The sequence below is a fragment of the Ostrea edulis genome, chromosome 1 (assembly GCF_947568905.1).
Source record: "Ostrea edulis chromosome 1, xbOstEdul1.1, whole genome shotgun sequence".
Lineage (NCBI taxonomy): Eukaryota > Metazoa > Mollusca > Bivalvia > Ostreida > Ostreidae > Ostrea > Ostrea edulis.
This window is the reverse complement of record NC_079164.1, coordinates 92164824-92236912: the sequence shown is the minus strand read 5'-3', so window position 1 is coordinate 92236912 and position 72089 is coordinate 92164824. Positions and strand designations below refer to the sequence as shown.

The 72089-nt window shown below is 35.8% G+C and overlaps 5 protein-coding genes and 1 pseudogene across 8 annotated transcripts in view; 5 read left to right on the top strand and 1 right to left on the bottom strand.

Moving 5' to 3' along the window:
- LOC125674138 (neutral cholesterol ester hydrolase 1-like) overlaps positions 1-6472 on the top strand; it is a 17008-nt gene extending 10536 nt beyond the window's left edge. Inside the window, exons 3-5 of the mRNA XM_056166066.1 lie at positions 4042-4165; positions 4260-4323; positions 4422-6472. Coding sequence (XP_056022041.1) covers positions 4042-4165; positions 4260-4323; positions 4422-5211 — 978 coding nt within the window. The 3' untranslated portion in view covers positions 5212-6472. The remainder of the gene's footprint in view (positions 1-4041; positions 4166-4259; positions 4324-4421) is intronic.
- Positions 6473-10139: 3667 nt separating this feature from the next.
- LOC130054943 (uncharacterized) lies at positions 10140-16809 on the top strand. The gene is made up of 9 exons (XM_056166061.1): positions 10140-10274; positions 10446-10655; positions 13253-13327; positions 13514-13660; positions 13997-14101; positions 14474-14596; positions 14762-14861; positions 15168-15886; positions 16126-16809. The coding sequence occupies exons 1-9, from the start codon at positions 10232-10234 to the stop codon at positions 16191-16193; spliced, it is 1590 nt and encodes a 529-aa protein (XP_056022036.1). The 5' UTR covers positions 10140-10231; the 3' UTR covers positions 16194-16809.
- A 7588-nt stretch (positions 16810-24397) lies between these two features.
- Positions 24398-25622, top strand: LOC130046586 (neutral cholesterol ester hydrolase 1-like; annotated as a pseudogene).
- A 4214-nt stretch (positions 25623-29836) lies between these two features.
- LOC125674144 (uncharacterized) lies at positions 29837-35702 on the top strand. Its single transcript, XM_048911244.2, has 9 exons — positions 29837-29975; positions 30136-30345; positions 32120-32194; positions 32380-32523; positions 32840-32944; positions 33317-33439; positions 33602-33701; positions 34007-34725; positions 34966-35702. Exons 1-9 carry the CDS (start codon positions 29933-29935, stop codon positions 35031-35033), a joined length of 1587 nt encoding a protein of 528 aa, XP_048767201.2. The 5' UTR covers positions 29837-29932; the 3' UTR covers positions 35034-35702.
- A 3519-nt stretch (positions 35703-39221) lies between these two features.
- Positions 39222-65588, bottom strand: LOC125674178 (forkhead-associated domain-containing protein 1-like). 4 transcript variants are annotated; one of them, XM_048911257.2, is made up of 27 exons: positions 65073-65588; positions 60493-60699; positions 59867-60206; positions 59160-59242; positions 58693-58932; positions 56849-57010; positions 55055-55147; positions 54718-54798; positions 52410-52427; positions 50770-50982; positions 50190-50429; positions 49742-49940; positions 49443-49631; positions 48990-49117; positions 48517-48844; positions 47945-48089; positions 47703-47809; positions 47083-47242; positions 46357-46489; positions 45932-46070; positions 45065-45288; positions 43483-43703; positions 42524-42575; positions 42229-42342; positions 41527-41610; positions 41268-41408; positions 39222-40524 (listed from the first exon to the last, which is right to left on the bottom strand). In XM_048911257.2, exons 1-27 carry the CDS (start codon positions 65223-65225, stop codon positions 40483-40485), a joined length of 4236 nt encoding a protein of 1411 aa, XP_048767214.2. In that variant the 5' UTR covers positions 65226-65588; the 3' UTR covers positions 39222-40482. The 4 variants fall into 4 exon arrangements, with proteins under 4 accessions (XP_048767214.2, XP_048767234.2, XP_048767224.2 ...); XM_048911277.2 differs by lacking the exon at positions 65073-65588 and adding an exon at positions 61526-61778; XM_048911267.2 differs by lacking the exon at positions 52410-52427 and having other exon boundaries at positions 65073-65569.
- Positions 65589-71184: 5596 nt separating this feature from the next.
- Positions 71185-72089, top strand: part of LOC125674240 (uncharacterized) — a 21040-nt gene continuing 20135 nt past the window's right edge. The window contains exon 1 of the mRNA XM_048911357.2: positions 71185-71407. Coding sequence (XP_048767314.2) covers positions 71314-71407 — 94 coding nt within the window. The 5' untranslated portion in view covers positions 71185-71313. The remainder of the gene's footprint in view (positions 71408-72089) is intronic.

The following is a 72089-nucleotide window of genomic DNA, read 5'->3' as shown; positions in this document are numbered from 1 at the left end:
ATTTTTTTTTAACGATCTTCTTCTCCAGAAGCACAGGGTCAGAGAAGTGGAAATATACATCACAACTTCCTAACATAGAATAGATTAAAGTTTTTGAAATCATGGTCCCCGGGGATAGGATGGTGCCACGATAGGGGTCAAAGTTTTATATGCTAATATATATATAGGAAAAATCTTTAAAAATATTTCTTGAAGTATTTAAAACTGTATGACCCGATGTTCATGTATTATTTTTGTACATAATTACTTTAAAGCAGATTAATTATTTTATAAAGTTATTAACTTTCCCTTAATTACATGCTTGAAAACATCTGCATGTAAAAGAAAACAGTGCGAATATTATTTAGAAAGTAAATATAGTGGCTACATATATAAATCATCCCATAATAGACGTCTATAAATAGACCCACGCGCGTCAGGGGAACCCCAACATGATGTATTAACTCATACGCAAATGTCTAGTTTTAAGGCTGAAAGAGCGTAAAACAACGAATTACTAAGAGGCATTTGATATTTTTATTTCTATTAAACTTATGGTACGGTACTGTTATAACAAAATACACAACTTTACACAAATAAGACCACCGATGATCTGAAAGTTTGAACTGGTCACGTGACTGTCACTTGAAATGGCAGAGTGGCGCTGTTATTTGTAAACATCGATTTAAAGTAGGGGTCTAGTAGCGTGACGTCATGTCCGGATCGAACTCCGGTATTGGTTCACGTACTATTATTATCAAACGTATTTTTACATTTACCTGGATGTTTTTTCATTTAGTAAAATGAATACAATAACACTCAATCACTTATATTTGAGTAGACAATGGCTCCAATCTTCTTTCCATTTTTTGTCATCTAATTCACACATAAAACCAGAGGTACATATTTGTTTAATTGATATACAGGGGTATTACATGTTAAAATTATTTGTAAATTAAAAAAAAATCATGATATGCAATAATGCACTTGTGCAAATAAATAAAACAATTCTGCACATGTTATATATTTGTTATCTTCTATTATGTGAAAATCATCTTCAAAATGGCTATTTTGGCCAAAAAATGTAAATATAAATTGAGATGCTGTGAAAATATTATGCTGAGAAAGGGCAGATTTTTAAAATGTATTTTAACAAGCATTCATATATGAACATAATATATGAGTTTGAATGAAAAATCACAAGTAAAATTTTTAAAATATCCATATTAGTGGTGTTGCAGTGCCGTATTTTTGACTGCCGAGGGCCTGTATTGGGTTCAATTTTGTACCACCATTATTTAAAAAAAACATGAAACTGTAAAATTTCACTTTTAATTATTTAGTTAGACATATTTATTTAATATTGGAGGAAAAAAAATTGCAGCATCATACCTCAAACAAAATGTTATGGACATATTCTAGGACTTCTTCAATGAATTCTGATATTGCCGTTTGACAAATGGGGGTACACGTAATAAAAATACCCTAACTTACTCATTATACTGACAACCCCCCATTTTTTTGTTTTTATCATACCCTCAAATGATCAATCTAAGTATTTAAACTCAATTTTTTGAGAAATCACAAGTAGGTCCAGGACTAGGGACCTACCTTAAAATCAAATTATTTGGGTTAAAACAGGTGAAATAATATATGATAGGTCGTACAGTCTCATAACTACATACTTGCGATAATTTAATAGCGTTTTTACGAGATGGAAAAAATATATTGTAATTCGGACCATACAGCTTTAAGCTAGAGCTTTCATATTTTGTTGATACATTCCCTACGGCAAGACCTTTCAAGTGATCCAATGGTGTGTGATCTTGTGACCTTCACCTGGAAGTTTGACCTACTTTTAATATGATTTTAACCTATTCAATATGTTCTGAACTATTTAAGGTAGATCATTCACATCTTTTATTATAAACAGGTTTGTAAGTTGATAATGAACAACTCCTGTATGGGTTCAGGGAATTCAAAGCACAGTGAAGGATATCTCACATTAAATACATATTTACAGCCCTGCAATACATGTAAAATAACATTAATATGAAATCACAGAATGCATTGATTAATAATTGACAATATTACTCATATGGTTTATGAATGTAAATTTACATCAAGATAATGTATTACTTATCTCAAAATCACAATGAAGGGAGACAACTCTTAAAGTTACATATTTAAGAAATCTTTGAGCTGTTCATAGTCAGTATGAACGGATTTAGATTTGAGGCAAATTCTGTGAATCGCGCTAACTTAAAAGTGCTGTTCATTTCTTATATTTATATTCATTTACTAAAACAACTTTTGTTTACATTGCTTCTATTTTGTTGCAAGCATAAAACGAACTCCTAGCCTCTGTCACAATCGCATTGTGACGTACATCAACACGGTGCAATGTATTTTGGAGATCGCAAGATTGGGATGATAATCCACGTAAGTTCGCAATCTTAATCCAAAGGTGTGACTTGCGAGATCTTTGTAACACATGTTGTATTTTTTCAAATCATTATGCCCTCTCAGTTGCGTGCTTTAAACTAGTAGTCCATAATCCGTTTATAGTCAATATGTGTCGTGTGCTGGTTTGTTCATAGAGGAAAATGCGATTTGTAATATGAATATACTGGTATGAACAGATTTTCTCCCATAAATAGTCTTAAAAAATACATTATCATTAAAACTGAAATCATATATTTACCATTCTATGGGAAGAGTCTTCCACATACATGTACATTGTATATCTATGTGGATATGTACATGGACTCTGTAATTTATATACAATAGTCTAAAATACTATTTACTAAAGTTAAACTCAATTGCTCACTCGGAACAAATTAATCAAATATCTTGATTATAAAATAAGTAACTTGATAGATTCACCAGTTTACTCGAAATATATGATATTGATGAGCTTTAAACAAAACTATCTTTCTTTCTATATCTTACCAGATAAGAAGGAAAAGTCTTTGTTGAAAGTCTTAGTCAAAGTGTTCAATATCAAGTCAATATTAAGTTTTTTCTCTCTCCAAACCAGACAAAATGTGCTCAATTTTGGCGGTAAAACCCAATGACCAAAACAATAAAACCCAACCAAAAAGCAACTTCACAAAACACAACCATTGAAGGTCAAGAACACTACAAGACCTTTCACATATGCCTTAAGTTAATGACTATTAAATGTGTTTACCTATATATGTACATGTAAGGGCTAGAGGAATGAAGGAGTGGATATAGGTTTTTATCCCTCCCGAGATCGAAGATCGGGGGGGGGGGTGTATTGTTTTTGTCCTGTCTGTCATTCTGTCTGAAACTTTAATTTTGCTAATAACTTTTGAACAGTAAGTGCTAGAGCTTTGATATTTCACATGAGTATTCCGTGTGACAAGACATTTCCGTGAGTACTAAACCTTTTGACCTTGGCATTTGACCTAATTTTTAAAAAATTGACATTGGTCATAACTTCTAAATGGTAAATATTAGAACTTTCATATTGCATATGAGCATTTCTTGTGACAATATCTTTTTACTGGTACCAAGGTATTTGTCCTTGTGACCTTGGTCATCTTTGGAATTGGCCATTATGAGGGGCATTTGTGTTTCACAAACACGTCTTGTTCTATTTAAGCATATATCTATAACAAAATTCATTCATTAACCTCAAGATCACTCTATTACAATTTTTTAAGGCAAGACCTTCTTTACTGATTTTCATATCATGTCCTTTGGCCTTATGACTTTGGACTTGGAGTCTGGTCTACTTTTAAGTAAAAATTCTATTAGATATCCGAAATTATTTTAGGTAGGGATTTCATATTTTGTATATAAATTCTTTATTTCAATACCTTGTGACACAATGGTTTTTGATCTTTTGACCTACTTTAAAAACCTGACCTTTTTAATATCTTCTGAACTATTTCAGGAAGACTTTCATGGTTTGTAGATAGAATTTTTGTGGCAAGACCTTGTTATACTTTGGTGTTTGACCCAATGTTTTGACTCTGAAATGTCCAATGTACACGTACTCCTATACAGGGCTTTAGTTCCATTTTCTGACAGATAACCAACAGAGTAATGAGTGGAGTGCCTGTACGGATGTACGAACCTTTGTCATCGGTACAGAAATCCAACAGACCAGTACTCATATACATCCATGGCGGAGGCTGGACCTTTCTATCGGTTGGTCAGTAGTTCCTCTCTTGTAATTTACATGTTAGTGATTTTGTTAATTAAATTAACACTTTGATTTACACAATCTTCGTCGTCTTCTGCTTTAGACAACTACGACCTTCTCAGTCAAAAGCTTTCCAAGGACGCTGATGTTGTTGTCATATCTGTTGAGTAAGATTACTGAATACTTGGAGAATATCTAACATGACAATGAACACGTTATCCTCACATTCAGTAAATCCTAGTACACCTGTCTTCTCTTGTTCTAGATACCGACTGAGTCCCCAAAATCCCTATCCCGCTGGTTTGAATGACGTAACCAACGTAATTTCATACGTATTTAACAATGCTGAAGACGTCGGAATCAACCCGGGACGTATCGCTGTAGGTGGAGACAGTTCTGGTGGGAACTTGGCAGCGGCAGCACAACTTCGCAAAGAAATGCGTGGGAAAATAGCAATACTGCTTCTGTTGGTGCCTGTGTTACAGGCGGTGAATCTGAAAACGACAAGTTTTACAGAAAACGTAAATTATCTGCGAAACAGCGTTAACAATCCCTATCAAGCCTTATATTTCTTGCATTACCTTAACTTAGATTTATCACTCTACAGTGCATTCAAAAACAACCAACATACGTCTGTTGACTTTAGGCGAGGAAAGTATCAATTTTTGTTTGATCAAAAGAAGTATCTTCCTAGTGAATACATTCGATCTGAAGAACTTAGAAAAAAGAAAACGGACATTAATGATTCAGACAATAAGACATTATTCAATGAAATAAAAGATAAGCTAACTAATCCAAACATCTTTCCCCTAATGGCCTCAGACGAAGATCTTTCTCATTTCCCGTTTACTTACGTCATGGCAGCAGGATATGACATCATCCGTGATGATGCCATAATGTTTGCGGAGCGTCTGAGACATTTAAAGAAAAAAGTTCAGTTGTCACATTTTCCCGACGGATTTCACAATGATTTAGTAATGTTTAGTGGCCCACTGCAAGTTGATGTTGGAGTGAGAACAGTAAATGACATTTGTCGAATATTAAAGAAACTGTAGAGCAAATATACAAACACACATATGAGATACCAGTATCTTATGGCGTGTAAAACGTTGCTATATTCGATAATCTTATGATGTATGTTCAATATCTTGTGATGTATAGACGATAATCTTGTGATGCATGTTGAATATCTTGTGATGTATGTTCGATAATCTCGTGATGTATGTTCTATATCTTATGATGTATGTTCAATATCTTTTGGTGTATATTCGATAATCTTGTGATGTATATTCTATATCTTGTGATGAATATTCTATGATCTTGTGATGTATGTTCGATAATCATTTGATATATGTGCAATAATTGCATTGTGGGTAATATGACACAACAGCGTTCTGTTATAGTAAGGACAATTTTCATTGGTTGGAAATAGCTAAAGTATCTTGCGATGCAAAAATAACGTCTTCTTTAATGATATGAAATTGAAACTCAATGAGGCAGGAAACCCTTTGATAAAATTGTAAATTTCATGATCCTAGAGTAGGGCTATCAGGGTGGGACCAAAATTGCCATAGTGATTTTAAAAATGTCTTTATCATTTGAAGGATTTCTTTAATACGCCGGTTTCGAGATACGTCCGAGTTATTTCCCTTTGGAGAACTCTCGTACATAGTAAGGCGCGAAAGAATTTGTTTACGCGCGGGAGTGGGACAGATATTCATCTCAATGTAAGTGAGTGTACTCAGTAAGTTTCTCATACGCTGTTTGATAACCCGAATTCGACTAATACACAAACAAGTAAGTGATAAGCATTGAGGGAATAATTAAATACATAGAATTCTTATCCTATCACGTTATCTCGCTGGTCATAAGTACCATATCCAAGATATTTCTTACAAATATGACATTGTTTGTATATTTCCACTTTGGTAAAACATTTCTTTCCATAGTATTTAGTATTTCCCACATTTACATATCTAAAGAGAAGCCGCTTTTAATACATTTCATCGTCTTCCTCGTTGGCTGTATATCCACTCTGTCCCACCTAGGCATTCAAAGTTCCACTAAATGCACCTCCTATACAGAAGAGTTCGTATCTCGAAACTGGCGTATTATCCTGATACGATATAAAATGAGACATGAAACTTTGACAAAAGCTAAAATTATGCATATATAGGGAAACAGAAGGGAATGAACCAAAATTTTGAATCTAACCCCAACCCCCCCCCCCCCCCGACTTGAATAAAGTATATAACCGTTTTAACTCCTGCATGTACTTTATACGTACTTCGAAATAAAATTATATTCTGACACTTTTAACGGTTTGTCGATATGGATTTGAATATCGCAAGTTCTTTCCAGAGACAGAAACTTGATAGCTATGTAAAAAAAAAAAGTGTGTTCATCAGAAGAATACGATAATGTGGGGAGTGGTCGGTTGAGAGAAAGTGTTTAAGAAATTATTTATGCATCAAAATTGGTACCGTATAAGTTTTACATTATGACCCCTGGGTCGAGGCCTCTGCCGGTGGACTGTTAGTCCCCGAGGGTCTCTACAGCCCAGTAGCTAAGTACTTCGTTACTAGCTTGAAAATACGGATGTATATTTAATTGCTGTTATAAAATTTAAAAATTCATTTCAAAATTAAGGATGATCTCCCTCATGCATAGCTCTTATCCTTGGACGAATTTGGCTCCACTTTTTTGGCACGCTGTTTTTGGCTATATTTAGCTCTAAAACTTCATAGTTATTTCGGATTTCAAACATTTCGGTTGAGCATCACTGAAGAGACATTATTTGTCGAAATGCGCATCTGGTGCATCAATATTGGTACCGTATAAGTTTTACATTATAACTTTTTGAAAAAAACGTTTGAATAAGATGAGACAGTTTAAAGACACCTTTGAATGTAGAATATTATCACTGAAAAATAATCATTATATAATTGGTAACAGCTCTTATATTACTTGGTCCATTATGTATACAGCAATGAAGTTTCAGAATGGTTGAACAGAGGCGGATCCAGCGATTTGGAAAAGGGAGGTTCCAGAGAGATGATCTAGAAACTGCACTAGATCATATCCATTGAATCGATGAAAATAAATACGTGTAATTAATAGTTTTAATTAGCAACAAAAACTTTATATAAGTTCTCATTAAATCGTTGTTAAACAAAACAACACACACTAATTACATTTTGTACATTATTTTCTGAAGGAGTTTCAGATGCACGTGATAAAATGCAGGACACCCCAACATTACTAACTTTGTGTTTTATTTTGCCCGATTCTTACCTGGAGTGGTACTTATATTTCCGCACTGTGAAAACATACTAAAAACCTTAATGATATCCCATGTTTGTTATCTGCTGCATATTAAACTTGAATATATAGAACAGAACAATTGAAAGCTCAATAGTAGCTTCATTGAACACTCCGATGGTACATGTAACCTGCTTGGAACAAATGTAGTGCCATCGCCTACCACATATTGTCTTTGCTGTTTGAATAAAGGGCAATAATGAGTTTAAAGGGACATGGACACGATTTGAGTTGAAAATTTTCAGATTTAAATTTTTGATTTTTAATGTCTAGATTGCTTAACTTAGGTATTATTAATGATCAGCAATTTTGAATGTCAGTAGTCAATGTACATGGAAGATACAGAGGTCACAAGTCCTTATTGACTTTATATAGGAAATGAAAAAACAATAAAGTAATAGTATATCTAAACATTTATTGTTTGGCGTTGTTGGTCGTGGCATAATATATAAGCAGCAATGGGTCGCCAAGCAGGGTAGATCCAACAAACAAGCAACAACACAATACAAAGCAAAGCATCATACATTGTTTACTGTCCCGGGTTTACTAAAAACAGTTATTTATTTTTAAGCTCATTAAAGTTTTTCAATACAAAGGTTTTAAACACGTTCAAATATAGCAAAGCAAGCACAAATTCAAGCAGCATTTGTTTGATCCGGGTTGACCGCGAACAATGAAATAAAATGTTATTATTAACATTATAACATATTTTAAGCCAATGTTCAAAGTTCAATGTTTTCAAAATATCATACACAGTCAGAGGCACAAACTTGACACATCAGTTGAATGGATGGGCGTAAATGCCACATGACCTAAAACTTGAAAGTTTAAGGTCAACCCAGCAGCCCCTATTCTAAAGGAGTGGACCTTATAGCTGCAGCTCTGAAACTCAAAAAGACTTGTTGCTTTGTGCAAAACAGCTGTGAACTGGGATCTGGTTCGTGGACAATGGTCAAAATGACAGAACAATGGTCCACTGACTGCAGGTCTTACAGATAGAAACTCTAAAAATGTACCTAATTGGACATTGGGGAGTATCAGATTTTTCTATGTAAATGGTTACCCCTTTCCCATACTGGTCGTTTTTGGAATGCCATATGATCAAATACATTTTAGAATTGTCATCAGAAAATATTATGTCAGACCTATAAATGATGGTATCAAAACTGTTGCCTTTTGACAGTGTAAGTTCCCCAACTCTCAAGAACCTGAAAAATGCTAGCATGTATGCTGCTTGAAAGAGACGAGACTCGTATGAATTTGTACAGACTGATGGCAAGATTTGAATTATTTTGCACAATATAGAAGGGGTAATTGCAAGTCGTGAATCTTTCTTAACTGATAATCTCTTCATGCCACCCAACATCTTACAAATCAAAAAGAACTTATTGTTGATAGATACAATCTACCAATTGATGATGTGAAACTTTGAAGAGGAAAATATGCTATAAACTTCATAACATGTTCTGGGGGTGGAGGCCAAAAATGAAAACCGAAATTCCTCCCTAAATTTTTGAAATGCAGTTATTCCAGTATCATATGCTAGCTTTTTATTCTTTGATAGTGAGGCATCCAATAGTCTTTCTACTTGCAACTGTAAATCATCTGAAGAAAATTTGTTGGAATCAATTCTGGACTTTCCCTTGCCTCTGGAGCCAATTCCCTGAACTGCCACCACTGCATGCGAGATATAGAATATGTAATACTATTAGTGCTACTAATTATGTGTTTAGCTGTAAAAATACGATTACACTCCATAAACAGCAATACCAGTTGCCTAACTATCTTCATTACTCTTTTGGACTTTGAAGTTTGTTTATTGACTATACTAACTAAAGTGAGATTGTGAATATGAAACAAAACTTTTTTTTGCATTTGAGGTCATGGCCCCATAAACTAATGGCTAAAACCAAGGGAACTAACTCTAGAAATGTCATATCTCTAAGGATATCGGTCCTTTGCCAAGCTGATGGCCACTGCAAAAACACCCATTTACCTTGAAAATATGCACCACAACCAAGCTCTGCACTTCCTGCACTATCTGTGAATAATTTTGGAACATCAGAACTTATCCACTCTTTAGCTGAAAAATATGAAATCCCATTGAACTTTTCTAGAAACCTAGACCATATGTATAAATCCTCCTTCAACTTAGTCGACAACCTTTTATGATGGTGGGCTTCTGAAGCACCACTCATAGCATCATAAAATCTGCGATTGAATGCCCTGCTTCACCTTATTGCTTTTCCAAAGAAATCCAACATTCCTACTAATGATTCTAGTTCCTTCAATAAAACTGATTTCCTTGCCAAAAAAAGAGATATCTTATTTTACGAATGAATAGTAAAAGGGCTTGACAAGCTCTATCGTGTGTGTAAGTCCTTCGTTACTCCTTGGTATACTGCAGACAAATTGTGAGTAAATATGTAGTAATGATCATCCTAGTGCAGACTGTCTATGTTCTATATATATATATATATATATTGTAATTGCTAATAGACATGAAGATTATTTAATAAAGTAAGAACTCGATATAATGCGTTGTAATTATAGGTTTCAGTATTGATAGTTGTTTAAATGTACATGTACTACATGTCTATAAATAGAATCCATTCTCGGGGAATGTGATTAATATTGTGCGTACCACACTTTAAAAATATTCATCAACTTCCTAATTAAAGCAATCTATGTTTGCTTCCCCAATTAAGACTTATTTTGTGATTATTTTAACACAAGACAGCAGAACAGATAAACATGAAAGTAATATTTTGGATTGTATATTCATTTTCAGCTGTCGGTAAGTCGAAAAAAATATACAATATGTGAATCTGTGTCAGAGATGATATATTTGATTCGAGAAATAATCCAAATTATCTTCAATACAATTTATTTCAGTAAACAAACAATTTCATTTGTTCATAATTCAGACATTCGTACCGAATAGTGTAATTTATTTTCTCTTTATCAGCGGCCTTTGAAAGTATACAGATGTTGGTAACGGATCATAAGATAACGTGGCATGCAGCAGACGAGATTTGTACTGACGAGTTCAAGGGCACTGGGTACAGACACCTAGCCGCCGACATACCCGCAAGAACTGAGGACTACAACCTGAGGCGAATAGAGGACTTTGAGAGTGTATGGCTAGATGCCCTGATCTACGATCTGGGTTGTAGAGGCAAGAATTTGATCTGATCTGAAAAGGATCGTCCTATTTCAAACATTTTATAACCTTAAGTTTTCATTGATCGACCTTTCCGAAATCTGATGTGAATTTGTAATAAATACATACTTTTTCTGAAAGTCCTACAAATTACTCCTATATCAAAAAGTAACTATACATAGATCTAAACCATGTGAAAGATTTCAGGTAATACTTACTTTTATCTGCATATTTTACTTATCTCCTGTTGACCCACCTTGAACTTTGACCCGGTAATAATCTTTCCGTTGATACTGAGAATCTATATTTTGATCGCATAGATATGAATAAAATCATAGCATTTTGATCATTATATAACGAAACAAATACTTATCTAATTGAGAATCCCCAATTTTTATGTGTATGGCCAAATTTCGTTCATTTTCTCCGAGGGGGGGGGGGTTATAACTAATTTTTGTTGGATCTTCATTTCTGTGGAGTGCCAAATTAACATAAACTGAAATGACTGAAAATATCTGTAATCATTTGTAAAAATCATTTCATTAATCATTATCCGCAAAACTCCAATTGATTCGCGCATGAAATCTAGTATGGCTCTCATCAACTGAATTGATGCGCGCATGCATTGAAATATTGCATGCATTAATTGAATATGATGCGTGTCTCAAATTAATTATTGCTCTCGTCAATTGAATTGATGCGCGCATCAATGTGGTGGAATATTTGCTCGCCAAATTTAATTTGGAACTCAGTATTAATTTTTTTTAGTCTATCAAATATATATTTAACTATTTACAACGATTTTGTATAAGGAGTTAATACCCGTATCAATTCTTTAAAAAAGAGCAATAGTTCAATTAAAGAGATCATCAACTCAATTGTGAATATATGGAATCGCTGATATCTCTAGTTAGATAGTCTCTCTCTCTCTCTCTCTCTCTCTCTCTCTCTCTCTCTCTCTCTCTCTCAATATTAATTATTGCCTGCACCAATAAGATTAATAATACCATTAACTCATTTCAAGAGATCAACAATTCAATTATTGCGCAGATTAATCGAAGCAATGCGCGCATTAATTGAATTATTACTCTCTTCAATTGAATTATACCGCGTGTCAATTCAAATGTTGATATCATCAATTCATTTGAAGAGAGCAACATATTAATTTCAAATGCAATCAACAATTCAATTAATGCGCGCAATAATCTAGATTTTAAGATATCATTAATTATTTGATGAAATCTTTAACTGAATTGTTGCATGGGTCAAATGAATTGATGATATCTTTAAATAATTTAATTCTTATTGTATCCGTGTCTCTGATTGGTCAATTTCCAATTGAGGAACGCAAGTTATTTTTGTATAACCTGGTTTGGTATGGGGACACACCTCCTTGACAACCAGATGTCGGAACTATTTTTTTCTCTCTCTCTAAATTTACATCGCAGCACTGTTTTCAGCGTTCTATGGAATAGAAAGTCAACGTGCACAATAAGATACTTTGGTTTGATACACATACTGTTTTCTCGTTGTCAATATTAGCATCTAGGCCTACTTGTACGGAAATCACTTTTGTAAAACATCTTTCTCTGTATGTATGGTCGAATAATACTATTAATAGATTAAAACAAAGACATTATATTCGAATTAATGATTTGCCAAGTAAGCATTACCCTGTTCATTTTGAAATACATTTCTCACTGGGGGGAAAGGAAGGGGGGGTGCGTTGTTTCATTCCTTGATCCGTCTTTCAACAAAGCAAACAAAAATTCATATGTCACATTTTATCACATGACGTCAGACACATTGACATGTGGATCGCTATTTGTTTCTTGATTACATATTTTTTGTGTCGGATTTACTATTAGCGACAATATTGCATACAAGGGTAAGTTTTCGTTCAGTAGAAGTTTTTACAGAGTTGAAAGCCGTAAGTTATTGCATTTTCTGATATTTGAAGATTCATTTTGGGTAGGCCTAAACAATGCAATTTCCCGTATTTTCTCAATCTGTCGGAGATGAGCGACTTCAAAGTCGATCTCTATCTCTAAAGGGCAGCGAAATACGCATTACATGGATAGTCTACACATATTTTCTATCATGATAAACTTCACTTTCGATACAATATTTTGATAAATGGCTAGGTTCCGTAGAACTAAGATGGCGACCTTTGGCTTCGCAGCTAGGCGCTTCGTGTCGCTATTGCTAAGTAAATCATTGCGCGGCTTGGTTGACTTGTATTTTTCGAGTTTATGTACATTTTGATAAACCAAGGTTAGCATCTTTGTCTCTTGTATTAAATTATAAGGAATTACTTTAATTCTGGGGCAAGTTACACGAGTATAACCTGGTTTGGGTCAGTTTACGCTTTTTTATAATCCGATTCGCGGATTATAAAATGTATAACTTGCCCCAGAATTAAAGTCATTCCTTAAATAATTAAAGATATCCTCTATTATTTGAGTGTAATGAAATTTAAACCAAACACATAATCATGATAATTTCGTGGAATACTAGTTGGCAAGAAATGCGAGTTTTAAATGCCATGTTTGACTCGAACAATGACTATGTGTATGTGCAATGAATCTGGTTATAAATTTCGTCCATTGTAGGCGAGGTATGTTCCCGGGTGATAGAAAGGCACAGACGGTTCCTCACTCACGACTTCCACCATTTCTGTCAGAACGGTGAAAATTTTTATTGTAGTTGTCGGTCGTGATTTAAATTTTGTAATTATCGTAATATAATTGAAGCTTGACATACTGTTTATTCAGTGCAGTCATCTTTATCTTCTCGATATATTTGTTATAGATACATGTAGCTAGACAGCTAGCAATGAGAGTAATATGGTCATTAAATGTATTTCATTTTAGGGACCGATAAAATTTCAATACGAAAACATTGTCAGACGGACCGAATATCCAACATTACTTCACCATATATGATTGGACAATTGAAACGTGACATTTCTAAATTCGCTGAAGGAGAGGAATTTATCGTCAATGAGATTGCATTAAAGAGTAGGTAGTGTAACAACGTTTCAATCGTTTTTAAGCAGTGTAATATATGATAAGTTACTACACAATCTATAACTCAACTGGTGTTTTAATGCAATACTAATAATGGACTCATTTAAAGATGAGTCATGAAAAGGCAGAGAAATATAATGTCAAGCCAAATTCACCGTCTCATATAGCTGTATATTTTATAATGAAACATATACATGTACATATTTCAGTAAGCATGTACATTAATATATTTAAATTTTATAGATCATACTGGTTTTGTGTTTGACAATCTAATTTTTTATTCAAACTCTATAGTTGACTATATTACAAGTGCTTTTTATCCACAAGAATCTAAACATTTCCAATGCGAAATGGCTAGAAAACTTAATGGAGGCAAATTCCAGAGAATGTTCGTAAGATGCAACGAATTCCATAAAGCACTTTGTGAGCATTGTAAGTCTTAATTCGTTCATATTACTTGATGTGATTGGTAATTTCCGTGTCTTTGTTCTTTTTTAAATGAAGAGAGTGTATGATACCGACGATATTTGTTCTACACGATTCCTAAAACATTACATTACTTCCTTTCACACTCTTATGAGAAATACATGTAGCCTATACATAATTGTAACTAGAAAACAAGATGAATCGATTTTTGTTCAAGGAAGTCGACAATTATTTTTTTTTAAAAAAAGGAGAGAGTACATCAAAATGAATTTACAATTAGAATTCGAATCATATAACTTCCTTCAAAGAACTGGCTTTGATAAAAGCATTTTTATAACAGTTGGTCACTAAATAAAATATATATTCTTTGATACGTAGACACAAGAGATTCGAAAATGGTGACCACAATACAGTATAAAGAAGAAAGCAAGGAATTCCGAACCGTTTTTGTTCCAAATTCCAATTACCCTCGGGACATGTATTCCACGGATGAGGAAAACGGTATGACGTCACAACTTACAAATGCAGTTCAATCATTTTCGTTTTTGAAAAATAAAGTTGATGAAACCAATAATTTCCATTAAAGTAGTATCATAGTTCTTCATGGCAGATGTTTGATCATCGTCTTTAGCAAAATTGCTAGAATATGAGTTTTTTGCCTCGCAGATTCGGCTGGATTACAGAAAATCATCTGGACAAGTTTATCTGTCGCTGTGGCTGTGATGTCACTGTTACTCTGTGTCGGATGCTTCGTTTACTGCAAAAGGTAAACTTAATTTTTTTCCTATGAATTTGATAATGAAGCAAACATAACCTGGTCACATCAAACATAACTTTCACATATTCAAAGCGTGAATTGAAACGGACTTGGATAAACAACTGAAAATAACCATCTAGCGAATTAAATGTTGCATTTAGTATCGTTTCCTACATTAACTATATCAAGATATATACATTTTAAAATCATACTTATTTAACAGTATTCTTCACAAAATGGGTCTTGAGAAATAAATGTACGTTCTATCAAAGATAGGTACATTGTAGATTATTCAGAAATCCTCTTTCATTCCAGGAAAAATATTCATATCAACAGTGTTTACGACACCATCTTCATGCGTCCGCGAGGTAGAAATGCTTACACTCTCCGTGTACCAAATGACCCCTCCTCACCATTATCAGAGCAAACCAGTCATCCAATCCCATCAGCTTCACCTATCGTTAGAAATCCTGCAGCCCCTCCTAGAATCGACAGTCTTCAGACATTAGCATCGACTTCTTCAATAGCATCAGGAAGCACTTCTTCATCATATGTACAAGACGTTCGATATTACAGGAACTTCTCATACGAGACGCAACCAAGCGTAGCGCCTTCACAAGCTCCCAGGATTGAAATTCAGCCAAGTACTCCCTCAACATCTGGACGACAGTATTGTTCGTCTTGCAGACGACATAGAAAAAGGCGGGATTTTCATCGAACATCCTCAAACTGTACGAGTTGTTCTTCACAGTATGCCCAACCTTCATCAAGACTGGCTCATAGAAATATTTCACTGGATACAAACGATACCGATTCTCTTAGATCCCAAAGGTCGTCAAAAGACACCATATCTTCGAGATCACATACGTCACACCACTTTCGACGTAACAATAGGAATGGTTTGTCGTCCAAATCTAATAAGAAGTCAGAAGTGGATTACTCAGGTGCTGGCCAGATAGAGTCATTGGCTGTGTCTGCTGAATCTCAACACGAAACCAGAGGGTCTAACCCGGTCCTCAGAAAACACAGATTAGGTAGTTATCTTTCATTTCATTACTTACATGTAAAGAGCTCTATAAGTATATCACTCCATCGGTATTGAATCAGTTCTACATCAAATGTTGCCAAGTCGTTATTTTTTGTTGTATCTACCTCCATCCAATGTAATCATACTGGTAGTTTACAGGTGACAATTTTTAGATTTTCTGCTTGCAGCTAACGAACAGTAATGCATTGAAGCACTGTTGTCTGCTAACATTTTACTCTTTTGCAGTGGATCGCATAGAATCGTCTAGTGGATTCAAGTTGGTGAAAAGGATGTTTTCTATTGATTTAAAATGATGACAATATAAGAAGGACACGCTGATATTTGCTGCATATGATGACAGCATTTTGTGATGGTACCTGTTGTGGACTTTGTTCCGGTAATATTTGATTGACTTGATTAAAATCCCGATGGTCACAATTTGGTATCGACAATTTGTATATAATTAATGGACCTTCAAGGCCTTTTAATCAATATAAGGACAATAATAGTAACAAACTTCTCTTGCGTGTGTCTTTGCTTGTAGTCATTGTTCCTTTTTAAAGCGGTCTGTTCTTAGCTGAAACTAAAACTGAAATTAGAGGACAGTCTCACCATTTAAACAAACACATCACTAAGGGTTAAAAACCTGACTTCACAAGTGAATTTCGTACAGATTCATCCGCATGTCTGCTTGTAGGTATAGTGTAATGAAATGAAAATATCTCAGAAAAGACATCGAATGTGATAAAATCAGCGGGAAGAAGTGCTACCCGTCTCTGACTTATACATTTGTAGTTTTGTAGCGTTTTTGTACATTCGAGATGCACCACCTGAAATTTGTTTTCATTTTGCCTTGGCAATCAATATTTTGTATGACAAGCTATTTTTCACTGTTTATTCCAAAATGAAGATAATAAAATTATCTATAAATCACTTAGTTTTCATTCAGAGATCTCTTTGATTTAAGACGTTTCTTGTTCAAAAGAGATGATTCTGTTAAGGAGATATACAGCATCTTCATAATATCTGTAATATAAACAGCTCTTCGTGGGTCTTTCGGATGACGCCTTGTAAACCAAAGTCTTGTGTCACTGTAACTGGTACCACAATAAACCCTTCAATGCTAAATGACAAAGAGCGTCTGGTATAGGTAAACAAAAATTGACACTTCCTCCAAATGGGAAAAGGGGTGATGTCTCGATATTTGTCAAAGATTCTCGACGGGACGTCAAACTTCATTCACCTACCAAGAGATTTTTCTCTAACTTAAACATACAACTTTGTTATTCAAAAGAGCTTCCTTTATTTGGAAAAAGATACCGTTTTCTGTGAAAGAGATTTCTATAGACGTAAAGACATGCCTCTTTTCCTCAGAGGGATATCTACAACTGTACATGTTCTGCAGTGGAATCATGCCATTGCTTCGAAAGATATATGATTAATGGAAAATAAACAGATTTTTTTCATCACGAAAGACCAAAATATATCTTGGTTCCAAAATATATTAAGTGATGAAGAGATACTATTTTTATGATAAAGATACCTGTAACTGACGACTTGCGTCAGAAAACGTGTTTTAAAGAATTACTCTTTGTCATGACCAAGGAAACCACAGATAGATAGTTCTTTACTAGAAATTAGCAGACTCCTCTTAAAATGAGAGGCATACCCTGCAGATTCCAGACGTGTGAGTAATACACTACTCCAGAGAAGTTCATGTACAAAGTGAGACTTTTTGTGCTGAGTGTTGTCGAATGAGCTCTCCAGTGACGAGTGTTGTTGAATGAGCTCTCCAGTGACGAGTTTTGTCGAAAGAGCTCTCAAGTGACGAGTGTTGTCGAATGAACTCTCCAGTGACGAGTGTTGTCGAAAGAGCTCTCCAGTGACGAGTGTTGTCGAATAAGCTCTCCAGTTCCCTTTTTATTTAATTTTTTTAATTTAACAATCTTCTCAAGAACCACTGGAGCAGAGGAGCTAAAATTTACAAGAAATCTTCTTGACATAATGCAGATTCAAGTTTGTTCAAATCATGGTCCCCGGTGGGTAGGTTGGGGCCACAATAGAGGATCAAAGTTTTACATGGGAATGAATAGGGAACATTTTAAAAAATTTCTCAAGAACCACTGAGCCAGAAAAGCTGAGATTTACATGAAAGCTTCATGACATAGTGCAGATTCAAGTTTGTTCAAATCATTGCACCCGGGGGTAGGATGTGGTCATGAAAAAAAAGGAGACATGCCTGCCGCGACACAGGCCTCCATCTGAAAAACCCGTGATTCTCACTTCAAAGTTTTACATACAAATATATAAGGAAAATCTTCTCTAGAACCACTGGGCCAGAAAAGCTGAAATTTACATGAAAGCTTCCTGGCATAATGCAGATTCAAGTTTGTTCAAATCATGGCCCCCGGGGGTAGGATGTGGCCACAATAGGGGATCACAATTTTACATACTAATATACAGGATACATCTTTAAAAATCTTCTCAAGAACCACTGAGCCAGAAAAGCTGAGATTTACATGAAAGCTTCCTGACATAATGCAGATTCAAGTTTGTTCAAATCATGGCCCCAGGGGGTAGGATGGGGCCACAATAGGGAATCAAAGTTTTACATGCAAATGTATAAGGAAAATCTTTAAAAATCTTGTTCTCAAGAACCACTGAGCCAGAAAAGCTGATATTTACATGAAAGCTTTCTGACATATTTCACATTTCAGTTTGTTAAAACCATGGCCCCCAGGGGTAGGTTGGGGTCACAAGGGGAAAGTTTTGCATACAAATATATAGGGAAAATCTTTAAATATGAGCCAAGGTGACTCAGGTGAGCGATGATGCTAGAGTTCCTCATTGACAATATCTTCGTGGTCTTTGGTGATCAGGTCTTCCAACAGTCTGTTGGAATTCCCATGGGCACGAATTGTGCTCCTTTGTTAGCTGACCTGTTTTTATATTCATATGAAGCAGAATTATTCAAAAACTTCTACGTGAGAAGAAAAAATCTCTCGCTGTGACCTTCAATTCGACTTTTAGATATATCGATGACGTTTTGTCTATTAACAATGATAGCTTTCATTCATATGTCGATTTGATATATCCCTGTGAGCTCGAAATAAAGGACATCACAGAGTCGTCCACTTCTGCTTCATACTTAGATATTTTATTGAATAGTAGACATTAACGGCAAACTGACAACTCAACTGTATGACAAACGGGATGATTTCACTTTCTCCATCGTCAACTTCTCATATTTATGTAGCAATATTCCATTATCACCTGCATATGGTGTTTATATATCTCAATTGATTCGATATGCAAGATCTTGTTCTGGATATAGTCAGTTTTTAAATCGAGGTAAGCTACTGACAAACAAGTTGATGGTACAGGGATTTCAACAGTCTCGATTGAAGTCAGCATTTCGCAAATTCTATGGTCGTTATAACGATCTAGTTCGTCAATACAACCTCGCATTGGGTCAAATGCTGTCTGACGTGTTTCATACCGATTGTTAAGCCGTTCTTGGCACACTGATTTTGACTGCGGATAACTCCGTTTACCTGATCAGGATATAGGGCTCACGGCGGGTGTGACCGGTCAACAAGGGATGCTTACTCCTCCTAGGCACCTGATCCCACCTCTGATGTGTCCAGGGGTCCGTGTTTGCCCAACTATCTATTTTGTATTGCTTGTAGGAGTTATGAGATTGATCACTGTTCGTTATCTTCACCTTGCATAGGATTAATTCTTTATCGTAGATCTAATATGTATTTGAAATATTTACTCAATACTATAAGTAGACACGTGCAAGGTGAAGATAACGAACATATCGACATATGAATGAAAGCTATTATTGTTAATACACAAAACGTCATTAATATAAATTCTGCTTCATATGAATATGAAAACAGGTCAGCTAACAAAGGAGCACAATTCGTACCCATGGGAATTCCAACAGACTGTTGGAAGACCTGATCACCAAAGACCACGAAGATATTGTCAATGAGGAACTCTAGCATATTTTTTATTTCAACATCAGAGTACTTGTGCGTGGAATCAGAGTGGTGTTTAACAAAGTAAGTTTTTGAATGACTGATCACTAGATACGAGTATTTCCGTTTTTGTTGAAGAAGCAACTGTCTATGATGTCAAAGAGTCTAGTCTTTAATTTATCGTGAGGAATGGTCGTGTATAGTGTTGAAAAGTCATAGGTTTTAATGCTATTGATTTGGGAAAAATTCTGTAATTTCAAGTTTACTAAAAGTTCTTTAGAATTTTTTAGAATCCACATTTGATTAACAGCACTTCTGGCATATGTAGTCGCACAGTAAGTTTGAAGTTTCTCCTTCACAGCTGTTAACATTTTCGTGAGGAGCAAAGATTCAATAAACTTGCCTCATACTTACCAAATCACATGATCTCTACCTAGCTGAATCGTCATAAAACTGTACAAGTTGTTCTAAAGTAAAGTAAATTATTTAAAGTGGGCACTATATATATTCAACAAATCAAACACAAGCTCTGTTGAGCTTTTTAATCTACTATCACATGTATCAAAGAGAAAGACAAATAACATGCATGTACACATATACACAGACATATCACAGATTAACAAAAGAATTCAAAATAAAAACAAAACATTTCATGCAAGAATATACAGATACGAAAGCATAAGATTTAGAATAAGAAATAAAATACTATATGCAAGAGTAGATGTATATAAAAATGATTATTAAAATTTAATCTAATTCGCAATTTTTGTTGCAAATGTTGCGAAAAGTGCAAGCTATTTCAAATAGAAAGCTGGATAAATAGTATAAGAATTTTGAAAATAATTTAAATATAATTAAAATCAATAATGGTAATAAATTAAACGTATAATTATTTTAAATTTCATTGCTGGCAGAATTAACTAAAAAATGAATAATAAACTTGAAAAGAAAGGTCTATTGAGCCATGCAAACACAGCACATACAGGCTGCATAAATAAAAAGAGCAGAAGCAACATATAAAGCTACGTACACTGGACCTAAGATCTGCATGATTTACACTTACATGTGAGGCCAGACCAAGTGGAAATAAAACTTTTAAATTGATTTAAGGTGGTAAGATGCCTAGCTTCATTTGGCAAAGAGTTCCAGATCATATGAGCACTGTGCCTAAAGGATTGCAGTCCATACCTGGTTGTCCTGACACTGGACACAATGTCAGTGTTTGTGTATGTAAAACTTATACGGTACCAATTTTGATGCACCAGATGCGCATTTCGACAAATAATGTCTCTTTAGTTATGCTCAACCGAAATGTTTGAAATCCGAAATAACTATGAAGTTTTAGAGCTAAATATAGCCAAAAACAGCGTGCCAAAAAAGTGGAGCCAAATTCGTCCAAGGATAAGAGCTATGCATGAGGGAGATAATCCTTAATTTTGAAATGAATTTCTAAATTTTATCTAAAACTGTAAGAATGATCAGAAGGCTGGATTTGTTTACAATTTTATAAGTTTCTATAGCCAGTGTGCGCATACACCTTACTTTTAAGGTTGGAAGAAGAGATTTCTGAAGCAATTGATCATATGTAGAAACATAATCATTTTATATTAAACGAAGGGCCCTTCTCTGTAGTTTATTTTCCCTATTTTTATGGTATTATCTCAGAGCAGAAGTGCCAGGTTCTGAACTGATAACCTCCACGGGAACCATGAAATCTAGTTCTGAAGGTTATTGCATGAGTTACTTGTATATAACTGTGCTCAATACAGAAGGAGCGACCTTATGCACCTTCTTGCTTGGAGAGAACCACGTGCAGTAAAGTAAAGGGGGAAGATGTTCCGGTATAAGTACAGTTTGTATTTTACCACACATTTAGACGCAAGGTGGGACAATACAAATATCCTTTTCTAAAAAACACTGGGTCAAAAAAGTTGAAATCTATATGAAAACTTCCTGACATAGTGCCGATTTAAGGTTGATAAAAGCATGGTCCCTATGGGTAGGATGGGATCACAATGGGCATCAAGTATTACAAGAGAATATTATATAGGGCAAATCTTAAAAAGTCTGCTCAAGAACCACTGGGGCACAAAAGTAGCAACTTAGATGAAAATGTTTTGACATGGAGCATATTCAAGTTTGTTAAGCGTGGTAGGGCGGGGGCCACAATAGGGGATCAACGGTTTATATTCAGATATATATTTGAATTTTTTTTAACGATCTTCTTCTCCAGAACCACAGGGTCAGAGAAGTGGAAACATACATCACAGCTTCCTGACGTAGAATAGATTCAAGTTTTTGAAATCATGGTCCCCGGTGATAGGATGGTGCCACAATAGGAGTCAAAGTTTTATATGCTAATATATATAGGACAAATCTGTAAAAATATCTCTTGAAGTATTTAAGCTAGAGCTTTCATATTTTGTTTATACATTCCCTACGGCAAGACCTTTCAAGTGATTCAATGGTGTGTGATCTTGTGATCTTCACCTGGAAGTTTAACCTACTTTTAATATGATTTTAACCTATTCAATATGTTCTGAACTATTTAAAGTGGATCTTTCGCAGGTTTGTAAGTTGATAATGAACAACTCCTGTATGGGTTCAGGGAATTTAATATCACAGTGAAGGATATCTCACTAGTAGTACATATTTACAGCCCTGGAATACATGTAAAATAACACTGATATCACAGAGTGCATTGATTAATAATTGACAATATTACTTATATGGTTTATGAATGTAAATTCACATCAAGATAATGTATTACTTATCTCAAAATCAAAATGAAGGGAGACAACTCTTAAAGTTAGATTTGAGGCAAATTCTGTGAATCGTGCTAGCTCAAAAGTGCTGTTCATTTCTTATATTTATATTCATTTACTAAAACAACTGTTGTTTACATTGCTTCTATAACTCCAGCCTCTGTCACAATCGCATTGTGACGTACATCAACACATAGACATGACGTTACATTTCGTCTCACTCTGCCTTTTATCAACATTGCACGGTGCGCTGTATTTTGGAGCTACGAGACCGCAAGATTGGGATGATAATCCACGTAAGTTCGCAATCTTAATACGAGGTGTGACTTTGGAAGATCTTTGTAACACATGTTGTATTTTTAAAAAAATCATTACGCTCTCTCGGTCGCGTGCTTTAATGTAGTTTATAAACCGTTAATAGTCAATATGAACGGATTGTGTCGCGTGCTGACATTGGTTGGTTCATAGAGGAAAATGCAATTTGTAATATAAATATACTGGTATGAGCAGATTATTCCCATAAATAGTCATAAAAATACATTATCATTAAAACTGAAATCATATATTTACCATTCTATGGGAAGAGTCTTCCACATACATGTATAGGGTATATCTATCTATGTGGATATGTACATGGACTCTGTAATTTACATACAATAGTCTAAAAGTACTATTTACTACTTTTAAACTTAATTGCTAACTCTGAACCAATTAATCAAATATCTTGATAATAAAATAAGGTGTAACTTGATAAATTCACCAATTTACTCTAAATATATGTTATTGATCTATGAAATCAATGAGCTTTAAACAAAACTATCTTTCTTTCTATATCTAACCTTTCTCTATATTAACATTAAGTTCAAAAGGAATCTCATTAAATTTGCAAATATATATAGACTGGACATATCAATTGACATTTACCAATAAAGATAATTAGTAATGAATTACTTACCAGATAAGAAGGAAAAGTCTTTGTTGAAGGTCTTAGTCAAAGTGGTCAATATTAAGTCTGTTCTCTCTCCAAACCAGACAAAATGTGCTCAATTTTGGCGGTAAAACCCAATGACCAAAACAATAAAAACCAACCAAAATAAACTTCACAAAACACAACCAATGAAGTTCAAGAACACTACAAGACCTTTCACATATGTCTTAAGGTAGTGACTATTAAATGTGTTCACCTATATATGTACATGTAAGGGCTAGAGGAAAAATGGAGTGGATATAGGTTTTTATGCCCCCGAGATCGAATATCAGGGGGGGGGGGGTATAGTTTTTGTCCTGTCTATCATTCTGTCTGAAACTTTAATTTTGCTAATAACTTTTGAACAGTAAGTGCTAAAGCTTTGATATTTCATATCAGTATTCCTTGTGACAAGACCTTTCTCTACTGATTTTCATATTATATCCTTTGACCTTATGACTTTGGACTTGAAGTCTGGTCTACTCTTAAGAAAAAATTCTACTAGATATCCGAAACTATTTTAGATAGGGATATCATATTTTGTATATAAATTCTTTATTTCAAGACCTTGTGACACAATGATGTTTGATCTTTTGACCTACTTTAAAAAACCCTAAAAAAAACCCTAATATCTTCTGAACTATTTAAGGAAAACTTTCATAGTTTGTATATAGAATTTTGGACCAAGACTTTGTTATACTTTGGTGTTTGACCTGATGTATTGACTCTGAAATGTCTAATGTACACAAACTCCTATACAGGGCTTTAGTTCCATTTTCTGACAGATAACCAACAGAGTAATGAGTGGAGTGCCTGTACGGATGTACGAACCTTTGTCATCGGTACAGAAATCCAACAGACCAGTACTCATATACATCCATGGCGGAGGCTGGACCTTTCTATCGGTTGGTCAGTAGTTCCTCTCTTGTAATTTACATGTTAGTGATTTTGTTAATCAAATTAACACTTTAATTTACACAATCTTCGTCGTCTTCTGCTTTAGACAACTACGACCTTCTCCGTCAAAAGCTTTCCAAGGACGCTGATGTTGTTGTCATATCTGTTGAGTAAGATTACTGAGTACTTGGTGAATATCTAACATGAAAATGAACACGTTATCCTCGCATTATTATCCATTATTCACATTCAGTAAATACTAGTACACCTGTCTTCTCTTAATCCATTCTAGATACCGACTGAGTCCCCAAAATTCCTATCCCGCTGAATTGAATGACGTAACCGACGTAATTTCATACGTATTTAACAATGCTGAAGACGTCGGAATCAACCCGGGACGTATCCCTGTAGGTGGAGACAGTTCTGGTGGGAGCGGCAGCACAATTTCGCAAAGAAAACCGTGGGAAAATAGCATGCTGCTTCTGTTGGTGCCTGTGTTACAGGCGGTGAACCTGAAAACGACAAGTTTTACAGAAAACGTAGAATATCTACGAAACAGCGTTAACAATCCCCAATAAGCGTTATATTTCTTGCATTACCTTAACTTAGATTTGTCACTCTTCAGTGAATTCAAGAACAACCAACATACGTCAGTTGACTTTAGGCGAGGAAAGTATCAATTTTTGTTTGACCAAATGAAGTATCTTCCTAGTGAATATATACGATCTGAAGAACTTAGAAAAAAGAAAACAGACGTTAATGGTTCAGACAATAAGACATCATTTAATGAAATAAAAGATAAGCTAACTAATCCAAACATCTTTCCCCTAATGGCCTCAGACGAAGATCTTTCTCATTTTCCGTTTACTTACGTCATGGCAGCAGGATATGACATCATCTGTGATGATGTCATAATGTTTGCGGAGCGTCTGAGATATTTAAAGAAAAAAGTTCAGTTGTCACATTTTCCCGACGGATTTCACAATGATTTAGTAATGTTTAGTGGCCCACTGCAAGTTGATGTTGGAGTGAGAACAGTAAATGACATTTGTCGAATACTAAAGAAACTGTAGAGCAAAATATACAAACACACATATGATATACCATCTTGTTTATTATTGCTTCGAAATTGTTGAGTATTGAATAAAGTATATAACCGTTTTAACTCCTGCATGTACTTTATACGTACTTTGAAATAAAATTATATTCTGACACTTTTAACGGTTTTTCAATATAGATTTGAATGTCAAAAGTTCTTTCCAGAGACAGATATTTTATAGTTATGTAAAAAAAAAATGTTCATCAGAAGAGCACGGTACTGTGGCGAGTGGTCGGTTGAGAGAAAGCGATTAAGAAGATATTTCTAACTCTTTGGAAAAAACGTTTGAATAAGATGAGACAGTTTTAAGACACCTTTGAACATAGAATATTATCACTGAAAAATAATCATTATATAATTGGTAACAGCTCTTATATTACTTGGTCCACTATGTATTCAGCAATGGATTTTCAGCATGGTTGAACAGAGGTGGATCCAGCGATTTGGAAAAGGGAGGTTCCAAAGAGATGATCTAGAAACTGCACTAGATCATATCCATTGAATCGATGAAAATAAATACGTGTAATTAATAGTTTTGATTAGTAACAAAAACTCTACTTAAGTTCTCATTAAATCGTTGTTAAACAAAACAACACACACTAATTACATTTTGTACATTGTTTTCTGAAGGAGTTTCAGATGCACGTGATAAAATGCAGGACACCCCAACATTACTAACTTTGTGTTTTATTTTGCCCGATTCTTACCTGGAGTGGTACTTATATTTCCGCACTGTGAAAACATACTAAAAACCTTAATGATATCCCATGTTTGTTATCTGCTGCATATTAAACTTGAATATATAGATCAGAACAATCGAAAGCTCAATAGTAGCTTCATTGAACACTCCGATGGTACATGTAACCTGCACCGAACAAATGTAGTGCCATCGCCTACCACATATTGTCTTTGCTGTTTGAATAAAGGGCAATAATGAGTTTAAAGGGACATGGACACAATTTGAGTTGAAAATTTTCAGATTTGATTTTTTGATTTTTAATGTTTAGAATGCTTAACTTAGGTATTATTAATGATCAGCAATTTTGAATGTCAGTAGTCAATGTACATGGGAGATACAGAGGTCACAAGTCCTTATTATCTTTTTTTAGGAAATGAAAAAAACATAAAGTAATATTATATCTAAACTAAAATATTGTTTGGCGTTGTTGGTCGTGGCATAATATATAAGCAGAAATGAGTCGCCAAGCAGGGTAGATCCAACAATCAAGCAACTATATAATACAAAACAAAGCATCATACATTTTGTACTGTCCCGGGTTTACTGGAAACAGTTATTTACTTTTAAGCTCATTAAAGTTTTTCAATACAAAAGTGTTTAACACGTTCAAATATAGCAAAGCAAGCACAAAATAAGCAGCACAAATTTAAGCAGCATTTGTTTGATCCGGGTTGACCACGAACAATGAAATAAAATGTTATTATTAACATTATAACATATCAAGCCAATGTTCACAGTTCAATGTTTTCAAAATATCATACACAGTCGGAGACACAAACTTAACACATCAGTTGAATGGATGGGCGTAAATGCCACATGACCTAAAACTTGAAAGTTTAAGGTCAACCCACACATGAGGAGCCCCATTCAACTGACCCAGGACCAACATGTAATGGTAATCACCCATCTTAACAGCGGGTGTCAAGAAATACTGACCCATACCCACTGTTAAAAATATTCAAGTATGTTATTTTAGAATATAGAGTTACCTAGAGGGCTAAGGTGCACTTTATTACTAGCAAAAAACACTGTATGTTCCTAATGAGATCTGGATGCTTGATGTAAAGTCCTCCTAAATGGAGTACCTGACATGCAGCTGCCCTATTCAATCGTTCACGGACCCTTTCTATGGCATCAATATCTAACGAATGTCTGTATGCAAGACGTGGCAAAACTTGGGACCAAATAAGCTTTGTATTGGGAAGAAACTGAGCTAACTTGGCTTAATCTTTTCTCACTGTTACAATGAGCTTATGAAGGGGTAAATCTGTTTCCCCCAAATCGCCCCCCCCCCCACAATAGATCAGTAAAAAATCTGGATATTCCTCATATTTAGCTAAATACAGCATTTTTTTCATTAAATTAATAAACTTTAAACCTGAGTAGCCTTGCCACCAGATTTCCATTCCCACCCATTCTAATCCCAAGTGAACCCCTCCTGTCCTAAGCGAGGCAGACTGAAAGGCATGCTTAACTATGGATGACCCAACACACCAAACAGTAGAACGACCTGAAAGGTATAAATTTACCAATTCAGCTGCTTAATAGGGCAGCGAATATAAGACTTATAAATTTGTGACTTCCATCTGCCTGTCTCCCTAGAAGAATCTGGGTCACTCACTTGTTGGTAAGCGGTAGTGGCAGCCCCTATTCTAAAGGGGTGGGCCTTATAGCTGCAGCTCCGAAACCCAAGAAGACCTGTTGCTTTGTGCAAAACAGCTGTGAACTGGGATCTGGTTCGTGGACAATGGTCAAAATGACAGAACAATGGTCCACTCACTGCAGGTCTTACAGATAGAAACTCTAAAATGTACCTAATTGGACACTGGGGAGTATCAGATTTTTCTATGCAAATGGTTACCCCTTTCCCATACTGGTCGTTTTTGGAATGCCTTATGGTCAAATACATTATGCAATTGTCATCAGAAAATATTATGTCAGACCTATGAATGATGGTATCAAAACTGTTGCCTTTTGACAGTGTAAGTTCCCCAACTTTCAAGAACCCGAAAAATACTAGCATGTATGCTGCTTGAAAGAGACGAGACTCGTATGAATTTGTACAGACTGATGGCAAGATTTGAATTATTTTGCACAATATAGAAGGGGTAATTGCAAGTCGGGAATCTTTCTTAACTGATAATCTCTTCATGCCATCCAACATCTTACAAATCAAAAAATTCTTTGTTCCATCAACTAGACTTCTGGACTTGCACTCAAAACTTATTGCTGATAAATACAATCTAGCAGTTGATGATGTGAAACCTTGAAGAGGTAAATATGCTATAAACTGCGTAACATGTTCTGGGGGTGAAGGCCAAAAATGAAAACCGAAATTCCTCCCTAAATTTTTGAAATGCAGTTATTCCAGTATCATATGCTAGCTTTTTATTCTTTGATAGTGAGGCATCCAATAGTCTTTCTACTTGCAACTGTAAATCATCTGAAGAAAATTTGTTGGAATCAATTCTGGGCCTTCCCTTGCCTCTCGAGCCACCACTGCATGCGAGATATAGAATAGGTAATATTATTAGTGCTGCTAATTATGTGTTTAGCTTTAAAAATACAATTACACACCATAAGCATCAATACCAATTGCTTAACTATCTTCATTACTCTTTTGGACTTTGAAGTTTGTTTATTGACTATACTAACTAAAGCGAGATTGTCAATTTGAAACAAAACTTTTTTGCATTTGAGGTCATGACCCCATAAACTAATGGCTAAAACCAGGGGAACTAACTCTAGAAATGTCATATCTCTAAGGATATCGGTCCTTTGCCAAGCTGATGGACACTGAAAAAACACCCATTTACCTTGAAAATAAGCACCACAACCAAGCTCTGCACTTCCTGCACTATCTGTGTATAATTTTGGAACATCAAAACTTATCCACTCTTTAGCTGAAAAATATGAAATCCCATTGAACTGTTCTAGAAACTTACACCACATGTATAAATCCTCCTTCAACTTAGTCGACAACCTTTTATGATGGTGGGCTTCTGAAGCACCACTCATAGCATCATAAAATCTGCGATTGAATGCCCTGCTTCACCTTATTGCTTTTCCAAAGAAATTTAACATTCCTACTAATGATTCTAGTTCTTCAATAAAACTGATTTCCTTGCCAAAAAATCTTGTATAATTTGTTTTAGAATTTCCACTTTTATTTGAAGAGATATCTTATTTTACGAATGAATAGTAAAATGGCTAGCCAAACTTTATCGTGTGTGTAAGTCCTTCGTTACTCCTTTGTATAATGCGGGCAAATTGTGAGTAAATATGTAATAATGATCATCCTAGTGCCAGATTGTCTATGTTCTATATATATATATATATATATATATATATATATATATATATATATATTGTTATTGCTAATAGACATGAAGATTATTTAATGAAGTAAGAATTCATGAGTTGCTTAAATGTACATGTACTACATGTCTATAAATAGAATCGATTCTCGGGGAATGTGATTAATATTGTGCGTACCACACTCTAAAAATATTCATCAACTTCCTTATTAAAACAATTTATGTTTGCTTCCCCAATTAAGACTTATTTTGTGATTACTTTAAGACAGCAGAACAGATAAACATGAAAGTAATATTTTGGATTGTATATTCATTTTCAGCTGTCGGTAAGTCCATATAAATATACAATATGTGAATCTGTGTCAGAGATGATATATGTAATTCGACAAACAATCCAAATTATTTTATTTCAGTAAACAAACAATATCATTTGTTCATAATTCAGACATTCGTACCGAATAGCGTAATTTCTTTTCTCTTCATCAGCGTCCTTTGAAAGTATACAAATGTTGGTAACGGATCATAAGATGACGTGGCATACAGCAGACGAGATTTGTACTGAGGAGTTCCAGGGCGCTGGGTACAGACACTTAGCCGCCGACATACCCACAAAATCCCAGGACTACAACCTGAGGCGAATAGAGGAATTTGAGAGTGTATGGCTAGATGCCCTGATCTACGATCTGGGTTGTAGAGGCAAGAATTTGATCTGATCTCAAAAGGGTCGTCCGAATAAGTGTCCTGTTTTAAACATTTTATAACTTTAACTTTTCATTGATTGACCTTTCCGAAATCTTATACGGCTGGTGTGAATTTATAGTGAATACATACTATTTTTGAAAGTCCTACAAATTACTCCTATATCAAAAAGTAATTACACATAAATCTAAACCATGTGAAAGTCCTACAAATTACTCCTATATCAAAAAATAACTACACATAAATCTAAACCATGTGAAAGTCCTACAAATTACTCCTATATCAAAAAGTAATTACACATAAATCTAAACCATGTGAAAGTCCTACAAATTACTCCTATATCAAAAAATAACTACACATAAATCTAAACCATGTGAAAGTCCTACAAATTACTCCTACATCAAAGAAGTAACTATACATAAATCTAAACCACGTGAAAGTCCTACAAATTACTCCTATATGAAAAGTAATTACACATAAATCTAAACCATGTGAAAGATTTCAGCTAATACTTAATTTTATCTGCATATTTTACTTATCTCCTGTTGATCCACCTTGAAGTTTGACCCGGGAATAATCTTTCCGTTGATACTTAGAATGTATATTTTGATCGTATAGATATGAATAAAATCATTGCATTTTGATCATTATATAACGAAACAAATACTTATCGAATTGAGAATACCAATTTTTATCTGTATGGTCAAATTTCGTTCATTTTTCGGGGGGGGGGGTGTATAAATAATTTTTGTTGGATCTTCATTTCTGTGGAGTGCCAACTTAACAAACTGAAATGACAGAATATATCTTTAATCATTTGAAAAAATCATTTGATTAATTACTATGCGCAAAACTTCAATTGATTCGCGCATCAAATCTATTATTGCTCTCATCAACTGAATTGATGCGCGCATGCATTGAAATATTGCGTGCATTAATTGAATATGATGCGTGTCTCAAATTAATTATTGCTCTCGTCAATTGAATTGATGCGCGCATCAATGTGGTAGAATATTTGCTCGCAAAATTTAATTTGGAGCTCTGTATTAATGATTTCTGGTTTTAGTCTATTAAATATATATTTAATTACTTACAAAGATTTTGTATAAGGAGTTAATACGCGTATCAATTCTTTAAAAAAGAGCAATAGTTCAATTAAAGAGATCATCAATTCAATTGTGAATATATGGAATCGGTGATATCTCTAGTTAGATAGCTTCTCTCTCCTTCTCTCTCTCTCTCTCTCTCTCTCTCTCTCTCTCTCAAAATAATAATAATTGTCTGCACCAATTAGATTAATAATACCATTAACTCATTTCAAGAGATCAACAGTTCAATTATTGGGCAGATTAATCGAAGCAATGCGCGCATTCATTGAATTATTACTCTCTTCAATTGAATTATACCGCGTGTCAATTCAACTGTTGATATCATCAATTCATTTGAAGAGAGCCACAGAATAATTTTAAATACAATTAACAATTCGATTAATGCGCGCAGTAATCTAGATTTTAAAATATCATTAATTATTTGATGAGATTTGTAACTGAATTGTTGCATAGGTCAAATGAATTGATGATATCTTCAAATTATTAAAGATATCTTCTATTATTTGAGTATAATGAAATCTAAACCAAACATATAATCATGATGATTTCGTGGAATACTAGTGGGCAAGAAATGCGAGTTTTAAATGCCATGTTTGACTCGAACAATGACTATGTGTACATGTATGTGCAATGAATCTGTTTATATATTTCGTCCATTGTAGGCGAGGTATGTTCCCGGGTGATAGAAAGGCACAGACGGTTCCTCACTCACGACTTCCACCATTTCTGTCAGAACGGTGAAAAAATTATCTTAGTTGTCGGTCGTGATTTAAATTTTGTAATTATCTTAATATAATTCAAGCTTGATATACCGTTTATTCAGTGCAGTCATCGTTATCTTCTCGATATATTTGTTTTAGATACATGTAGCTAAACAGCTAGAAATGAGGGTAATATGGTCATTAAATGTATTTCATTTTAGGGACCGATAAAATTTCAATACGAAAACATTGTCGGACGGACAGAATATCCAACATTACTTCACCATATATGATTGGACAATTACGTGACATTCCTAGATTTGCTGAAGGAGAGGAATTCATCGTCAATGAGATTGCATTAAAGAGTAGGTAGTATAACAATGTTTCAATCGTTTTTAAGCAGTGTAATATATTATAAGTTACTACACAGTCTATAACTCAACTGGTGTTTTAATGCAATACTAATAATGGACTCATTTAAAGATGAGTCATGAAAAGGCAGAGAAATATAATGACAAGCCAAATTCATATAGCTGTAACTTTTATAATGAAACATATACGTATTTCAGTATCCGTGTATATATTTAAATTTTATAGATCTTATTGGTTTTGTGGTTGACAATCTAATTTTTTATTCAAACTCTACAGTTGACTATATTGCAAATGCTTTTTATCCACAAGAATCTACATATTTCCAATGCGAAATGGCTAGAAAACTTAATGGAGGCAAATTCCGGAGAATGTTCGTAAGATGCAACGAATTCCATAAAGCGCTTTGTGAGCATTGTAAGTCTTTATTCGTTCATATCACTTGATGTGATTGGTAATCTCCGTGTCTTTGTTCTTTTTTAAATGAAGAGAGTGTATGATACCGACGATATTTGTTCTACACGATTCTTAAAAAATTACATTACTTCCTTTCACACTCTTATGAGAAATACATGTAGCCTATACACAATTGTAACTAGAAAACAAGATGAATCGATTTTTGTTCAAGGAAGTCGACAATTTTTCCAAAAAAAAAAGAGTGCATCAAAATGAATTTACACTTAGAATTCGAATCATATAACTTCCTTCAAAGAACTGGCTTTGATAAAAGCATTTTTATAACAGTTGGTCACTAAATAAAATATACATTGTATATTCTTTGATACATAGACACAAGGGATTCGAAAATGGTGACCACAATACAGTATAAAGAAGAAGAAAAGGGATACCGAACTGTTTTTGTTTCAAATTCCAATTACCCTCGGGACATGTATTCCAAGGATGAGGAAAACGGTATGACGTCACAACTTACAAATGCAGTTCAATCATTTTCGTTTTTAAATAAAGTTGATAAAACCAATAACTTCCATTAAAGTAGTATCATAGTCCTCCACGGCAGATGTTTGATCATCGTCTTTAGCAAAATTGCTAGAATATGAGTTTTTTGCCTCGCAGATTCGGCTGGATTACAGAAAATCATCTGGACAAGTTTGTCTGTCGCTGTGGCTGTGATGTCACTGTTACTCTGTGTCGGATGCTTCGTTTACTGCAAAAGGTAAACTTAATTTTTTGCTATGAATTTGATAATGAAGGAAATATAACCTGGTCACATCAAGCATAACTTTCACATATTCAAAGCGTGAATTGAAACGGACTTTGATAAACAACTGAAAATAACCATCTAGCGAATTAAATGTTGCATTTAGTATCGTTTCCTACATTAACTATATCAAGATATATACATTTTAAAATCATACTTATTTAACAGTATTCTTCACAAAATGGGTCTTGAGAAATAAATGTACGTTCTATCAAAGATAGGTACATTGTAGATTATTCAGAAATCCTCTTTCATTCCAGGAAAAATATTCATATGAACAGTGTTTACGACACCATCTTCATGCGTCCGCGAGGTAGAAATGCTTACACTCTCCGTGTACCAAATGACCCCTCCTCACCATTATCAGAGCAAACCAGTCATCCAATCCCATCAGCTCCACCTATCGTTAGAAATCCCGCAGCCCCTCCTAGAGTCGATAGTGTTCAGACATTAGCATCGACTTCTTCAATAGCATCAGGAAGCACTTCTTCATCATATGTACAAGACGTTCGATATTACAGGAACTTCTCATACGAGACGCAACCAAGCGTAGCGCCTTCACAAGCTCCCAGGATTGAAATTCAGCCAAGTACTCCCTCAACATCTGGACGACAGTATTGTTCGTCTTGCAGACGACATAGAAAAAGGCGGGATTTTCATCGAACATCCTCAAACTGTACGAGTTGTTTTTCACAGTATACCCAACCTACATCAAGACTGGCTCATAGAAATATTTCACTAGATACAAACGATACCAATTCTCTTAGATCACAAAGGTCGTCAAAAGATACCATATCTTCGAGATCCCATACGTCACACCACTTTCGACGTAACAATAGGAATGGTTTGTCGTCCAAATCTAATAGCAAGTCAGAAATGGATTACTCAGGTGCTGGCCAGATAGAGTCATTGGCTGTGCCTGCTGAATCTCAACAAGAGACCAGAGGGTCTAACCCGGTCCTCAGAAAACACAGATTAGGTAGTTATCTTTCATTTCATTACTTACATGTAAAGAGCTCTATAAGTATATCACTCCATCGGTATTGAATCAGTTCTACATCAAATGTTGCCAAGTCGTTATTTTTTGTTGTATCTACCTCCATCCAATGTATTCATACTGGTAGTTTACAGGTGACAATATGTTAGATTTTCTGCTTGCAATTAACGAACAGTAATGCATTGAAGCACTGTTGTCTGCTAACATTTTACTCTTTTGCAGTGGATCGCATAGAATCGTCTAGTGGATTCAAGTTGGTGAAAAGGATGTTTTCTGTTGATTTAAAATGATGACAATATAAGAAGGACACGCTGATATTTGCTGCATATGATGACAGCATTTTGTGATGGTACCTGCTGATTAACTATGACATACTCTATATATGGTGCGACTGTGGGCTTTGTTCCGGTAATATTTGATTGACTTGATTAAAATCCCGATGCTCACAATTTGGTATCAACAATTTGTGTATAATTAATGGACCTTCAAGTCCTTTTAATCAATATAAGGACAATAATAGTAACACACTTCTCTTGCGTGTGTCCTTGCTTGTAGTCATCGTTCCTTTTTAAAGTGATCTGTTCTTAGCTGAAATTAAAACTGAAATTAGAGGGCAATCTCACCAATTAAACAAACACATCACTAAGGGTTAAAAACCTGACTTCACAAGTGAATTTCGTACAGATTCATCCGCATGTCTGCTTGTAGGTATAATGTAATGAAATGAAAATATCTCAGAAAAGACATCGAATGTGATAAAATCGGCGGGAGGAAGTGCTTCCCGTCTCTGACTTATACATTTGTAGTTTAGTAGCGGTTTTGTACATTCGAGTGTTGATTTTTGAGATGCACCATCTAGAACTTGTTTTCATTTTGCCTTGGCAATCAATATTTAGTATGACAAGCTATTTTTCACTGTTTATTCCAAAATGAAGATAATTAAATTATCTATAAATGACTTAGTTTTCATTCAGAGGTCTCTTTGATTTAAGACGTCTCTTATTCGAAAGAGATAATTCTGTTCAGGAGATATACAGTACCTTGGTGAAATCTGTAATATAAACAGCTCTTCGTAGGTCTTTCGGATGACACCTTGTAAACCAAAGTCTTGTGTCACTGTAACTGGTACCACAATAAACCCTCTATGTTAAATGATACAGAGCGTCTGGTATAGGTAAAAAAAAAACTTGACACTTCCTCCAAATGGGAAAAGGGGTGATGTCTCGATATTTGTCAAAGATTCTCGACGGGTTGCCAAACTTCATTCACCTACCAAGAGATTTCTCTCTAACTTAAACATTCAACTTTGTTAATCAAAAGAGCTTCCTTTATTTGCAAAAAGATACCGTTTTCTGTGAAAGAGATTCTATAGACGTAAAGACACGCCTCTTTTCATCAGAGGGATATCTACAACTGTACATGTTCTGCAGTGGAATCATACCATTGCTTCGAAAGATATATGATTAATGGAAAATAAACAGACTTTTATCATCACGAAAGACCAAAATATATCTTGGTTCCAAAATATATTAAGTGATGAAGAGATACTATTTTTATGATAAAGATACCTGTAACTGAAGACTTGCGTCAGAAAACGTGTTTTAAAGAATTACTCTTTGTCATGACCAAGGAAACCACAGATGGATAGTTCTTTACTAGAAATTAGCAGACTCCTCTTAAAATGAGAGGCATACCCTACAGATTCCAGTTGTGTGAGTTATACACTACAGCTCGAGAGAAGTTCATGTACAAAGTGAGACTTTTTGTGCTGAGTGTTGTCGAATGAGCTTTCCAGTGACGAGTGTTGTCGAATGAGCTCTCCAGTGACGAGTGTTGTCGAATGAGCTCTCAGTGACGAGTGTTGTCGAATGAGCTCTCAGTGACGAGTGTTGTTGAATGAGCTCTCCAGTGACGAGTTTTGTTAGCTTACCTGTGCGAAAGGCTCAAGTGAGCTTTTCTGATCAATATTTGTCCGTTGTCTGTCGTCGGTGTCGTCGTAGTAAACTTTTCACATTTTCATCTTCTTCTCCAGAACCACCGGGTCAATTTCAACCAAACTTAGCACAAAGCATCCTTCCTTGGGTGAAGGGATTTCAAGTTTGTTTTTCAAATGAAGGGTCATGTCCCTTTCAAAGGGGAGATAATCACAAAAATGCATAAATAGAGTGGGTCATTTAAAAATCTCAAGAACCACTGAACCAGAGGAGCTAAAATTTACATGAAAGCTTCCTGACATAATGCAGATTCAAGTTTGTTCAAATCATGTCTCCCGGTGGGTAGGTTGGGGCCACAATAGGGGATCAAAGTTTTACATGGAAATAGATAGGGGAAATCTTTAAAAATCTTCTACTAAAGAACCCTTGGACCAGAAGAGCTGAGATTTACATGAAAGGTTCCTGACATAGTGCAGATTCAAGTTTGTTTAAATCATAGCCCCCGGGGGTAGGTTGGGGCCACAATAGGGGATCGAAGTTTTACATGGGAATAAATAGGGAAAATCTTTTAAAATCTTTCTCTCAAGAACCACGGGGCCAGAAGAGCTGATATTTACATGAAAGCTTTCTGACACAGTGCAGATTCAAGTTTGTTCAAATCATGGCACCCGGGGGGTAGTTTGGGGCCACAATAGATCAAAGTTTTACATGGGAATAAATAGAAAAAATCTTCTCAAGAACCACTGAACCAGAAGAGCTGAGATTTACATGAAAGCTTCCTGACATTGTGCAGATTCAAGTTTTTTTCTTCAAATCATGGTCCCTGGGGGTAGGTTGGTCAACAATAGGGGATCAAAGTTTTACATGCAAATATATAGGGAAAATCTTTAAAAATTCTTCTTCTGAAGAAGCACTGGGCCGGGAAAGTAGAAATTTACATGAAAGCTTCCTGACATTGTGCAGATTCACGTTTGTTCAAATCATGGCCCCAGGGGTAGGATGAGACCACAATAGGGGATCAAAATTTTATATATTAATATATAAAGAAAATCTTTAGATATGGACCAAGGTGACTCAGGTGAGCGATGTGGGCCATGGGCATCTTGTCTTATGAGCTCTCCAGTGACGAATGAGCTCTCCAGTGACGAATGAGCTCCCCAGTAACGAGTGTTGTCGAATGAACTCTCCAGTGACGAGTTTTGTCTAATGAACTCTCCAATGACGAGATTTGTTGAATGAGCTCCGAGAAGAGGGGCATATTGCTTTGCACCTGTCGATTGGTCGGTACACCACATTTTGCCCGCTCAATATCTTCAGAACCACTCACTTGAGTGTAATGATATTTCATATGTGGGTTGATTATGTGCAGAAGAGGACTCCCATTGGTTTTCAGGTCAGAAGGTCAAGGGTCAATCCACTTCGGACATAAGAAGGTACTGTCTGCTCAATATCTTCAGAACCCTTTCTTAGCAGACATCAAACTTAGTATACTGGTACATTGTAAGTAGTAGGTGACCCCTTTAGATTTTAAGGTCACATGGTCATGGGTTATACTGGACATGGGAAGATACTGTCCGCTCAATATCTTGAGAACCCTTTGTTTGAGATACATCAAACTTGATACACTGGTACATCTTAAGAAGTAGATGACCCCTAGTGATTTATAGGTCACATGGTCAAAGGTCAAACTGGACATAGGAATTTACTGTCCATTCAATATCTTGAGAACCCTTTGCTTGACAGACTTCAAACTTGGTACACTGGCACATCCAAGGAGTAGATGACCCCTTTTAATTTATAGGTCATATGAACAAAATTTAAGTGTCAAACTGGACATAAGAAAATACTGTCCATTCAATATCTTGAGAACTCTTTCCTTGACAAGCATCAAACTTGGTACTGGTACATCATACGAATGTAAGATGACCTCTATAGAATTTGGGTTCACATGGTCAAAATTCAAACTAGACATACTAATTTAGTGTCTCATATATTTTAAGAATCATTTGCTTGATTGACACCAAACTTGGTACACTGGTACATCCTGAGGAGTAGATGACCCCTATTGATTTTTAGGTCACATGATGAGTCCACTCTGGACATAGGAAGACAATGTCTGCTCAATATCTCGGAATTGGTTTGGCACTACTATCAATTAAATGATGCATGTGTATAACCCTATTCAATTTTGCACCACATGGGGCATATATGTTTTACAAACATTTTTTGTTGAATACATGTATATTTAATACTACAGTGTATTCAAGAATTAAAATGTCTATGTCCATTAAGGAAGTAAGTGTTAGAGTTTAGATGGGGAAGTATATAATTACTAGCTATTTTAAAAGTGTACATACATACATGATTGAATAACATGTGTATTATATATTCACATCTGCATTTTCGTGTTGCTTGTGACTTGGGGATCACTTAGTCCATCTATTGATCTGTCACACCTATAATTTCACTGCAAGTTACGTGTTTTCCTTTAAACTCGCATACTTTCAAAAATTCTTAAATATATAAAAAGATTTCACTAACGACTCCGTTTCTACGTTCCTTTATTACAACAATCTGACATCAGCAGCCAATGCCAGGAAAACTACAGAAACAAAACAAAGCATACTAATTCTTCAAAATGTATATAAAAAGACTTCTAACAATATAATAAAAATTAGTATGAACATGGAATTATAAAATTCATATATATTTCAGTGTAAATGACTGAAATGAAATAAAAATTTCTTCATAATATGACATAGTTATTGTGAATGCATAAATAATTCATAAATTGGATTTTGTGGACGGTAATTATCTGTTCATAATGGCCCATTTGAGAGAAAAAAAATGAATGTAATTTCAAGAACTATGTAAATCGGAAACATTACAATTCTTCACAAGTTTACATGTATGTAGACATCAAGACATTACATGCACTACAGAAGCTACCCTAAACCAAATAGATAAAATGAACTATGTTATGAATATATATCACAGCTGAGCTTAATATTAAAGGACCTCTTGCACATTCTCTCATGCATACAAAACAACCGTACTACTAGAGCTACTTATGGACTAGCAAATATGAACAAGTTGTTGCATTGAAATGTATAATATACCTGCATGTATATCATACAGAATTGACAGAGTTGGAATGAATTTCATTTGGCACCTGTGCTCTTGTATTTGTATCATAAAAGTTGCCATGGGTATCAAAATATCGAAAGCTATTCATTTTAGTACACGTTCATATTTCATACAATACAAAAAGTTTCTGGTCATTATAAGAAATGATTCAAATTTCTTTAAATACCAAAATTTTCCTAATTAAGTTAAAATAAAATGAAAAACGATAAAAAAAAAATAAAAATTCCTGGGCTAGTTTTATGAAAGAATGTATGGCTACATGCAAGATTAAAAATATTTTGTGTCCACTAAGAAATTTATTGTGTACAATTTTCTTACCCCTTTCTATTTCTCATAGAAAAGACAGTAGAAATTAGGAACAAAATAAAATGATCAACCATTTTAGTTTTTGGTCTTATTCAAAAGTTTGTAAATCACAGAGAAATATATAATACTAGTACATTCACATTGTACACTCTTTCATTTTCTTTCACAAACCTATTATGCTAATCATCCATTTGTATGTATCTAAATACATACTGATTTCAGACTTTTCTTCCTCTATGAGAAGTATTGGTAAGCGCTACGTCACTCAGATCAAGTGTCTATTCCTAAAACTTTAAATGCTCCTCTGGGGTATAGAATTGCCATACAAGGATTTCAGATCATTTGTTAATTACTATGACTCGATGATTTCCTGTTCTCGTCTCTTCTCCATGCCCTGTAATGCAAATAATCTCGTTTTAACATAAGGTTTTGTCGATGATGTACAGATTTAGAACATTATTCTGTAATGGAAATAATCTCTTGTTTTAATACTGTAAGGTTTTGTTGAGGATGTACAGATTTAGAATTTCTGTAATGGAAATAATCTCTTGTTTTAACATAATGTTTTGTCGATGACGTACAGATTTAGAACACTATTCTGTCAAACAATTTTAAAAAAAAAACAACATCTTTGATATTCCAAAGTTAAAAGAAATAACACGGATACACTATAATGGTTGTAAATCTAACTAGTACTTACTATACTACTCTCCAGGGTGTAAATCTAGCTAGTACTTACTATATACTCTCCAGGGTGTAAATCTAGCTAGTACTTACTATATACTCTCCAGGGTGTAAATCTAGCTAGTACTTACTATATACTCTCCAGGGTGTAAATCTAGCTAGTACATGTACTTACTATACTACTCTCCAGGGTGTAAATCTAGCTAGTACTTACTATACTACTCTCCAGGGTGTAAATCTAGCTAGTACTTACTATATACTCTCCAGGGTGTAAATCTAGCTAGTACATGTACTTACTATACTACTCTCCAGGGTGTAAATCTAGCTAGTACTTACTATACTACTCTCCAGGGTGTAAATCTAGCTAGTACTTACTATACTACTCTCCAGGGTGTAAATCTAGCTAGTACTTACTATACTACTCTCCAGTGTGTAAATCTAGCTAGTACTTACTATACTACTCTCCAGTGTGTAAAGTCGGTTTTCTGTGTCATACAGTGTCTGCTCCTTGTTACACAATTCTTTCTTAAGTGTGTTGATTTCATAGTTTTTCCTCCTTAGCGATTCCTTGTTAACTTTCCTTCTTGCTGAACTCTGAAAAAAAGAAATTCAATGCTAGAGGGATCTCACATCGAATGATTGCATAGGAAATAAAAGAGTTAAACATTGCTGCTGAACAAAAAAGGCACTAGGACATGTGGTGCACACAAACCTTTCCGAAAATGTCCTCCTCCTTACAATGGTGAGAGGCTGGCACATGCTCCTGGTGACTTCTCTCATTCTCCAAATGGAAAGTCTGAAAGAATTACCAAAATGTTCATATGTATCTCGAGGTACACTCTCAATATATCATTCTGATTTTCTTATCAGCTGACGTGCGATACAGTTTCTGTCCTTACACTCTCAATATATCACTCTGATTTTCCTACCAGCTGACGTGTGATACAGTTTTTGTTCTTACACTCTCAATATATCACTCTGATTTTCTTACCAGCTGTCGTGCGATACAGTTTCTGTCCTTACACTCTCAATATATCACTCTGATTTTCTTACCAGCTGACGTGCGATACAGTTTCTGTCCTTACACTCTCAATATATCACTCTGATTTTCTTACCAGCTGACGTGTGATACAGTTTTTGTCCTTACACTCTCAATATATCACTCTGATTTTCTTACCAGCTGACGTGTGATACAGTTTTTGTTCTTACACTCTCAATATATCACTCTGATTTTCTTACCAGCTGACGTGTGATACAGTTTCTGTCCTTACACTCTCAATATATCACTCTGATTTTCTTACCAGCTGACGTGTGATACAGTTTTTGTTCTTACACTCTCAATATATCACTCTGATTTTCTTACCAGGTGTCGTGCGATAAAGTTTCTGTCCTGTTAATTTATAGACGAGCATACCTTGCGTTGCTTGATTGCTTTATTGAGCCTTTTCTCCTGGTCCAGCCGATCTCGGGTCCGGCTCAGTGATTCTCTCAGATACTGAGTTTCCTCGGTCCTACTCTTTACATCATTCTATAATTAAAATACAAAGCATGCTTGATTTATGTCTATATTCAGTAGATATATTTTGATTGATATATTGTAACTGGATCAGAATTTTTTTTTTATGACATATAGCAGCAGAGATAATCTTATCAAACTGATTATGAGATTGATTTTAGAATTTGTGATTTCCTGTTTTTGAAATCCTTACAGCTAGGTTATCCACTTGTACTGAGTTTCTGCTGGCCAATTCCTGGGCTTGTCTGAAATACAGGAAATTGTATGAAGTTGTTATGTCTGTTTATAGTTATTACAGTTTTGATATTCAGCTGTCCAAATTGTAGTCATTAAATCTTATTTCACTTTAAAATCACAAATATTACAAGGAAACTGTTGTTAATGACTGTGAACTTTGTACATTTACGTCCTTATGTAAGTAATTAAGATATCAGAAACATGAGAAAGTCGCGTTGCAGTTCACTCAGGAAGAGTTTGAGTGGAGCATCAACGAGTTTGTCAGTAATCAGTGACTGTTGAACTTTATGAAAATTATGTGTCTGTTCCGTACATGGTACAAAGTTATATTTGACGGATGTTGGAATATTTTGATATGCCATGTTAGATGTACATGCAGCAAATCCTGATTCAAAAGATTCCCTTTTCCTGGTCGAGAACAAATCAATCATGTATGATGCACATACTCTTTAGCAATCCAGGAAATTAACACAGTCCAAAACAAACTAACTACATGTGCATGTACCAAAACACTCTGAAAATTAGCACTGGTTGGCACACATCAATTTCCGAAAAATACAGGTATGCTGGCATTTTGGCTGGGCCAATATTAGAAACCTGCTAGAAGATATCTCCTTTTCTATTGGATGACAAAACACTATCAGAGGAATAAATGTAACAGGATAAAGATAATAAAAATTCTTCCCAACTCAGAATAAATGTGAAATACAGTCCCCTCTCTACATCTACCTAGTGCCTGTATCCTTCTATCATACTATGACAAATTATTGATGTATCATTTTGTTTACACCTGCCTTTCCAAACACTCATCTGGAAATCGTAAGAATGTGAGGTTTTGGATGTTCTACCTTAGTTTTGCCAGTTCTCTCTCATATCCCTGGAAATCGTAAGAATATGAGGTTTTGGATGTTCTACCTTAGTTTTGCCAGATCTCTCTCATATCCCTGCAGTAGCTCCTCCTTCCTAGCGATTCTCTCTCGCAGAACTTTAATTCTATTGGCCAGAACTTGACACATGTTCTCTCTCTCCAGTAACAGTCTCTCTCGTTCGTCCTTTGGAATGTGACCAATGGGACGAAGACCATCAACAGACTCCATCTCCAGACAACTAGCCATAGCCCTCAGTAATGTCATGTACTGAAACATGGCAAAGGGAAAATGATTAACCACCTTTTCTAAATGAAAATTTAGGGGACAACAGTGCTTTGTCCAATACAAACATCAATAATAATATGCATATATCTTATCAATTTACCTATATTGTCTAATAAATACAGCATTCCATCGATATATATTGCCAACTTTTTTGTTCAAGACCAATTTGAGTAATAAAGTGGGGGTGGCAATATTACGAATTTACCACTACTGATATCTCACTGAGCATTTAAATTCAGTTCTGCAATTTATTTGGGATAAGTTCTGTATAAATATTTTTTACTGTAGATAATCTTAAGTTTTATTCAGCAATTATCTGTAATTAACCTGACAACCTGAATACCTTATCCAGCCCATCATCCTTCAACGCACCACATTTGAAACAAGAGGTACTGTGAGCAATGCTCACTAAGAATACCCCCCGCTTACCCCAATCTCCCAAAGGGTGTTGGTAATAGGTATAAACTACCTCTTTTCTGAGTGTAAAAAACAAATGGCATGACAAACCGAACCATATTGCTACTTCGATGTCCAGTGCGCGTGACCTTTGACCTTTTGACCCCAAAATCGATAGGGAACATCTTCATCCCATGGGTAGTCCATATGTATGATATGGTGACTGTAGGTGGAAAGGATAACGCTTTAGAGCCCGGAAACCATATTGCTACTTCGATGTCCAGTGCGCTTGACCTTTGACCTTTTGACCCCAAAATCAATAGGGAACATCTTCATCCCATGGGTAGTCCATATGTATGATATGGTGACTGTAGGTGGAAAGGATAACGCTTTAGAGCCCGGAAACCATATTGCTACTTCGATGTCCAGTGTGCTTGACCTTTGACCTTTTGACCCCAAAATCGATAGGGAACATCTTCATCCCATGGGTAGTCCATATGTATGATATGGTGACGGTAGGTGGAAAGGATAATGCTTTAGAGTCCGGAAACCATTGCGTCTACAGACGGACGGACGGACGGACAGACAGACGGACAACCCGATTCCAGTATACCCCCCCCACAACTTGTTGCGGGGGGTATAATTATTGTGTGATTACCGATGGCTATCAGATAATTGACATTATTATGGAGGGTAAACCCTATAAAATTTGACCATTTCTAAGTGGAAATCGGGGGCATATGGCATTATGCAGGGTTGGCAGTGTTAATCCAGGTGGGAAATTAAATCTGTTGTTCAGGATTTTTAGGCAATAAGCGGGGGTGGCATTATAACGTGGGGCATTATAATTGGGGGGGGGGGCAATATATCAAGGGAGCACTGTAGATGTATTTTCTTTATAAACAAAGCTAGCCTATTTTAATATAATACATGTGTTTTTAACTTACAGAGCTCTCACTAGCATCCAAAGCATCCATAGTTTCCCTGTGAGCGCTTCTCTCCATGTCAGCCTCTGCATTGACAGATCCCAGCATGCCCCTGGCCCTGGAAACTTCCCTTTCGAGACCTGAGGACAACTCGCTGTTCTCTGACATAGCCTGATTAACTTTGATCTCAGCTAGCTCTTTCTTCAGCATAATGACCTGTTGCAAGGCTTGGTCTTGGGTTGGCACTACAAATTAATATTCTTTGTTTTAGCATCAAACTAATGTACTCTAATTAGCTGCATTACTAATATTTGTGAAATGACATACCGGTAATTAGTTTATATCAGAACTATTGCACATATATGCAACATACAAAGCAATTTGAAAATTAAGATATACCTAAATATATACGTTTCTACAAATTGTAATCAAAGCCATTTCCTAGCGAATGCACTGCAGTTACAATTCATAAACAGAGAATGTCTATTTCAAGAGCTGGAAATTCCGACAGTAAGGAAAGTAGAACGCAAATATAGAAAATAAATTTCACTTTTGAATATATGAGAGGGTGTGAACTGCAATGCTTTACGCGGGTATGTACTTTTCATGAAGCGCGTCATGAAGTATGCCGACATGAAGTGTCGCAGTTCATACCCTCATGCACAACAAGTCACTCAGAGCAGTAAATAAAATGCTCATCTCTCTGTCATGTACTGAATTATCCCATAATATCCATGTGTGTCGTATTACAGCCAATAAACACTGCTTTACAGCAAAATTAAAAAATTCATTGATCGTTTGACTGGTACTTACAATTGATCGTTTGACTGGTACTTACAATTGATCGTTTGACTGGTACTTACAATTGATTGTTTGACCGGTACTTACAAGGTGGTTTGGACTGTTCCAGACTTTTACACCGCAGTCGGAGTTCGGCTAGTGCCTCTCTTTGTCGTGTTATCACCTGCTCGTGCCTCTCTCCTCGGCACTGGGCACCCAGGGCTGTTAGCTCCGACGTTATCTTGCCCTGTACAAATACATTACAACAATGCGTGGTGAAATATCTTCCTCCAAAACTTTATTTTATTCAAAATCAAAATGAAGAAACTTATCCTGCGGGAGCATGGCTATGAGGAGTTAGAAAACAAACAAAAGGAGCTTCTAATGAATGAGACTTAGAAATTCTGTGTATTGAATAATGAAGGAATCCAATAAAGGTATTTCAGCTTTGCAGTGTTTACTAATTCCTTTTAACAGAGGGGGAAATGGCAAGGTCATAACTTGGATTACTTAGATAATGGGATTAGGATTACCTCCTGATCCAGGAGCTCAAGTTGTTTCTTCTGTTCTAATTTCTCCTGCTCCACTTCCAATTCCAATTCTTTGATTCTTCGGTTCTTTTCATCCATATTGGATTGGAATTTTATAGAAATAGACTTCTCCTCACTGTAAAAAGCACCACACTACTGTTTAATATTCCTCAGTCTTGATGTCTGATAACCATTAAGAACTCATTGTACAGGGTGGAAAGAGATCTGCTTCTTACATGTTGAAAGACCGAGGTGTAACTAATTAAATATTACAAAGGTATGATCTTAAGTCAATAAGCCTATTGATTTTCTTTGTCATGTATCATTGAAATCTTTAATATGTTTTCAAAGGCATACATTCAAAAGATATATATTGGGCATTTAAATATCCATAACACTGGTATTTTTAAATATATTGGTGGTCTTGTTTATAAACTTTTCATGGACCTTTATTTCACACAATTGGTGATCAGAAATGCAGTGTATGTTCACAGTCTGTTCATGTAAGAATGGCTTCATCCTCTTTGAAGATTATACAAATAGTTCTTTGAATCAAACAGAAGTTTATTTTGTGAGCTCTTATTTTTGTTGCTTACAGTATACAAATGTAATTCATTGGTAAAATCATCAATACATTCAAAGCAAAATCAACAGACAAAAACCAGGAGATGGGTAAGTGCTGAGTTTGGAACATAAGAATATCAACAAATTCTGAAGCACAGTGCTGACCTGAGTTGTTTCTGTAACACTTTGATTTCATCCTTCTGTTTGTCGATGATTTTAGATAACTTGACCATTTGCTGCCTCAGTCCTTCAATCTCTTTTTCCTTCAGAATCAACTTCTCTCTATGTTTCTCCATTTCTTGCTTCTGATTCTCACTCAGTTCGCCTAAATTACAAAAAAAATAGACTCTTATCATTAGAGTTTTCCTTTCTTTCTATATATCTAAAATACACAGGATCAATTCACTGTAACAAAAGTGAAGACCTTTAGGGGAGAACAGTTTTCCAGTAAAAGTCACCTTCTTGAATATACTTTCATTGAATTCACAGTTGATGAAGGTGCTACAACTTATTGCATGTGATGTATGAAAAACAGCTTAATGTATTTTTTGGCCTAAAGTAATAAACTAGATTGAATATGAATGAACATTTTGTAAAGACTAAAACCAAATCTGTCCCAATAGGTTGTTTTTTTTCTGTTAGCCGGAATTCATCCTAATTTTCGAAAGTTTTAATCCTTGACAGCACTAGTGAAGGGTCTGACGTACATTAGTGAGGGCTCAACTGCATTCTACAAATCATCTTGAATAACTAATGTATATATATATGTGTGTGTATACGAGTACCTGTGATATCAGAGAGTCTGGCATGAGCACCTGCAAGATCCCTCCTCAGACCCAAAATTATGTCGTCTCGACTCTGGAGTGTGTTCTTCAGATCACTGTTCTCTTTCCTATTCAAAATAAAGAAAAACATTTCATTCCTAAATCAATTATTTTAAAACAATATCTAAAGGTACATGTTATACAAAGTAACTCCAGACTTAAGAAATATGTTTACCACAGTTACCTCCCTTTGTCAATCTTACCTCAATACCACAACCAGTTGCTCCATTGCTACATAGTCCTCTGATGGCTTCTGAACTATGACCTTTGGCTTGGGAGGTGGTGCTGGTTTAGTATGGGCTGCTGCAGCTGCCTTGTCCTTTAGTTGTATCATCTCAGTCTTCATATCTACAGGAAAACACAGTATCTCAGAACACTACCAATAAAATCATTCACTTTGGTAAAAAAATTTATGGGAATACTGTAGATTCCTTACTTTATGTGAGTACTTAACATCATGAAATGCCTCGTGGATGTTAAATTGTGTAATCATGAATTTGCAAATGGATTTTAACATGTATTTCAGCAATAAGAAAATAAAAGTGAGTAATTCTATTTCGCATGTGGTGCTTCTCACAAAATTACGCAATAATAAATTCCTTGCATATTGATATATTTAAAAACTACAGTATCTTACTGCATTTCCCCCCATCTAATATCTAAACTTCTTACATGCACCCAGTAAAATTTGGCTGTATATTCAACAAAGCTGAAATTCCATGTATTTGACATCTGTTCTCCAGATCACCTTCTCGTCTACAGAAACCGTCATTACCTTGCAAAGTTTTCTTGAGGACACTGATTTCTTCTTGATAGTCTTTATTCTTCTTCATCAGTTTAATCAGCCTTTCTTCCATGGCACAAATGGTAACAGAATGCTGCTTATTCTGCTCCTTGAAGGCCTCAATGTCCTGCTCATACTTCTTGTCCCTGTCCTGGGCCTCCAATGACAGCTGGGCGTTGAGCTCTAACTTCTCGGTCTCGAGGGCCTGGATCATGGCCTCCAGCTCTGTTTGCACTGCCTTGTATTCATCTATTTGTTGAATGGTTGTAGATGCCTCTTGTAATCTCTCCTCATATTCTCTCTGTTTCTCCTGAAGGTTCTATACAAATGATAAATATCATTTCTCATTTAAATATTTTATACATTATAACATCATATGAAATATAAGCTTTTATTATGAGAGAAAATCAAGATAAATATCTAAGTTCTACTATCCTGCTCTCTCACACAGAATTCACACTTACCTCTCTGAGTTGCTCGATTGTGACGTGCAGTTCCTCCATCTTTTTCTGTTCTCCTACCACAGCATTCTCTCTCTTCTCAGCCTCCACAAACTTCAACTCCTCTATTGCCTTGTTCAGTTTCTCCTCACCTGACAGTTACATTCAAACATTATATGTTGTGATAAAATAATTCTGAAGTTGATATTTTGGAAATGCACGTACAGTATGTCACATAAAATGTTTTTAATTGTTTTAAACAGTAAGGGAAATATTGACTCCTGAAAATGCACAAGTGTGTTGGTTTACACCAAACACAATTTTATGTACTTGCAGACTGATGCTGAACGACAAATTTGCTTAATCATGTTTTCACGTAATACACTGAATTTATCATGAATTAGATTCATCACACACATTACGGCAGATATTTTTAAATCCCTATAAATAGTAAAAGTTGTAGATTTTTAAACACACCCTCTGCTTTGGTTTTTTCGATTGCATCCTTCACCCTGTTCTCATTCTCCTCCTTCATCACCTGGATCTTCATCTCCAGCTCTGACATGAACTGTTTCTCCGTGTTTGCCAACTTAGCCTCTAAATTCTCTTTCTCCTTTTGTACAACTTGTAACTTTGAATGCAAGCTCACTACATGTTTTCCTGGACCTAAAATTGAATAACAAAGAAATTCTCATTTCACACATTACACTGGAAATCTTTCTACTCGTAAATAAAAATTTCATTTTCTATCGCACTATCTCATTTACTGATCATACCGTCATTAGAGAGATTGATGTTGATTCCACATGTCTGCAGAGAAGTCTCGATCTCCTTCTCCCAGGTCGAGACATGGGTCAGTAGCTGAAGAAGACAGTCTCTCATCCACAGAACGGACTCATCACCTGTCACTGACTGTAATAGGTCCATCTCATGCTTTAGGCTGCTCACCAGGAACCCATTCGACTTCAGATTCTCCTGCAAAGAAAAATGTATAGTGGTGAAAAAATTAATAATTTGAAAGCAAAAGTTCTCACTCTGCTTTAAATTCATCCTTGTTTCATTAGGAAAGTGAAAATCTGATAACTGACTTTTATTTTCTACAAACAGTCTGAAATAATCATTGCTGATATGTTCTTTTCATACATAACTTATAGTAATAATAATGAAAGATATGGAGAGAATCTTAATAACTATAAATTCCTAGTGAGATGGGAGTCAACTCACAATAGATTTCTCCAGATCTGTGCGTAGTTTGGTAATGTTGCGTTTAAACACATTGCTGCTGCTGTCTGTCAGTTTTAATTGTTTCTCCATTTCCTTGACCTTGTTGTGGAATTCTGTCCTCTCCTCCACCAGTTTCTTTAATGTCTCTACCAGCTGGTCATCAGTAATCTCCCCTTCTGGAGTTTTGGTTGACCCTGAGGCGTAGGCAGACTGCACAACCCTGTTTCTGAACCTCTCCAACTGAAAAAAGTTCCAACAAAAAATTCAGCAGATTCACTTACAATAGGCCCAGAAATCAAAGATAAGGAAAATAGGCCATAGCATACAAAAAGCTTTTCAAAGTTGGTAATGTCTTTTTCAAGGGAATCTTAATCTATACTACTTGTATACAACAGGTGTCCTCTCAGAGACAATGCCAATTGCTATGTTACAAGAGTGTCTTCAACAGCAGAGGAAAAAATGTAACCCCGCAGCGTCTGGTTTGCTGTGAGTCATACAACTAAAGGTGACACAGGTGTGTGTGTAATGTAACTACTTTGAATTACTCCAGAAATGCTAGGTGACAAGAACATCCCAGTACCCTTTTGGTGGCCTGTTCCAGGTCAATCCTGACCACTCTCTCGGTGCGCTGCACATCTGAGAGCTCGGACTTGAGCTGGTCTATCTGTGTTTCCAGTTTCTTCTGTTGACTCTTCTCATCAAATATACTGACTTTGGATTTCTCCAGTTCCTGCTTCAGGGTGTTAATCAGTTCCTGTTGTTCTTGCATTTTGTTTTCTGCTGTTTTGAATTTCTAAAAGGAACAAATTACAGGAAAGTAAGATATATGTGTTATCGGAGTATATGTAGGTAACTTAGAATGAATAATAAGTGCAGAATCCTTTTCTTTATTATTTATTCCTTTATTTGTGTATTGATCTATTGAAATGGATAATAGTATTTACTCCATAATACAAAGTTCTCAATTCATGTTTTACATTTTTCATTTATGATATATCTGTGTCATAATTTTTCTGTTATTTTGTGCAAATACTAAATCTAGTATACTGATTTAATTGTTTTGTGAAATGGTATTTCAGTTAATTTGTGCAGGAGCCTACAGATTCAGTCCAACTATCTTTTTTTTTTAAATCTTAAAAATATAAACATTAAATATGATAAACTTCAGTAGCTTCAAAAACATCTCTAATTCTATTTGCATTAGAAACACAAATGTAAAAATCTGGCAGTAAAATCAAAATAAGAAATAATCTACTAGCCAAATATTAATTGACTTTGAAATTTGTTCTAAGGGCTTTGTCTAGCTAAATAATAAACTGCAATAGTCTACACTGCCTTTGTAGTGAGCTGGCAGAACCCTCATACATTGTATCCTAATCTTTTAAAATATCCTTTAATCCTACTAAAAAAAAACAACTTTTCAATGCAGCATGTACACTACATATGAAAATACATGCTTTTGCACATAGGTAATAAAGAAAATGGAGATTAATCATATTGAAATACCGATATGACTGAAGGTTTCAGACTTGGTAGCACTAAACTTAATACTTTCAAATAGTATGGAAAGAGCAACACTGTATATACTTCATCAGATACAAATATTTGTGTAAATTTTAAATCCACTGGCTTTTAATATACACAAAACATCAATATAATAAATATATATTATACTTACAGCATCATACTATTAACAGATTAAGATTGTTTACTGACTTGTTGCAAATTTTAGTACTTCTCATAATGCAGTGACTTGATTAATATTTCAATTAATGTGATGTACAAAGATTTGTTATTGTCAGATTAATTTTAATGAAACTCCAAACAGAGATTGATGATGATACTGACATGTGAACAGAATTTACATGTCTCATTTCAAATGCAATCAATGTTGCAACTTTCATGCTCTCCACTTCAAATCAAATGTTCACACCTTAAGATGGAGGTTCAAATTTTAAAAAAGGAAGTCACACCAAGGCATACTTTGAATAGATACAATGATGGCAACATATTCTGCTAAACACAAAATTAATTGATATATATCTTTAAATATATTTTTCATACATAGCTTAATAATGTATAATATGTTTATGGATAATATATAAATGTATATATATATATATATAATGATATATAATGATAGCTGCATTTCAGATTCTGAAACATGCACTAGTTGCTGGAAATTAACAAACAAATTAGTGATTGCTACAAGACACTTACCTCAAAATAATCTAAGTCCTGATATTAAATGAATATACAAAGAGTGAGAGATAGTGTAAGTGTGCATGACAAGAGGAACATTCTACATAAAAAGCATGCTTTAAAATATATTTATAAGTTTGTGACAGAGCATCTCATCAGCATTTAACTAGGCAATATAAATAAAGTGACCCATCTTCATTTATTCAGGGGGTGCAATATGAAAACATAAAAGTAGAAGGGGGGATAATGGATAAAATTTGAGTTAGCCTTGTCATCTTCACATTTGGAAATAATTGTAAGGAATTTCTTAAATTTGCTGTAGAACCACAACATTATTGTAGAGGTTGGATAAAGTAACATATAAGACAAAGCCATTACTTCCTTTACACAGTCCCTGAAAAGCTCTACTTTGCCATTCCTTTGAAGAGCAAGCTGAGAGCAAATTAGCCCTAAGGACGTGAAACAATGAAGTGTTGCAGAAAAAAGCGCAGCAATGAATAGCGACTGAGAATGGTAGCTGTATGCTCGAGTATATGCACGCCTTCCCCTAAATTGAAATTTGTGTTTCGAAATCATGTTGACCTTTGTGATTTTGATTTGAAAATCAATGATGGTCATTTTTAACACATTATTGACCTTGAAAAAAATTCAATGATGACAGTCAAGAAAAGGGATAATTCTTATGAGTCAAACAAATACTGCCATTTAGGTGAAATACCCCTGATTTTTTTAACTGATTGGGTTTAACTACTAGTCATAACCAACCTGGCTATGAAGTTCGATGACTATCAGAGAAAAGAATATCTAGTTCTTATTTGGCAACATTTGGTCTAAACAGTTTTATCAAATCTAATTAAGCTGCTTTTGATGTTGTTTTTTCTGTTATTTAGACAAAAACTTGTACATAAAGTGAGCAGAAAGCGCAAAATGTGAATGAAAGTAGAAAATAAAGGAAGAGCGCAAACTGTGGGGGAAGAGCGCAAAATGTGTAAAAGAAGATCGCAAATCATCGCAGTGGATGCAAAAATGGTGACGTAAAACGTTTCAGGGCCTGTAACTGAAGAGATCTGTGCACTGGATTGGATGGAGTCTTGTCAGTATTGAAATAAAATTTTGGATAACTTGATCTTGAAAACTGATTTTATAGCCATTAATCAGAATAATTAAGATTATAGTCTTTAATATGTTTCCTTTACTTAATAGCCTAAATGAATATATAGAGACATTCAAATTTATAGAGGAATAGCTGCTAGAAATTGCTAATACTTTATTATATTTGCATACATACACTGTACTACAAGCAATTTTTACAACAAACTTGCATTTTGATTACCAATAAATATGTAAAGCAATATATGACTATCTTATCATTAGGACTTTGCCCTAGACCCACTGGGGGCCTCAAGGCAGCCCCCAGACCCCCTGCCTAATTGGTGTACACATCAATCTTTGGCTGGCTACATCACTGACATGTATAATTGTATATGATAAGGATCAATTTAATTTAGCCTTAAAAATTGGGAAATTCACGTGACGATCTTTGAGATTTCTTTTCTTTTCATACTTCAATTCCTGTGTGCCAGTTCCGTGCTTTATCTATGAACAGTTTCATGTCATTTCTTGCACCTGACATCAGAAGTTAATTCTATACCTTTTTCCCTGAAAATTTCACTTCCAGTGCTTATTTTTTATTTCATAAACTTAGGACACGTTGGGAAACATAATGTATTTTTCTACCATAGGCCGATCTTTGAGAGGCATGAAGAAACAATATAAATCCCCCATTTCCCCATGCACTCTATGTTTACAGAAAGGAAAATAGTACAAAAATGTTTACTTTTTCATCAGAAATTTAAAGATGTGGGGAAAAATAAACATTCATGACGTTTCATCTTAGGATCATCAGCATTCTTCTATAAGTGATACACATTTAAAAAATTGTGCATATACTCTTCATCAAAATAAAATTTATCTGTTTCAAAGACAGATAAACAGGTCCGGGTCATACTGTACATAGTCCTTTTCATATATGTAGTTCTTTATCAAGAAAGGTGTTGACATTGACACAAAATCAAGGACTTAAAGAGATTTAACAATATGTCTAAATTCTATAAACTAGTTCAAGCTAGAGCTGTGAGAAGACTCCATCCTAAATAAAGGTCTATCCTTATTAAAAGACTTCCAATGTAAAAGTATATACAAATGTGTTCTACAGCATGCAATGAATGAAAATGAATGTAAGTCAAACAAATAAACAAAATCCCCTCACATTATCTAGAGAAAAAGTCCTTTAAAATATATAAGATATTGATGAAATTGATCGTACCTGTCTCAGACTGATCAGCTCCTTCTCCCGGGCGTCTCGGTCCTCAGTTGATTTCAGTGGAGTATCTTTAGATTTCGAAAGCTGGAAAGTCATTATATAATATACGATATCATAAAAGACAAATCATGTTCTGTATAGTAAATAAATTGTTTGAAATGTTTATCAATATGCACAACTGAGTAAGGAATATTTATACAAAATTTATAAAAAATTTGAGTATTAAAATAAGTTTAAGGGAGTAAAGTTCTGCAATGATGACACAGTGTAAGGTTCTGGAATTATACTATTCAAACATATTATATAGTTACATATGCAAATACTTAGACATATCACTAACCTTATTTGAAACAGAAGAAATCTGAATATCTCTCTCTCTAACCTCCTTCCTCAGAGCCTCGATTTCTCGCGTTAGTCTGCTGACGGTAGTGTCCTAAACACATAAACAGAAATGTCATAAAAACCACCAAAGTTCTGATCACTTCCATACATAAACAGAAATGTTATAAAAACTACTAAAATTCTGATCACTTCAACACATAAACAGAAATATCATAACAAGAGGCCCATGGGCCTAGAATCACTGTTCTGGTACATTGTAGAACAGGCAAAAATTCTCACTAACCAAGATTCATCAATTAGCAAGGTTTTATCAGATATAAACGTCAAATTCCAAAAGTAGGTCACAGTGACCTACTTTTTGGTCGACACATTCTGAAGACTCAAGACCCATCAACTGACAAAGTTTGATGATTGTAAGTCAAATAGTATCTGAAATATTCAAATATAGCCGTCAAAATCCAAAAATACGTCACGGTGACCTGCTTTTTAGTCAACACACTCTGAAGACTCAACATACATCAACTGACAAAGTTTGATAATTGTAAGTCAAATAGTATCTGAAATATTAAAATATAGCCGTCAAATTCCAAAAGTAGGTCACGGTGACCTACTTTTTGGTCAACAAACTATGAAGACTCAAGATGCATCAACTGACAAAGTTTGATGATCCTAGCTTTCATAGTGTCCAAAATATGCATCTAAAATTGAAAATGTGAAATTTGAATGTCTGCAAAATTCAAAAAGTAGATCACTGTGACCTACTTTTTTTTATATATATGTTTCGAGGCCTCTAGACGCATCAACTTACAAGGTTTGATGATTCTAAACCTCTCGGTATCTGAAATAACAACCTAAAATGTATTCATAAATGATTAGCCATAAAATTCAGAAAGTAGGTCATGGTGACATACTTTTCACATGACACACTTCAAGGTCTCATGATCCATCAACTGACAACTTTTGATGATCATAGGCTCAAAAGTGTCCAAGATTCCATTTAATAATAATTACCTGCGAAATTCAAAAAGCAGGTCACCATGACCTACTTTTAAGACAACATGATATTAGGTCCTAAGATGCATCATCTGACAAAATTTGATGATCCTAGTCCTTGTACTAAGCAAAATATCAAAGTTTTAACAAAACAAAATTTAAGGTCAACTTTGAAGTGATCTTGAGACCACACCCTTTGCCCCAGGATGATGCCTTGAACAATTTTTTTATCTACAACATATCCTCATTCTTATGTATAAGTTTGGTGATAATTTGCCCAGTGGTTCTTGAGAAGATTTTTTTAGCAACCACTACTTTTGTTTGCATTTTCCTAATTATCTCCCCTTGTTAAAGGGTCACAACCCTAGTTTTAATACAAATGAAAGCCCTTGGGCCAAGGATACCCTGTGACAAATTTGACAAACATTGGCCAAGGGGTTCTTGAGATATAGCCCTTTTTCCAAAAAGTTGAAGCACACCACATGCCACACCATATGATTAGCTCTTTGAGCCTTCGGCTCAGAAGAGCTAAAAACCACCAAATTCTGATCACTTCAACACATAAACAGAAATATCATAAAAACCACCAAACTTCTGATCACTTCAACACATAAACAGAAATATCATTAAAAAAAACACCAAAGTTCTGATCACTTCAACTTTTCAGCCACGTACTACTGAGACTGTTTACTGATTTATAAAGAAAATGATATGTAGAAGTGCAATTTCTCCCACACAGATGGAAAGACAGACAGACAAAGGACAGATTGGTCCACACAAAACAGAAATTAATCTTTACTTTGTTGGCCATGTCTTTCTGCATCTGAGTGACGAGACCAGAGGTGATGTTCTTTTCTTTCTTGGCTCTCTCCAACTCGATCTTCAGCTGGCTATTCTCTTTATTGTCCGTCTCCAGAACCATCATAGACGGTGACTGTTGCTGAACTTTGAAGCCACTTAACTACAATTAGTCAAAAATCAATTCAATAGGGGCTCCATGTGTTATCATTTAATTTCATCACAATTTCATGCCATGTGGGTCACTTAGGAACCAGACCCAGGAATCATGAAAGAGACTAAGACAGAAGTCAAAATTTAAATAATCTGTAAGATGTTTAATTAACTTGTGATAATTAATAATGAAAACATTTTATTTAAGACTAATCAACTATCATGGTAATGGTACAACCAGTAACCATTAGAACAATTAGTGCAGCTACATTTACATGTATATTTGCTCGGATCCAAAAATTTTCCCCAAGGATTTGTGAGGTCCACCTCATACAAGTTTTTTAGGATTCCAATTAAAACTAGGCATTAACACTTTGTATCTTACAACTGGGAATGCATAAAAATAGGCATATATATCTTTAAATTTCTACTATTAAGCTCAGGGGGTGGTAGGTTCAGACCCTTAATCCAGCCCTTAAATCCCCTAAATGTGCACGACATTTGCCTCTACAAATGGAATTAAGATGAAAATGGGAAACTGTATAACTATAGACATGAGTGGTTGGTATAACTATAGACATGAGTGGTTGGTATAACTATAGACATGAGTGGTTGGTATAACTATAGACATGAGTGGTTGGTATAACTATAGACATGAGTGGTTGGTATAACTATAAACATGAGTGGTTGGTATAACTATAGACATGAGTGGTTGGTATAACTATAGACATGAGTGGTTGGTATAACTATAGACATGAGTGGTTGGTATAACTATAGACATGAGTGGTTGGTATAACTATAGACATGAGTGGTTGGTATAACTATAAACATGAGTGGTTGGTATAACTAGACATGAGTGGTTGCTATAACTATAGACATGAGTGGTTGGTATAACTATAGACATGAGTGGTTGGTATAACTAGACATGAGTGGTTGCTATAACTATAGACATGAGTGGTTGGTATAACTATAGACATGAGTGGTTGGTATAACTATAGACATGAGTGGTTGGTATAACTATAGACATGAGTGGTTGGTATAACTAGACATGAGTGGTTGCTATCTTCAGAGAAACATGTGCAAAGGTTTGTATTTTCTGTTAAATGCACAAAACAAATTCCTAATTTAGATCCACCACTGCTTCAGTTGAATTATGACATCAAAACATAGACCATGATGTCAGAAACCTATCATTAAATTGCTCCGACTGTGATCAAGATTACATTTTGTTGTTAATTAGGCCCAGCACATTGCGTAGAGGACAACAAGACTATAGGGTGAAATTGAGATAATCTATATAAGTTCGTAATGTCAGATCATTGAGATGTGATTTTGCAATATCTTCGCCATTGTTTATGAGGGATTTCTGGGATTACAGCTTTAGCTCGGACATTTTCATGGTTTAGTATGAATTAGAGATCGTGGTGGATGCCAGTGTTCCGCATTGACTCGCTATTTAACCATCATTACTTGATTTTAATACAGTAAACAAATCTTTACCTAAGTCTAAGATGCTTCATAATGGTGCCGGTACTTATGAGAAAATATTACAAAATCTGCAACCACTGTATATAGATTTCTTTTTTTGTTTGTTTTTTGTTTTATGTGCTATAAATCACATACATATGTGTAGTACAATGTATACATTATGTGTACAATGTACACATTAAAATTTAAAATTCCAGTTATTACCTGTTCTTTGACTGCATTCAATTCCTGGTCCTTCGCAGTGACTTCGTTCTCTAACTGACAGATCCTCTGTGTCAGGTTCACATCTTGTCCCATTATCAGGGGCTGTTGCTCTCCAAATTTGGATTTCAAATCATTGACTACCTGCTGCAGCGTTTGGATGTAGGCATCTTTGCGGAATGATTCCATTTCTATGTCCCGTAGTCTACCCACTTCTTCATTAAGCTGCATTATCTTTTGTTCCTATAAAAAACATTCTTTGATTACTGGGACACATGCACTTGAATTTATCTTCATTTAGAATGACATACATGTATTTGGTCCTCATTAAGACACACAGAAGAAACTGCTGGCACACAGACTTGACAAACCCTCAATTCTAAACCAAGCAAGACTATAACACCAGTTGACTCTTTCTAAAATTCTTAAACATACTGAACATGGTTGATGGAAACATCGGAAATATCTACCTTTTCTTGGACCCTGCTGATGTCTGCATTTTGGTTCACTTGATGTCTTCCAGCCATTCCATTTACCCAACCATTTCTTACATCTGTCAAAACATCAGTTAACAAGAAACATAAATACTAGTGATTGACAGTGTCCATATATTGAACTTGCAGTCTGCAGAATTAAAATAAAAACTCATATTTTCAAATCACAAGTAACTTTCAAAAACTAAACATATGGTATTTTCAAAAACACCTTTCAAGTCATATCAACAAAGTACTAAAAAATTTGTGTTTTCAGAAAACTGTCATTTAAAGAATGAGGAGTGCAAGAAATGACTGTCATTGAGTGTATTTCTGCAGTATCACTGAAGTTTGTTGACCAATTTGTTTAATTTGTTAAAACAGTATTTTTTATCAACATTCAGTTTCAAAACTTCCAAAATGCTTCATTCATACAATCAACAATTATAAACTTGCTAAATGAAATACATGTATTAGTAATAAAACCCACAAAAAGTACCATAGTTTAAAAGTACATGTACTAATGTTAAATATGCCTAGCTTAATTCTAAGAAGTAAACCCACTGCTGAAGGAGATCATTATTGTTCATTACATGTATCACCGTACAATCATTTTATGTAACATTCAACATTTTCAGTAACAGTTGTCGATGAAAATATATCAAACTTGCACTTACAAGTAATTGAACTATTTGTATACTAACTTTGTGGCATCTGTTGAGCAGGAGAGGGAACAGGGGTTCCCCCCAAAGTCTGAACTCTGCGTGCTGAACCTGCACTCATGGGTCTACCTCTCATTGATACAGGGGGGCGGGGTAGGGTATTGCGATCGGAGGGGGTCCACACGGTGGATGGAATGGTGAGGGTGGCAGTGCCCGTTTGAAGGAACGGCAGTGTGGAATTTTGGTTGAACACCTGTCCTTGAGTGCCTGGGTAACCCATGTGTTGGGGTTGTCCTACCATGGACTGTTCATTGGTCACCTCTTGGAGAAGTGTCAATGGCTGAGTCCACATCTGCTGAGTATGTACAGGTGGACAGGAGACCTGTAAAAAAAACAACGCAAACCATCAATTGTTTGATTTAATGATGAAACTTAGGGCCTTATAAAACATAGGTGTCCAGTGATAATTAGACGAACAAATGTATTAGTCAATACAAACAGTATCTTTTGTTTGTTTTTACGTGGACTCATTAATCTAAGGATACTTGATGCAGATTTGTAATCTTTCGATGCATCAAATTTTGCTCTAATTTAGACTTCTTGGCCGATTAGAATTCAAACAAACAAAACACTACAGAACACTAGATATCTATTGATGTTATACTTACGTTTTGTTGGGTATCAACTGCAAACTCATACAACATTCCCATGTATCCAAATTTTATCTGGTCTCCAGGTGCTAGTCTTATTGCAGCGTTTTGAATGCGACAGTCATTTACATATGTGCCTTGTGCAGTATTTAAATCCTTTAACACATATACATTTTCCTGATCATTGTATTCAATCACTGCATGCTGCATATCAACACCACCAGTCTGTAATAGTTAAATACATAACAAATCATATCAATATAATGATTTAACTGAGTGATTTAATAATGAAATGAGATTGAAATGTCAGCATTATAAATGAGCATATTGTATATATATGATACGATATGATTTATTGACCAATTATGAACCCACAATGGGCAAATATACAAAGGACAGTTATGATTTAAGACATATACAAGAGACAGACATGCATAGCATGTACATGTATTTAACAAAGTTTTTGATTACATTACAATTTAGATTGATTGGAGTTTAGGTAACAATGATTGGGGACTGAAAAATATGACTAGATGTTGTGCATTTACATCACATGTACCATTGCTATAACATATAATGATCACATTTAAAAAGTTGATCATCAAAGTGCAAAGGACACCAGGGGACGGTGCTTGAGAATCTCTTAATATGAGCATCATGTGTGTGTGTGTGTGTGTGTGTGTGTGTGTGTGTGTGTGTGTGTGTGTATATATATATATATATATATATATATATATATATATATATAATGTAATGTATTTATATGAGCATGAACCGATTGGAATCGTAATAGTCAGTAAGTTTACTGTCACTGAGTATCAGTAATGCATAGATGAGGTAACAACATCAAATACACGTGTTGTAGAGCTTTATGGTACATTATTATGTATTGATTATATATGAGAAGCTCAGACTTTCAAATATGACAAAATTCCTACATAGATTCTAGACCATTCATCAACTTACCAATTTCATTCTGCACTTATCACAATAAGTAAACGCAATCAATATAATTCCAGATACTACAAACTGTACATATCAATCCACATACCTTAATTAAGACATCACATCCCTCACAACCAACGGTTGTTAGCTTGGGCAGAATTTGGTGGTCACTGCCGTCGTGACCTCTCAAATAGGCCCTCATTATGCAGGTGCGCGTTTCAAGCAAACTTTTCAAGAGATTCTAGTTGTGTATTTTGCGAAAACAATATGTCAAAGATATTATACCTCAAAATAAAACAAAACACGAAATGAATAAAAGCTGAACGAGGCTCGCTGAATAGACTGTAAAGCACCAAGGCGCATGCCCCGTCTTGCTTGACGACAATAAATATTTATTTTTTTCAAAAAGAGGTATGTCGATCCCGATTTTAAAAAAACCCACATCACATCACATACTAAAATTTGTGTTATTTGATGTTTTAGCATTAATCATTATAATAAATGGTTAGAAATATTTGCATTGAAAATACGAATGAAAAGAATTTTAATTACTAAATTTAAATATGTTGATACCGATAGAGAGTGCATGTAAATGGCCGATTATGAATATATGAGCGGATCCAGAGATTTTCCCCCATGGAAGTAGGGCCCACCCCGTGTAATTTTTCAAGATTTAATTGAAACAATGGGCTAACAGTTTGTATTCACAACTGGAAATGCATAAAAATAAGCAAATATATTTAGTTTTTTAACTCGCCCATGAGTGACCCTGCACCCCACCCCCACGTCAATGGAAATGCGATTTCCTATAAAAAGAAAACGAGGGGTAAAACTCCGTATAGTGTACTGAAAATCGCACAAATGAATAATAAAAAATCATTAAAAATCACTATTTCTTCTTCTTCCTGTATGGTACTTTACCACTTAAAGTGTATTTTCGTACCGTGTTGTACAGGGACATCTTATGTGATTAATATGAATATTTACAAGTGCACTCCAGGTTGTCTATGGTCGGATACTGATGGACTGGATCTGGTACTTTAAGCTGTCTAAAGATGTTGCATTGACAGCCTCAGATGGTAAAGAGTTCCAAATCCTAATCCCATCTGGAAAAAACGATTTCTAGGAAACTGACCTAGTCCTGGCATACGGCACAAGGAAGGCAATGTTGTTCCCTCTTGGAGAAATGGTTGGTATCAGGAGTGTAGATGGAATGTCAATTACGCCGCAGAAAAGCTGATGTTGGGTTTGCTGAGTCCATTTTAAACTCTTGTGGATATTAACCCCAAGGTACTTGGCAGAATCAACCATTTCAAGGGTGTGTCCATGGATGTTGTAGGGGTATTCTACACACTTCCTTTTGTTGGTGACATGCAGTACTTGATTTTTCTTGGGGTGGAACTCCATCAACCAATTACCTTCCCATCGCTGAAGAGCTTCTAGGTCTTCTTGAAGCTTGATGGCGTCCTCATCCCTTCTGATATCCCTGTAGAGGGCACAGTCATCTGCAAATAATCTTGTTGTAGATCCTTCTGAGACCCAATCTGGTAGGTCATTAATAAACATGCAACAGGAACAGCAATGGTCCAAGCACACTACCCTGTGGGACTCCTGATTGCACTGGGGCTATAGATGATGTAACATCCTCCAGTAACACTTGTTGGGTCCGACCTAAAAGGAAGTCTTTGATCCATTGCAGATGACTGTGTCTAATCTCATAGTGGTCTAGTTTATATAAAAAACGCTTGTCAGGAACTTTGTCGAAGGCCTTTGAAAAGTCTAGTAAGATGACGTCAGTCTGGCCTTTGGAATCGATGTTATAAGCTAAGTCCTGGATGGTAAGTATTAGCTGACTTTCACAAGAACGCCTCTTACAAAAACCATGCTGGGCATTATGGGGTAAGTTGTTACCTTCCAAGTGTCGCATGATGTTACTGCACATAATATGCTACAGCATCTTGCATGCCACTGACGATAATTTTCCGCTTTATTCTTCTCCCCTTTTTTTGTAAACATGTACCACATTTGCTGTCTTCCATTCTACTGGGATAGATGCTTGGTTTAGAGATGCCTGGAAGAGTACCTGGAACATTGGGGCAATCTCATCAGAAAGCTCTTTCAGTAACCTACAGGCAACTCCATCTGGACCAGTTGCCTAGTGGATCTGGAGGTTGGAGAGCAACTTCTTCACACCTTCGAGACCAATTGTGATGGACGGCATGTCCTCATAGGGGCTGCGACCTTTGTCTGGGATGGTATCTGTTCGCTCGTCTTTGTCAAAGACCGAGGAAAACTGTTCGTTGAGGATGTTGGCATTCCTGCTACTGTCTGCGTAGGTCATTCTAGTAGAGTCCTTCAGTGGTGTTACCCCTGTGGTATCAGATTTCATGCCATTAATAAAACTCCAGAATCTTTTAGGGTTTGATGTTGTATCTGGGCTAATCATGTTCTTTATGTATGTGTCATATGCTGCCTTACATGCTGATCTTGACTCCTTCTTCAAACGATGGTATCTCTGGATGTCCTTGGAATTCTTAGTTTGCCTCGCTTTCCAGAAGCTGAGTTTCTTTTGCCGGGTGGCCCTCTTCACGCTTCGATTAACCCATGGTTGCGAGTATCGTGATAACGACATCTTAGCTGGAACGTACTGGTCTTGTAAGCCAAGTAAACTTGTTTTGATATAGGTCCAGATATCTTCTATAGGGTTGATTATGTTAAACCCTGCCAGGAACTTGTTGGTCATGATGCGAAACTCCTCTTTCATGGTTTTCAGATCAGCCCTATTCCATAGATGGATTTTGTGTTGTACAGACCTTGAACGTCTGACTGAGGCAGAGAATGTACAATATCATGGTCGCCAACACCCGGGGCTGGTCTGCATTTGTCTACCAGAGATTGCCTATTGGTCATGAATAGATCCAGTGTGACATATAGACGTGTTGGGAAGTCTACTATTTGCTCAAGTGTACAATGGTGAACACAGCTGAGAAATCGTTGGTTGATAGCGACATAATTTGAATTCCCCTCTATGGACTGCGATGGCCAGTTGATGTCGGGAAGATTTAAGTCTCCCCCTACCCAAAGAACTGCTTTTTATGGCTGTTTGCTGTCCTTTCAAGGTCTATGCATATGCTGCCCATGTAGTCCAGGTCAGAACTAGGGGGACGGTATAAAGCTCCAATGATCAATTGCTATTTGAAGGCAAGACAGTGATTATCCTGAAAAATTCTCTAATAATCCCAATGTATTTAGTGTAGCAATGATGTATTTTAAGTTAACACAATAATCAAATATTTCAGTATTTGCATAATAGTAAATTTTATACAAGGCGACAAAATGAAAAGACTTCAAAAAGAAGATTGGCGACTTTTCGTTTTGTCGTATTTTTTGTTATTTGGGGACAAAAATCGCTAATCTTCGCTTCGTCTTCTTTTCGTTTTATCGTCTAACGAAAAGACTACTAAATGTAAAATCAGCCATTATAGGATGAAATTGAGATGATATACGCAAGTTCGCAATAATATGACTTTGCGAAATGCCCGACATTTTTGATTACCTCCCGAAGGACTTTGGAGATTGTGACCAAACAATGATCTACACGAATGTGCAGCTTCAGCTCGGACTATTACGCGCGTTTTAAATATTCATTATACCTCGTAGTGTGTATGTGGCTTCCGTTGGTCGGTGTCGACCATGGATATTGCGCCCTCGATTGTGGTCATGATAGTGTAGTGTCGACTGTGGCTGAACAATTCAATTTGGGAGCAGCATTCTCTTCCGCATTTAGGGCAGGCGTGAATAGCCATTGGGTTCGACTCATACACAAGTGCTTTCCGTCTGGCTCTCTGTTCCTCAAGAAGAGGTCTGGATCTTCTCTCCCGCCAGAACCTGATTCCATTGTGTATAGCGCCATAAGTCGCGGTCTTTATCAGCTGTTAGGCCTCCCAGCTTTATGTGTTGATGTCCAGAGCTTTGACATCACGCTTGCAGACATCTTTGTAGTGTAGTTGGGATCAGCTGACAGGTCTCTCACCTGCCGAAAGCTGGCCGTACAGAATACTCTTTGATATGCGCTCGTCGTCCATCCGGCGCACATGTCGTTACTCTGGAGAAGGATCTGGCAGCATTGCATTTGAGGTCATTTTATTAATTCCATCAATAACAATAGCTTGACAAAGAATCAAGGACCAATCAGGAATCGTTTTACTGAAGTGTATTCGGATTGTAAGTTCACAAAAAAAGGCTTCAATTCATATAAAATTTAAATGAATTCCAAATAACAGCGTTAAGGAAGAGCAAATTTTTTTTAGCTATTATACATCCATTATTATTAAAATATATTTTCTGTGGCGTTCTAACATCGTTCATCTTCGATTCTCGGTAATTATTGACATACATAATATCAATCTCTACCCAGAGTTATCGTTCCCGTTACGCTCCACTGTAGCGCAGCGTAATACGCCCTCTGGTGAGAGATTGACATAATATTTTAATAAATACCAAGTATGTTCCGATATAACAGCAAACCTTTCATGCTAGCGAAAGCCGTCATTTCATCGGTCAAGTGTGAAAGGTGAAATGACATGACCTCAAACGCAAACTGTCAGATCGTTCTCCAGCGTAACGGTTAGAGAAGATCCTTTTTAAAATTAGATTGCCGTCTGTACTGGTGTATAGGTACACTCCCTCGCTGGACGTCCCTAAAACATACTTCAACAGCAGAAAGAAAGAGGTTGGGCGCCAGAAAAACCTTGTTTCACTCCGCTCCTGACGTCGAATGGATCCGACCTACTGCCCTTATGCTGGACAGTTCCCTCCATATCGTCATGGAAGCGCCTGATCAAGCTGTGTAGTTTTGGGGGCATACAATTTTCAGGAGGATGCTGAAGAGTCCTTCCCTATTGACCCAGTCGAACGCTATGGTGATGTCAATGAAGGCTATGTAGAGAAGCTTCTACTGTCACACTGGAATTCTGGATAGACGCGTTCCGCCAGCTGTTGGAGGTGCGCAAGGATGACGTGGGTATAGAGTTTACCAACGATGCTCAGAAGGGTGATACCCCTGTAGTTAATGTTACTGTCGCTTCTGTCACCCTGTTCTTGTACAGAGTGATGATCTTGGCCTCTCGCATGTCCTGTGGCAGGAATCCTTTTCTCCAGCATTGGCAGATGATGCCATGCAGTGGTTGTAGGAGGGTGGATTTGCAGTGCTTTGTCAGGTCTGGTGGAATGCCATCAATATCCGGTGTCTTGCCACAGGTTAAGCTGTCAATAGCCTTGCTGAACTCCTCCAATGATGGCTCGATATCAAGATCCGCCAGGGTGGCTATATGGATGCTGTCACTCGTCGCATCTTCTTGTGGTTTGCTGCACTTTCCATCTAGCAGCTCTGGGTGCTTTTCATTTGGTGAGCACTTGTATTCAGCAAGGATAGCACGGTTTGCTTCAAAGACGGGAGTCATCTCACTAGACTTGGTTTGAAATTAATCGCTGTTCTTTGAGATCTTCTTCTCGAAGGTTGCAAAGCTGATTTCTGATTGACTTTCAATCTTTAGAGGCGGTCCTATTTCTCAGCGGCGGAGATATGCGAGTGGTTTACAGACATGGCATCTTTGAGAGACTTGGCAAATTCCTCAACTTTCTCAGGGTACTACATCTTGCTGGTGTTGATGCGTGGCTCCTGGTTTTCTTGCTGCAATGGATCCTCTTGGGGAAATAGAATAGCCTGATCTTGCTACATACAAGTGTGAGTGATCGGTGTCGCAGTCTGCACTGTGGTATGTGCGAGTGCAGGGTACAAACTTGAGACTTGGTCGCTTAATGATGACCATGTATAGCTGTTGCGAGTGCTTTGAGTGAGGGTGTCTCCGTGACATTGCGGCTTCACATGAAAATTGTTGGTCAGACAAAGACCGTGATTTGAGACGGGAAACATCCGCTTCCTTGTGATTATACCTACCTACAGGGAAAGCTAAGGGAGTAAACCCTGAGGAAAATCTGATGTGGGATTCCCCAAGGCGGTCTGCTCCTAGACATTCCCGTGATACTGCAGTCCCAACTTGTATCGGTTCTGTCGTTCCGTTGGATTCATCTTCAGTGTGGAGACTTACCGCCTGGGCAACAGCTAGTTCTCCATATCACCCTTCCCAGGCTTGCACCCTGGAGAGGACACCCCAGCTTCCTCTCATGGTGTCGATTCAACACGGGAAGCAGCACTCTACCGACCGGTGATAAGCCACATTGCTCGATTGGCATAGAGCTTTGCGCCAGCAGTGGCTCCCGTCGGTGGGAGGGATTCTCAGATTTCACTGGAGAGCTACCGCCTGTCTCAGGTTGGACAGCACCCAATCCAATTGGATGTTGTCCCGCCACAGTTTCCATCCTCATTGGGTGCATAGGAATTAGGATAACGCCGACAAGCAGGCTATAATCATCGCACCAGGCGAGAAAGAAAAAGCAAATCTCATACGTACAAGATCGATTCTCAAACTTACCTAGACCGTCCGCACAATGACACCGGGACTCACTGCGGACCTGCAAAACATCAACAATGCCACAACGACGAGCTGGTGAGACTACAGATGGACATCGCTGCACTGAAAGAAACACGTCTGACTGGATCAGGCAAGCTTAAAGAGAAAGACTACACCTTCTTTTGGCAAGGAAGAGGCGCAGCGAAGTGCATAGAACACGAAGTGGGTTTTGCAGTCAGGAATTCTTTGCTGAAAATTGATAGTGGTACAATACCTTAGATGTGTATAATATCTTAGATGCATTTGAAAGCTGACGTTAGAAAGTGTAACGTACGACTGTGATGTCATAGTTATGTTTATGTGTACGTAGCAACCAACTCTGATGGCGTCGATCCACATACGAGGTTCATTTGCGGTTACTGAAATAACCGAGTAGTTACGATTGCACGCCGGTGTGCTGTGTGTTAGCGTGACAGTGCGACGGCGTGTTGTGTAATAGCGTGGGGCGACATATCGACTTCTTGATATCGACATTTTGATGTTTTAAAATGAACAAGATAAGGCAATTCAACGTTTCGTACGTGATAGCTAGTACGACGGCATGTTGTGTGTTAGTGTGATAGCGCAATGGCGGGTTAGCGTGCCAGCGCGACGGCGTACGTGTTGTGTGTTAGCGTGACATCTCGCTGTGTATCAGCGTGATAGCACAACGGCGTGTTAGCGTGACGGTGTGATGTGTGTTAGTGTGATATTAGCGTGATAGCGCGTCCAGTGTGTTGTGTATTAGCGCGACAGCGTGGCTACGGCGTGTTGTGTATTAGCGTGACGTCGTGGTGTGTGTTAGCGTAAAAGCGCGTTGAAGATTTGCGCTAAATTATGCTTTTGCACATGGCCCTATCCGGACACCATATTATAGCTAGCCTATAACTTAGATTTTTGAAAAAAAATTATGGTTAACAAGATTTTTTACAAGACTCTAACAAAATTTATATTCCTGTAATCTTATCAAATCCACAGGCACTTGTATCCTATTATTAGTATACAGAGGTCACAACTTATTTACAGAAACAAGTACGTGTCTGTGATCAATTCAATCTGATGACGTCACAGGAGGATGGGCATTATCCTGTTATTCGCTCCGCGGAGCGAATAATATTTGACGTTGTTGACGTTACGCCAAAACCGTCAATGGAGGAAAAATAGCAACTGAAACAAAAAGCAAACCTTGAGTACCATCCATTTTGAGAAGAAGGTCAAGTGTTAAAAATAGGTGAAGGTGCAACTAAATAGAGAGAATATACCTTCGTAATAAACATGAAAATCTGAAGTTTTATTTTATTTGTAACGTTTGTATTCGTAGTGTATTTTAAAGATAACATTTATTCAGAAATCTATGAATGATATTTTGAAAGATCATCCTTATATATATATACTTCTGTTATTCGCACCGGTGCGAATAACAGTAGTATATATATACAGACGAAGTTTCCATTTCAAGCTAAAACGCTCTAAAAAGGGAAGAAATTCCCGGGAAAGGGGTTTCTTTGGGGGAGACCATATAAAAAATGGGGCTTGGAATTTTTGGGGTGAATTTCAATGAATATGACATTTAATGAATGAATATAGTGCTAAAATTATTCGCACCGGTGCGAATAACAGCAGTATATACAGACGAAGTTTCCAATTTCAAGCTAAAACGCTCTAAAAAGGGAAGAATTCCCGGTGAATTTCATTGAATATGACATTTAATGAATGAATATAGTGCAAAAATTATTCGCACCGGTGCGAATAACAGGAGTATATACAGACGAGGTTTCCAATTTCAAGCTAAAGCGCTCTAAAAAGGTAAGAAATTCCTGGGAAAGGGGTTTCTTTGGGGGAGACCATATAAAAAATGGGGGTTGGAATTTTTGGGGGGTTAATATCAATGAATATGACATTTAATGAATGAATATAGTGCCATGATTATTCGCATCGGTGCGAATAATAGGAGTATATATACAGACGATGTTTCATTTTCCAAATAAACTAATGACACATTTACTTAAAACATACATTTTTATTATGAAAGTGAAAAGGAAACAGTAGCATACAATCTGCAATTATTGGTAAAAAATACACACACAATGAAAGATTTTACGATTTTTAAAAATATTTATTTACATAATAAATGTTTTAAAACAAAATCCTGAAAAGTGAAAATAATTTAAACATTTACTCGGCCATCTCTACTCATTTTGCAAAGGTTTTAAATTAAATAATAAAAAAATTAATGACTTTATTTCTTAAACTGTTTGATCCACCGCTCTTGAAAGTAAGATTTCCAATGTACGGGACTTGAACTTCGCATGTTTTTCTCTTTCTCACGCAATCTGAAAACGCTTGTACCTCACTTGAATAGAAAGCAATTGTTGAATGCAAACAATGAGAAAAATTGAACACTACTCATGCAATTGTTTGTAAAGGAAGGTCATTGTTAGTCGAAACTTAGAAACGAAATAAAAAATAAAAATACAGTAATACAAGAAAAAGGATATTATTGAACTAAGAAAGTTTTTTTTAACCCGTATTAACAAAACAAAGACGAAATTTAATGCAAGCGACAAGTACATAAGCATTCAAAATGAATGATTTTTAAAAAATGAAACAAATTATTAGACGATTTATTCCGTAACATTACTAAAGATTAATTTGGCTCGCTATCATTAATTTTGTATTCTGAATTTTTTGTAAGTAACGGAATAAACGCTATACTCAAACTTTTCAAATATTATAAAAATTGAAATACATTATGATAAGGTTTATTCCGTAATATTATTTTAGATATTTAGCAGTTTAGTTGGCCTGTTAGTATTAATTTTCTTTCCTGAGGGGGGGGGGGGGGGGGATGTATTCACGGAATAAACGCTATACGGTTTATTCCGTGACATTATTTGGAGATTAAATTGGGCAGATATGAATTTTCTATTTATTTTTTGTAAATCACGGGAAAAAGTTATTGGGATTTAGGAAAAAAAAAACGAATTAAAGATCATTTCTTATGATAAAACTTTAAAAATGCACAAATTTAGTACGAAAACAAATTAAGAAATAACGTCAACAACGTCAAATATTATTCGCTCCGCGGAGCGAATAACAGGATAATGCCAGTACATATTGATTTAGCTCTCCCATATTGTGCTCATCAAGAATGTTATTTACCTAAAAGGAGGCCAAACTTAAGAGGACCGAACGTAAGTAGGGTCGAATCCTCTGGTAACCTACGCTCGGCCTTTAAAAAAAAAATTGTCGGTTACGGAAATTGCCGACTTGTTACGATTGATATAAACCGGTACATGTGTTGAAAATATGGGACATAGTCATAGGCCTAACTATAGAACATGTCGCACGTGTAATAATCTTGTCATGTGTGTGTTAGAGGATGTACGTGCTGCGTGTCCAGGGATACAAGAAGACATGGCATGTTAAGCGTTTCTGCATAGCCACGAGTCTTTCTATTGTCGTTACAACCTTGTGTAAGTATATTCATCATACTCTTTAGGAATATCGAATTTTCTCTGTTTCGAAAAATTTAGTGTCCTTGGGCTGTTCACATGGACTTGGTTCCGTTAAGAAATATTGTAAACAATACTATATTTTAAAATGAAGTATTGTTTTACTTTATCCTTTTTAAAGGTTACAGGGGAGCAAGCACCTGTCTGCCTGTGGCCAGTGTGGGTTGTGCATTATTAAAAATCTCAAATCTTAGATAGGAAATTTTATGCTAGGATTGAGTAATTCCTCTGTAGTTAAATTTACTTGAATTTAGTGTGATGTCAGATAAATGCAATGCACATTTTAAAATATTTTATGTACGAGTTAACATTGCATGCGTGTGCATAGGTCATGGTATGATGCAATTTGTAATTAATTTTTTTTTAATACTGTAAAATTCTTATAAAGCACATTTTTCTTAAGCATTATAATGTTTGATTTGATTCAATCTACTACCCTTTAATGCAGAATTTCTTAAAGTCATAACTGATAACAGTTATGTTTTAAACAGGTTGGGAATACTACCCCTATAGAGAGAATATTCTCGCAAAAATGTGATTATCCCAGTCTTGCGAGAGTAATATATCCAGTACAACCAAGAAAAACACCCATGGAGTACATCTCTTCGTGTTTCACGTGAAAAGAAGAAAAAGTGCTAAAATG

Bases quoted from the DNA above. Each gene is read 5' to 3' on its own strand.
- LOC125674144 (XM_048911244.2), top strand. From the start codon at position 29,933: ATGAAAGTAATATTTTGGATTGTATATTCATTTTCAGCTGTCG. The intron at 33,440-33,601 runs GTATGACGTCAC...TTTGCCTCGCAG, and splicing joins TTCCAAGGATGAGGAAAACG to ATTCGGCTGGATTACAGAAA. The intron at 34,726-34,965 runs GTAGTTATCTTT...ACTCTTTTGCAG, and splicing joins CCTCAGAAAACACAGATTAG to TGGATCGCATAGAATCGTCT.
- LOC125674178 (XM_048911257.2), bottom strand. From the start codon at position 65,225: ATGGCTATTCACGCCTGCCCTAAATGCGGAAGAGAATGCTGCTCCCAA. The intron at 58,933-59,159 runs GTAGATATTTCC...TGTTTTTTATAG, and splicing joins TCAGCAGGGTCCAAGAAAAG to GAACAAAAGATAATGCAGCT. The intron at 47,810-47,944 runs GTAAGATTGACA...TATTTTGAATAG, and splicing joins CAACTGGTTGTGGTATTGAG to GAAAGAGAACAGTGATCTGA.
- LOC130054943 (XM_056166061.1), top strand. From the start codon at position 10,232: ATGAAAGTAATATTTTGGATTGTATATTCATTTTCAGCTGTCG. The intron at 10,656-13,252 runs GCAAGAATTTGA...CGTCCATTGTAG, and splicing joins CTACGATCTGGGTTGTAGAG to GCGAGGTATGTTCCCGGGTG. The intron at 15,887-16,125 runs GTAGTTATCTTT...ACTCTTTTGCAG, and splicing joins CCTCAGAAAACACAGATTAG to TGGATCGCATAGAATCGTCT.